Below are 72,089 nucleotides of genomic sequence, written 5' to 3'. Positions count from 1 at the left end.
TCTGTACTACTGTAGTGGTGCACGTTTCTCTGGCCCTTCACTTTGAGAAAAGTATCTTTCCCATGTTTTATAAATCTTTTTAAAAAATCTATGTGGAGTAAGTGGACTAAAAAAATGCTGCACTGCATTCAAGGCCAAGGCGTTGGGAGCAGAATGCTCGCTTATTTGTCTCAGTCGGTTGAGAACTGTTATTGTAGTGGCGTGTTGAAATCAGTGCCGCTATTCCTATTCCCGCCAACTGTGAGGTGAGGAGCTTAATGCAATATTCTTGCATTATTTTCGTCTTTAGGTTATATAAATTATTAGATCGTTCATTGTTTACTTTATTTATCAGAATAATTCACAGAAATAAATAGGGGGGGGAGAGGGGGTTGTAGTAAAATTAGGATTTTTCTTCGAAAAATATGCGGTATATATGATGAGCAGATAATTTAACGAAAAAGCTTACACATGCACAAGTCCCATGCCCAAGTCCTGTTCAACTTGTAAACTTCCAAGTATTATACATTTTTCTATCTTTTTCTAAATTCCTTGTACACAGGCGAGTGTATTTCTTCGTTTAAGATGATAACAGCTGCCTGAATTTTTGGCTTAAGTAAATCAATGTTATCTTCAAAATCGTTTGAATACACTTTTTGCTTTAGGTATCCCCATAAGAAATAATCTAATGGGGACAAATCAGGTGCCCGTATTGGTCCATATCGCCCGATCCACTTGTTCGGGAAGTGATCAAGCGAATTAAGAATCTGTTTTCAATCACTTTCTCGCCCATTGTTAAACAAAAGTCCAAACGACGACCATCAATCTCTATCAAGCAATTTTTGAATAAAAACTGGTTTGAATGGACAGATTTTTTTGTATACTAAAATTCTTTGAATATGAGATCACCTAATATCTATGTTTTCTGACCTTCTTCTGATTGTGAGTGACATCTTTGGGTCGTCTTATACAGAGTCCAAAACTACAACAGTAGCAGTATCGTTATAATTGTATTCTTTTTTTTAACTTTTTATTTACTCTTTATTTTATAATTAGCTTGCGAACTGCTCTACGAGTTACAATTACATTTGGATCCTTTTCATTAAACATTTTTACTGCATATCGATATGAAACATTACCGATTCCATAACATTTCACAAGATACATTCGTTGCTTCAGAGTTAGCATTATTAATTAAATTATTCGGTGATCAGTTAATATATAGTTATTTACACCATAAAAGAGGTAAATTATACTTAACTGCTGCGTAGTATTTAACATTTTATCTGCTCCCACAGTCCTTTATGGTTCATGAAATATCATCAATTCATTTTGACATTATCCGAAATCTTGCAAAGTCGCCTTGATTGTTTTGATTTTGTCGTTTCCAAGGTGTTTACAAACAAAGCCACATAAAAATTGCAATTTTGCTGGTTTTGAATTATTATTTCTAAATGAGTGATTTTCAAATAGATAGTGAGCAAATGCTGCCAGCGAATTTTTATTGCCCGAGAAGTCGAAAGTGCGCTACGGAGGAGCATATAGAAATTTCAAATAATGGTGCTATAACAAAAATACTGGTGTTCCTGAAATGTCACTGCTAGCATATTTCATGGGGAAGTCAAGAACTTTAAAGTCACCGGCGAGTTTGTGGTGTGATTACTCAATGATTAAGTCAACTATTTTCATAGAGGAGAACGTGGATATATCAAAATACCCCAAGCTGAGAGCATTTTTGAAACGTAAGAATGACGGCTATACACCTAAAAAGTAAAACGTTTTCACAAGAGAACAACACAACGATTTTCTCGTTCAGGCACTTGATAATACATATTTGCTAATAAAGGTAGTGACGGTCTTAGCAGGAGCGTGCCGTTCTGATGAGTTATGCAAACTTACTTTGGACAACGTCAATTTCAAAAATTTCGATGACATTATTGTAGTTACAATTCCATATTCTAAAAATGGTATGTCACATACGTTTACAATTACTTCTCGTCTTCGTTCTGTTGCTCACCTTGAAATTTTCAAGAAATATATCAAGATTAGATTGAAAATTAATACTGAAATTTCACGCTTTTTTATGTGCTATCAAGCAGGTAGATATTACGACCAACCAATCGGCAAGAATACCCTTTCTATGATTCCTAATAAGATTGCACAGTTTTTGAAACTAGAACATCCTGAAACATATACAGGTCATTCCTTCCGAAGAACATCGGCAACGTTACTGGCTAATACAGGAGTTGACGTATTAGCAATCAAGAGACATGGTGGGTGGAAATCAGCCTTGTGGCTGCAATTGTTTGCAGACAATTATGTTGCTGACAGTTTAAAAACAAAAATTAAATAGCCAACAGAATTCTTCACAATGACACTTCAACTCCAAGTTCTAGTAGTACGTCGCATCATGCTGTTTTAGTGGATCAGTCAGATAATATTGAGTCCCCGGTGACTGAAATTGTGATTTGACCGCTCCAAATCATTTTGAGAAAAATGTGACAATTAGTAAACGCGAAGGGAATAATTATCCAGATTTGATAAATGTTACTAAATGTAATAACTGTAAATTACTATAAATATTCATTCATAATAATTAATAAAATGTAATGTTCATCAAATATTTCTATTTATTTGTTTATAAAATATGCGTTTATAACTCGAAATCGTTTTTTTCCTTAGGGAGGTAAGTTACCTTGTCCATAGCAACTTCCACTTCTACGGTAAAATCCACTTACCTCCTTAAAAACAATATATTAATAGTCTATTTACAATATTGGGAGAAGATAAAATAAATATGTTGACTTTGAGATCTAGGAGAGATGACGCATCAGGTGAGATGACGCACTGCTCGTTCTGGCACAATCATTGTTCGTAGCGTATATTTGGCAACACCGGTAATTCTTATTATGTCGTCACATATATACGTATCAAATACAGTTATATTTGATTAGTGTTACTGACAGTATTTCGTTAAATTTATTGAGGTTACACTAAATATTTTTACTTCGTTTAGAGTCAGAAAATATACAGGTACGTTAAGTTTTCAAGGATTCTGTTGTAGATAATGAGTAGTTAAGTAGCTCTAACCTCAATTTCACACATTTCCTCTAATGAATTTAGTCAAAAGTTGCTGCGTCAACTCACCTTATACTGTAAGGTGAGTTGACGCACGTATAAGTAAGGAGAGTTGGCGCAATAATAGACACATCGTTTAAATTTTGTCAGAAATGTTATTAATTTATCGTTTATAGCATACCGACGAAATATAAATGGAAACGTTAGAAGGGGGGACAATAGAACAGTTGTCTAGAGCAATCAGTGCTATTGATAGAGATGAGATTCCTGAGGTAGGTCGTGAATTCGGTAGCCCCGAATGTACTTTGCGACGCCGAAGGACCTTCAAGTACACTATAGTACGATCGTATTCGATGCAAAGTAGAGCAAAAAGTTGTCGGTCATTTATCAAAGGAAAATCGTGTCATCATTTTTAGGAGGCGTAGGATAAATCATTTCAAATTTAAAATGAAATTCAATGTAAAATCTGAAATACCGCTGCATACGCACTGTGTTCTGGTAGTAGCTGCAGTCGCCCAGGTGCATAGAGTGTACGAACTGGTCGGTTATACGTCAAATAATAACCTGGCGAGCTTTGCCGTCAATTAGTGAGCGCTTCCAAAAAACAAGTAAACAACAGTGGCGCGTACAGAGGTAAAATGTAGTACATATGTGGAAGTTAGGAAACAAAATGGATTTATAATAAATTACATTTAAAATAAATAGTTTATGAGAATAAAGGAATTTTTGTAGGAACAAGGGTGCCAGACCTGAACTGATCCCCTCGTCCCTTCATAATGTATAAAGAAATTATTCAATTTGTAAAACCCTTAAAAGCGTACTTCATTGGTTCTCTTGACAGGCAATGATTTATTACTTTGCATCGAATATGATCCTACTATAGGAGCCCACAATAGGATAAATTAGTAAAGCAAAAGTTGAAAACACATGGATTTGTACCTACGAGATCCTTTATGCGCTTTATGGCTTTTGAGTTAGCAGAAAAACTAAAATTAACATACAATTTCAACAGAATATCTCGTAAGGCAGGCTGCGTATGCATGGTTAGATTTTTTTTAAGTAGAAATAAAACAATCCGAAAACAATTACGTTTTCGTTCAGAGTATAAGCTTCTTTGTCTAACTACAATAGTGAATTGTAGAAACATATTTATTATTATTAATAAGTTTCAAAATAAACCAAAAGTAAATTATATGAAGATTTAATACAAATTTATGAAAAAAATAAAAATGTACGATTATTAAATATACTGCGTTATCTCTCCTCGATATCTAAGGTGAGATGACGCAGTCAAGAGAAAAAAAAATGTTAGTTTTTACCAAAATCTCCGACATTTTGTCATATTTGAAGTCATATATGTATTATAACTTAGTAAGCTCTTTTAACGCAATCTGTTTTGCTCTTTATTTTCAATTTCACATATGTTTTATAATTATTTTAAAAAATATGCGTCATCTCTCCTAGATTTGCCCTATTTGGTATGTAAGATAGTTGAAAATTGCGGTGTCTTTTTATTTGCAAAATGTGATTATTGTTCTTTGACTAAACCCTGTATTTAAACATTTCATGAGTACTCGAACAACTTTGTTAAATATAGTTTTTAACGAAAGACACGTAATAACTTTTTCTTGAAAAATAAACAATAAAAAAGTTAAGAGTGCGGTACCCCATCCGGGGACACACTGTATATCTCTGTAATTATGAAAAGAAGAACGATTCCAAAAAGCGACAATATTGACTTCAGCGTGTTCCATTGCAAAAACACAAGTTTTGAAATACAATAGCATTTTTCTCGGTGTTGTTTCTAAATTATTTCATTGGAAATACTTTCGAGGACACCCAGTACACCAATTAATCTAACAAAATTTTCAACTAAGCAGCGAATCTATGTCTTAGTACGCCTTTCAATGTTTAAGACATGTCTCTTAGGATTCTCTAGTAGTGCATCGTTATTGCCACTTTCGATTGAACAGCAATTTAGCATAATAACTTCGAATTTCTTCCATGTAAATTTCTAATTTCTTTAAGCAGTCACGTTGTACCGTTATGAGCCGCCGTCAACCTTTCAACTGCACAATTCGAGCCAGTGCCGTTTGCCCCTCGAGTTGCAGGCGAATAACAATTAGAAGGGCGAACAGACTTATCGTCGCATGGATCAGACACAATAAACAACAAGACACATCTGAGGACGCGTTTCCTTGTAGAGAAAGAATTCCCATGGCACACCGTTTCCGGCATTTATGCCTATTACGGGCCTTAGAAAGTTTTCGTGGAGAAATGTTATTATTTATAGTACTTAATGTTGCGTTGGTACGGAACCAGACTTCGTATTGTAATTGGGGTGTTAGTCTAGGTGCACGATATGATTATTTTAAAATTAGGTTTAATCGTGTCCACTGCAAAGAGTTTCGGGGTACGCGGTAGGTCATTTGATCCGCTCGTTAATTTTTTACCCGGTAAACCATAGTAAAAGTTAAGAGACTGTGTAAATTAAAAGTAATTCTAAAAAGTTGAATGGTAATGTAAAAAATGTACTCTTCTCTACCACGTATCGCTGACAGGTTGCCATGAGAAACAAACGATACTTTCGCGTGTCACTTCCATAGGTTCCTTAGAAAAATGTAAAAAAAGTGATTTTTATGTCAAAATGATCCTAAGCCAACTCAAATGAATACAATGATATCAAATATCTAGGTATGCCAAAGAAATGACCCTATAGACAAACTAATAATAACACAGCTCCATAAAATAAAAAAAGTCTTGTGCAAATGACCAGAATTTCTATGTATTATTGTAGTATAACAATCCCAGGTTCGATCGAAAAAAATAGACAAACGTAGTTGTGGCCAAAAATATGTGATCGTCATAAGGAATACCTACGTTTTATGCATCTATTTTTAATTGACCGGAAGGAGCTGGCTACTAACTTTAATGAGGGGAAGTATGGTTTAATTTTATAAAACAAAAGCTGAGTAAATACACCTAACTTTATTATTTACGTACAACAGTCTTCAAATTAAACATGTGACAAATAGAAAAAAACAACAAAAACATTAACAACCATTTAACATAAAATGAAAGTGCCAGGCTCACCTAGAGCTCCTGTGGGGAAAGAGCATGACAGAGAAACCCACGATCGTTGCTCTAACTACCCAAATATAAATACAAAACAACCGCTAACAAAAGGCATACATTAAGATCCCTTGCTAATGATAATTAAGACCTGACTTATTTAATTTCTCACTAAATGTCACCACACTCGAATTAGACATACACACTTCTAAGTAAAATTGAAGAGGTTTGGTGTTAGTTAGCCGGCAGGGCCGGAAGGTACTGGAGTCCCATACGGGAGGCAATCCAGCTATAGTTGAGATTTCGGAAGATGTTTTAGCAATTTTTTTTTTGTATTTAATTATGCTTTTTTTTTCAGATTCGTTCCTCACGGGCGAAAATGTTAGTGAATTCAACAAGGCCCTTATATGCGTCTTGACATAAAGTGAGCACAAGAAATGCCTTCTTATTGTTTTTCGAACAACGTAATCATGACAAAAACAAGTTAGATGCGAAACAAAGGAGTCGTTATTGCAATATCTGGGCAGTCACGACAATATACATATTTTAACATGAAATAAGTAATGAGCAATCGTTAATAATAATTGTAACAATTTTACCTTAGAGTGTAAGACAATGAAGGCTAAACATATACAGAATTATTATCATGAAACATCTATAATCATCACAATCATAAGATTACATAGAACAATTAACAACAAAGTACTTAAAGAATAATTACCTGCTAATTAATACGAGTTAAACACTTTTAATTTTTCACTACTTTGTCACACTGTCCGCCGATCGTCTTACTACCCATCTCCACACTGTTCTCACTTCAACTGTTTAGGCTTCCTTCCAGAATTCCCCACCTATAAGCGCTTGTTTTTGCGCTTCCTTCTACCAACTGTCAATATTACGTTTTCATTATTGTATAACACCCACGTAACATGTGACGTTGAAGTTGATACGATAAGTATGGTTTTGCACATTATGAACCGCTGAATTCGAATCCGATGTCAGAAGTGCAAAAATTTTCAAAAAATGCTCAAAAATCACAATCGACAAATCAGCATTTAAAATCTAGATAATAAAAGCAAATTTATTAATTTTGTGGATTTTTAAGCTTTTTTTATGGTCAGGAAGGATTTGTGACCTTAGGGGACAAATCTGACAACGGATTCATGTTCAGTGGGTCAAAATACATGGAAATAATGTATTCTGATCATTTGCACAAGTGGCGCTGGGAAATTATTTACAACAAACATGTCTGACTCTGATTTGAAGCTTCGCATCGATCAATTTATTCGGTACGTATATAACGGTACCCTAATGCCTTCGCTGTTGGCCTGGTATGCCTGTGACCGATCCAGGTTTTTTGCTGAGGGATGTTAGCCGTTCATTTCATTGTCGTTGGTCCTGTGTAAGCGAGTTTGATGATTTGCTTAGTAGGGCACATTTTTTTTGGCAGTCAGTAGCATTGTGTGTCGCGAGCATAGAGCGGTACACGGCTTCACCATAGATTTAGCCCATTTCTGTTACTACAAAGAGTATTACCGCTTACTAGCATAATACAAATTACTACTGTTTCTATGTCTACTAATAACGAATGACTAAAAAACACGTACCTGACATTGAAATCACTAAATGTTGCAACCCCTAACAAAATTTTCAACTAAGCAGCGAATCTATGTCTTAGTACGCCTTTCAATGTTTAAGACATGTCTCTTAGGATTCTCTAGTAGTGCATCGTTATTGCCACTTTCGATTGAACAGCAATTTAGCATAATAACTTCGAATTTCTTCCACGTAAATTTCTAATTTCTTTAAGCAGTCACGTTGTACCGTTATGAGCCGCCGTCAACCTTTCAACTGCACAATTCGAGCCAGTGCCGTTTGCCCCTCGAGTTGCAGGCGAATAACAATTAGAAGGGCGAACAGACTTATCGTCGCATGGATCAGACACAATAAACAACAGACACATCTGAGGACGCATTTCCTTGTAAGAAAGAATTCCCATGGCACACCGTTTCCGGCATTTATGCCTATTACGGGCCTTAGAAAGTTTTCGTGGAGAAATGTTATTATTTATAGTACTTAATGTTGCGTTGGTACGGAACCAGACTTCGTATTGTAATTGGGGTGTTAGTCTAGGTGCACGATATGATTATTTTAAAATTAGGTTTAATCGTGTCCACTGCAAAGAGTTTCGGGGTACGCGGTAGGTCATTTGATCCGCTCGTTAATTTTTTACCCGGTAAACCATAGTAAAAGTTAAGAGACTGTGTAAATTAAAAGTAATTCTAAAAAGTTGAATGGTAATGTAAAAAATGTACTCTTCTCTACCACGTATCGCTGACAGGTTGCCATGAGAAACAAACGATACTTTCGCGTGTCACTTCCATAGGTTCCTTAGAAAAATGTAAAAAAAGTGATTTTTATGTCAAAATGATCCTAAGCCAACTCAAATGAATACAATGATATCAAATATCTAGGTATGCCAAAGAAATGACCCTATAGACAAACTAATAATAACACAGCTCCATAAAATAAAAAAAGTCTTGTGCAAATGACCAGAATTTCTATGTATTATTGTAGTATAACAATCCCAGGTTCGATCGAAAAAAATAGACAAACGTAGTTGTGGCCAAAAATATGTGATCGTCATAAGGAATACCTACGTTGTATGCATCTATTTTTAATTGACCGGAAGGAGCTGGCTACTAACTTTAATGAGGGGAAGTATGGTTTAATTTTATAAAACAAAAGCTTAGTAAATACACCTAACTTTATTATTTACGTACAACAGTCTTCAAATTAAACATGTGACAAATAGAAAAAACAACAAAAACATTAACAACCATTTAACATAAAATGAAAGTGCCAGGCTCACCTAGAGCTCCTGTGGGGAAAGAGCATGACAGAGAAACCCACGATCGTTGCTCTAACTACCCAAATATGAATACAAAACAACAGCTAACAAAATGCATACATTAAGATCCCTTGCTAATGATAATTAAGACCTGACTTATTTAATTTCTCACTAAATGTCACCACACTCGAATTAGACATACACACTTCTAAGTAAAACTGAAGAGGTTTGGTGTTAGTTAGCCGGCAGGGCCGGAAGGTACTGGAGTCCCATACGGGAGGCAATCCAGCTATAGTTGAGATTTCGGAAGATCTGTTTTAGCAATTCTTTTTTTGTATTTAATTATGCTTTTTTTTCAGATTCGTTCCTCACGGGCGAAAATGTTAGTGAATTCAACAAGGCCCTTATATGCGTCTTGACATAAAGTGAGCACAAGAAATGCCTTCTTATTGTTTTTCGAACAACGTAATCATGACAAAAACAAGTTAGATGCGAAACAAAGGAGTCGTTATTGCAATATCTGGGCAGTCACGACAATATACATATTTTAACATGAAATAAGTAATGAGCAATCGTTAATAATAATTGTAACAATTTTACCTTAGAGTGTAAGACAATGAAGGCTAAACATATACAGAATTATTATCATGAAACATCTATAATCATCACAATCATAAGATTACATAGAACAATTAACAACAAAGTACTTAAAGAATAATTACCTGCTAATTAATACGAGTTAAACACTTTTAATTTTTCACTACTTTGTCACACTGCCCGCCGATCGTCTTACAGAATTATTATCATGAAACATCTATAATCATCACAATCATAAGATTACATAGAACAATTAACAACAAAGTACTTAAAGAATAATTACCTGCTAATTAATACGAGTTAAACACTTTTAATTTTTCACTACTTTGTCACACTGTCCGCCGATCGTCTTACTACCCATCTCCACACTGTTCTCACTTCAACTGTTTAGGCTTCCTTCCAGAATTCCCCACCTATAAGCGCTTGTTTTTGCGCTTCCTTCTACCAACTGTCAATATTACGTTTTCATTATTGTATAACACCCACGTAACATGTGACGTTGAAGTTGATACGATAAGTATGGTTTTGCACATTATGAACCGCTGAATTCGAATCCGATGTCAGAAGTGCAAAAATTTTCAAAAAATGCTCAAAAATCACAATCGACAAATCAGCATTTAAAATCTAGATAATAAAAGCAAATTTATTAATTTTGTGGATTTTTAAGCTTTTTTTATGGTCAGGAAGGATTTGTGACCTTAGGGGACAAATCTGACAACGGATTCATGTTCAGTGGGTCAAAATACATGGGAATAATGTATTCTGATCATTTGCACAAGTGGCGCTGGGAAATTATTTACAACAAACATGTCTGACTCTGATTTGAAGCTTCGCATCGATCAATTTATTCGGTACGTATCTAACGGTACCCTAATGCCTACGCTGTTGGCCTGGTATGCCTGTGACCAATCCAGGTTTTTTGCTGAGGGATGTTAGCCGTTCATTTCATTGTCGTTGGTCCTGTGTAAGCGAGTTTGATGATTTTCTTGGTACGGCACATGTTTTTTGGCAGTCAGTAGCATTGTGTGTCGCGAGCATAGAGCGGTACACGGCTTCACCATAGATTTAGCCCATTTCTGCTACTACAAAGAATATTGCCGCTTACTAGCATAATATAAATTAATACTGTTTCTACTACTGTTTCTATGTCTACTAATAACGAATGACTAAAAAACACGTACCTGACATTGAAATCACTAAATGTTGCAACCCTCCAAAGAAATTATCTTCTATTTTTGTCTTTATAATTACCTACGTTGGACAAAAACAATGATTAAATTAAATAATTTTTGCAGTTTAAGAATTTTTTCAGATGCCCCTCTTTTAAAAGAGAAGGAAGTGTTAAAACAAGTAGAAAGGAAATGTAAAAGCATAGAGTGTTCAAAAAGAATCGTCTGGAAACGCTTCGTTTCCGAGATACAAGGTGTTCTTATAGCTCAAGTTTTCAAAAAATATATATTTTTTTTGTTGATATCCAAACGGTTTGACCAACACAATTCAAAATAAATACAGGGTATTGCCAAATAAGTCTGAAAAATTTGAATATGGCTGTGATAAATGAGATAGTCAGGGGCAGCAATTCAAGGGTATCATTGTCTTTTTATAAAAGTTCTTCTATGCCACTGAAATTTTTGCAAAATTAGTAACATTTTCTTATAGAGCGAGATAAAAAATGGTACTCTTATCTCTTTCCGATAGGTAACACTGTTTATTAGCCAGTTTCCATATTCTTGTAACTCACTTGGGAGACGTAGCTGTCTTCTGCTTTGGGGTGGAAATGGATTTGAGTCTTAAAGACTCGGTAGGGTTTCCACTAAATTTTCCACCATCCAGTGATGAAGTCTGGTAAATATTAGTGTAATAGGAGAATACTACTTNTTATCCAAACGGTTTGACCAACACAATTCAAAATAAATACAGGGTATTGCCAAATAAGTCTGAAAAATTTGAATATGGCTGTGATAAATGAGATAGTCAGGGGCAGCAATTCAAGGGTATCATTGTCTTTTTATAAAAGTTCTTCTATGCCACTGAAATTTTTGCAAAATTAGTAACATTTTCTTATAGAGCGAGATAAAAAATGGTACTCTTATCTCTTTCCGATAGGTAACACTGTTTATTAGCCAGTTTCCATATTCTTGTAACTCACTTGGGAGACGTAGCTGTCTTCTGCTTTGGGGTGGAAATGGATTTGAGTCTTAAAGACTCGGTAGGGTTTCCACTAAATTTTCCACCATCCAGTGATGAAGTCTGGTAAATATTAGTGTAATAGGAGAATACTACTTCTCACTCAACGGTAAAAGGGACTGGATGAATCGGATAAGCTTCAGCGTACAGATGCCGAGCAATGCGAGCATCAAGTCTATATTACCATTAGTACGTCCAAACATAATTAAAATTTATGTCTACCATTTCTGTTATTATTTATGTATTATTAAATAACTTTACAAATCAAGCAAGCAGTAGACCATATTTTACAATAATAAGTAGTTTATTTCAATAAACAATAAAAATATTTATATTATATTATATTTAAGAATTCAAACCATGCAATTATTTATTTTTGTAGCATTTCTAGGTATCCATGTCAAGGAAGCTATGTACCTCATTAAATAATTTAAAACAAATAGCAGAAAAAAGTCGGTAATTAAGTAGCATCGACTTAATATCATTTATGAATTATGACCCATTATAAAGACGAATATAAATTTTATCCTCAACTGGTAAAAAGAAAATAGAAACAGCTTCTATTTATATCAATTAAATGGGATGCAAATGAAATTTTACTAAACTATTATCAAAATTCGGTTGCGACAAAATATATACACTGTGTCCCAAAATGATGGAACAAAATTCATATTTATTTTTTCCAGATCAGATTTAAAAAAATCTCAAAAATGTTTGACAGACCTATAATAGTATCGATATATATTTTTAATAGGACGTTCTATATTTTATGGTATAAATAGATAGCCCTTCTAAAGACAAATTCAGCGATATAAGGTTATACTTACTTTTTTGTCATAGTTATCAAAAAAATGTAAAAAATTGTCTTTAATGTCGTACTGACGACTATTTCAAACAATCATAGTCTCTTCCGTACTTTAAAAAACGTATCTACTCTTTATCTCCTCTCTGGTAAGTTGTGTCAACTATTTAAGTCTTACCTTCACGGCAGACTTCAATTTGTAAAATGTCAAGGATTTAGCTCATCTCAATTTGTGGCACTATCTGGGGTTCCTCAGGGGTCAATCTTGGGTCCTTTGTTATTTAACATTTATGTAAACGATATATCTTCCTGTCTCGATGTTAAGTACCTACTATATGCTGATGACATGAAAATCTACCGGTCAGTATCTAACGTTGATCATGGTGAATTGTTGCAGAATAATTTAGAACGAATTAATGACTGGTGCAAGTTGAATCATCTCAATTTAAACATTAAAAAATGCAACGTTCTGTCATTTTCTCGCAAGCAGAGCACATTGGTCTTTCCTTATAACTTGGATGGCATCCTTCTTTCAAGACCCCTAACATTCAGTGATCTAGGAGTTACCTTTGATCCTAGACTCTCATTTACCGCTCATATAAGTGCAATCGTTACGAAAGCCAGCAAGAATATGGGTTTTATTATACGCAATTCGAGAGAATTCCAATCGGTGGATGCATTACTTTGCCTGTACTATGCTTTTGTTCGCTCCAAACTGGAATACTGTTCTTCTGTTTGGTATCCTAAATATGGCAATCAGAAGTATATGATTGAATATGTACAGAGAAAGTTCTTGAAACACGTATATTTTAAGCTGCATGGATTTTATCCACCTATAGGTTATCCCCATGATATGTTATTGGCAGAGTACAAAGTTAACAGCCTAGATTCCCGTAGACTCTGTATTGCTATAATTATATTGTTTAAGATCGTTAATAATTTGATGGACTGTCCTGAAATCCTGAACAGACTAGAATTCAATGTACCTCGCTTGAACTCTCGGCATCGTGACACCTTTAGATTGCCTTTTCCGAAAACGCATATGTTATCATCATCTCCATTGTATCGGATGTGCATGAGTTATACGTCGCTCCAAGGTTCAATAGACTTGTTTTTTTCATCTGTTTCCAAAATCAAGACTATAATATTGGGATCTTAGTATTCCTTTTTCTTGTTTTAATTTGTGCTATTTATGTGTTTTAAATCTTTTACTTAACTTAACTTGTTTAGTTTGTCCATTTGCTTGCTTTTTACGATTGTTTTTGTTTTATTATCTTAACTTTATATATNTAACATTAAGCGCTGTAATAACTTGAATATCTTTAAATATACACTAAAAAAATTTTTAATAAAGAAATGTTTTTATTCTCTTTCCGAATTTTATCAATTGTAGTACAATTTACTTTGTTATGTTAGCATTTTATATGTGTGTGTATATGTATATGTGTGTATATTGTATACTGTGTGTGTATATCTATATTTGTATTTTTGTATGGGCCACTGTTGTCCATCACATTGACCATTGCTATACATTCATGTAATGTCATATAAGCAAAATAAACTAAATAAATAAATAAATAAATACTGGGATCTTATTTCTTTGAGGGCAATTTGACACGCGACATTTATTTGGATTTTTTGCGTTTTCAGCTGATTCAGCCCTGGAATTAATTTTTCCTAACGCTAATGAGCACGATATGTCTGCTGGTGATATCTGATTCCAACAAGATGGTGCCCCTCCACATTTTCGCCTCGATGTAAGAAATTACCTGAAAGAAGTTTTCCCAAATGGCAGAAGAAGGCCGCTTGAATGGCCACCACGCTTCCCTGACTTAACCCCACTAGATTTTTTTTTGGGGTTATCTAAAAAGCAAAGTATATGTGAACAGACCAGACACTATCGAAGGATTGAAAAATCGTATCAGAGAAGAAGTTCGAAACATAACACCAAATGTTATTCAAAATGTAATTGAAAAAATTGAAAAAATTGCAGAAAAGTAACAATTTTAAATTTGTAACATTGTATCTAACCTGTTTTGTAGGCGTGTTTGTATAAACAATCAGTATTGAGCAATTCATTGATTTATAAAAAAAAATAATATGCTGTATTGAACATAATGTATTTCTTACTTAAATGATAGCCTGGAGCAGTTATCAGAATGAAGGAGAGACATTTAAAAATATTTTCCTTCGTAATTTATTAAATATCACCACTATTTAGGATGATTTCTATAATTATTTATTATTGAAACTAATCAGAAATTACATTGTTGTATTTATTTATTTAGGTTGTATTTTACAGCTAAAAATATAGATAGTTTATAACCATTAACTATCAAACAATTCTTATAAAATAAGATAATAACTTTACCGCCTAAGTAATATCTATTTGAGTAAATTAACTAACATTATTTATTTTAACAATGCAGTAAAAACAGCCTTTTCTTTTTGTTCTGCTGTTATTTTGTTATATCCATCCATTTGTATGTTTATTTCTACGCTTTGATACTTTGGCACACGTTTATTTTGCCGTACTTCGTCGTACTTTACAACGGCAAAGTATGGTAAAGTTATTTACTTTGAATTTTATTTTGCTGCAACATGCATAACATTATAGGTTTCTTTGGTAACTTATATCTAATTTAAAGATTGCCAATATTAAAAATAGGTTGCCCCTGTACTCTCTTAAGGCAGCAGGAAGTGCCGCCATTAAACAATTGGTACATCGTTACATAACTAGACTAGAAATCCTCTAATCATAACCTTTCCACTGTGACAAAACTTAGTGAACTTTACCGAGACGCAAAATCAGTTATGGGCTTCATTAGCGCGTACAATTGTTGGACACGACACGAAGTTTCATAACGTAACTGTAACAATTTCCAAGGCGCCCGTGGCGCTACGCATAGGCGTAGCATAAACGGTTTAAATGTCATAGAAAAAATCATTTTAACTATGGTTACTTTGCCATCTGCATTTACCAGCAATAGAAGGTAATATCACTATTAAATTGGTAAATAAAAACAAAAAACATACATTTTTAGTTGCCGATAACAATTATTTGTTAACGGAGCAATATGTAATACTTTGCCGTTAGAGTTATTGGATGAACTGATAAAAGAAAAATAAAAAGACATTTCACATTAAATTCTAGGGACTGTTAATATATTGTTTTTTTTTCATGGACGTAACTTGATATACTTTGCAGCTTACTTATTGCCTTAGGTTTATGATACTTTGTCGTTTAAATTGCAGAACACAACATATGAACTGAACTACTTAAATAATAGTCGGCTTTGCATTATAATAGATTATGATATTTATAAATTTCATACTGACTGTATCCTTAACTTTGCAAATCTAACATACTTTGCCGCGTATATCAAGCACACAGTGATACTTTTCCGCTTGAGATATGAATACTTATGAAATAAGAATATAATAGAGTTGAAAACACGGTTTTTGTGAAATAAGAAGTGATAAAACTATTTTCCTAATACTTGAAAATATTTAAGTGTATATAAAACAAAAGGTGATACTTTGCCACTTCAATTGCTATTAGTTGTGAAAAAAAAATTGTCGATTTAATGATTTACTTTGCCGATTGTTTTGGAAGGCTAGCAAAAATGTAACTTTACCGCGCTTGCCGAGTATTTGCAAAGTACAACATGATACTTTGCCGTCTGTGTTAATAAGTAGTGTGAAATAATAACAACTGATGAAACTATTTTCCTAATGCTTGAAAATGTTTAAGTGTATATAAAAAACAAGGTGATACTTTGCCGCTTGAACTGCTAGTAGTTGTGAAAAAGAATTATCGATTTCATGATTTACTTTGCCGATTGTTTAGGAAGGTTAGCAAAAAGGTAACTTTACCGCGATTTGAGAATAATTATAAATTCGTCAGTTTCAACAGAAATAAAAGCTTTATGTTTCCTTTTATAATAATTGTAGTTTCGCCTATGATTGCGACATGCATCTTACTAACCTTGTGTGGCAATAATCTAGATATAGACGAAAGTGGCGTGTAGATCTGCCGACTTGTAGCGTTTTAAAAATAGTTCAGGTCAAATACACGCTAGGAATAATTTTTATATCGCCTCTAATCCTTTTCTTCTTGCCGACCAACATGCCATTTTCTCGTTTCTCATCAACGTAGGGTTATATAACGAGGTTAAAAAACGTGCGCCGTCCTTTCTAATAGAATTACTTGTGGATATGCATGTCAATTCGCGTGTATGACTGTAATTCATTGACGACTTTTTTTTGTAAAACTTCGTCGGTTTTGACATTTACCAAGAAATGGTGTTATAGATGGTGGAACATTGATAACTGCAATCTGAACAAAGCAAAAAGTTATTAAAAATCATATAATTGATATAAAGAAAATTAGTTATTGTCACTAATAGATATTTCAATCGTAAAGGGTCCCAAAATCGACCCTTGTGGAACCCTCGACGATATTAAATATTTCTTCGGCTAAAACTCCCTTTACCGTTACTGGAATGTGTTACCAAAGACGGAAACAATATTATGAGATTACATGGCTACAAAGCTAATTTCATAATTAGCAAATCGTGTTCTAGTCAATAGAGTGCTTTAGAGAAATCTTTATAGATTACATCTACTTGATTTCCCTTGTCCAGAGCCTTCTTTGGTAATATGTTTTTATTTCACTTATTGCATTATTGGGGAAATTATTTCTTTGAAAACTTCTCAACGACAACTTTTGGACCGTTTTCTCGTTATTTACAATTGGTATTTAGTAGTCTGAATGTCTAACCAAGCAATATTAAACTTGAACTTACATATTTATTAAGAAAATTTCTTACCGACGTGTGCTAAATATAAGCGCAAACAGATAACGTCAATTAAATTTTATTATGACAATTTGCAACGGTCGCCATCCGGGTTAACATGACAAACTGGTATTTCGAAACCCACTTTTGAGAGATAGAAGAAATTGTATACCATATTGTTTTTGACGCTGAAAAATTGTGTTTGCCAAAGAATAAACGTCACTTCGTTTATATTTTTTTAGTAAATTAATCCTTTGAAGATTAAAAGTGGCACTTTTCCACCTGAAACAATTAATTGAAACATTACTTGTGATATGACTAAGTCTAGGTGACCACAACAATTAAAAGACAGTTTAGGTACTCTCAGAAATTGGGGATTTTAATAGCACTTTTATTCGCGTCCTAAGGGGCTAAAGTACATCTCGATGACAATAATTATTAGAGAAATTAAAATAGCACATTTAATATATGTACTAAAAGATAAAAGTGCATTTTTTGATCCTAGGAATTAAAAAGCGCTTCACTTTTTGAATTTCAAATTAAAACAGCGCTTTAAATCTATCTACTGAGGGACTAAAGTGCGTCTTCTAATCCTCAGGACGAGCTCGAGGGCAATTCAGCACCCGTGGGATTAAAAGACACTTTAGTTCCTGAAACTGGGGATTTTAACAGCAGTTTTAACCAGGCCCTAAGCGACTAAAGTGCATCCTTAGTTCCTGAAACTGGGGATTTTAACAGCACTTTTAATCAGACCGTAACCGACTAAAGTGCATCTTTTAATCTTCAAGATTAACTCGAGGGCAATAAACCCACGTGGGATTAAAATATTACTTGTTTGAATGTATTAAGGGATTGAAGTGTATCTTTTAATCGTGAGGGCGAAGTCGAGGACAACAATCACCCTAGGGATTAAAAAAACACTTTATTTTCTGAAACTGGGTATTTTAACAGCACTTTTAACCAGGTTCTGAGGGACTAAAGTGCATTTTTAATTCTCAGGATGAAGTCGAGGGCAATATGTACCCGTGGGATTAAAATACTACTTGTTTCAATGTACTAAAAGATTAAAGTGTATTTTTTAATATTGAGGGCGAAGTCGAGGACAACAATCACCCTAGGGATTAAAAGACACTTTAATCCTGAAATTGGGGATCTTAACAGCACTTTTAACCTAGCCCTAAGGGACTAAAGTGCATCTTGTAATCCTCAGGACGAATTTGAGGGCAATAAGCACCCGCGGGATTAAAAGACATTTTATTTCCTGAAATTGCGGAATTTAACAGCACTTTTAACCAGGCCCTAACCGACTAAAGTGCATCTTTTAATCCTCAAGATTAACTCGAGGGCAATAAACACACGTGGGTTTAAGATATTACTTGTTTGAATGTATTAATGGATTGAAGTGTATCTTTTAATCGTGAGGGCGAAATCGAGGACAATTATCACTCTAGGGTTTAAAAAACACTTTATTTTCTGAAACTGGGTATTTTAACAGCACTTTTAACCAGGTCTTGAGGGACTAAAGTGCATTTTTTAATTCTTAGGATGAAGTCGAGGACAATATGTACCCGTGGGATTAAAATACACTTTATATCCTGAAATTGGGGATTTTAACAGCACTTTTAACCAGGCCCTAAGGGACTAAAGTGCACCTTGTGAAAATAACGATTGCTTGAGGAATTGAATGCACTTTAATTCCTGAAACTGGGGATTAAAATAGCACGTTTAATCTATGTACTAAAGGATTGAAGTGCATCCTTTGATCTTGTGGCTGAAATCGAGAGCCTAGGGATTAAAAAGCTCTGTAATTTGTTAATTAGGGATTAAAACAGCACCATTTACTAGGGGATTAAAGTGCATATCGTGAGAATAATAAGCACCTACGGGATTAAAGTGTACTTTATTTCTTGAAATTAGCATTTTTGTCGGTTTACTAAGAGACTAAAGTGTACATTTTAATCGTAAGGACAAAATGGAGGATACCAATTACCCGAGAGATCAAAAGGAACTTTAATCCTGAAGTATATAGTGTTAGATCTCGGTTATGTTAAGAGATTCAGAGTCGGTCTAATTAGGGACAAATTGTGGAATAATGACGAATAACTTGCCGTAGAAAAATTTTACTTTTTTTTCGTTTTGAAGTTATCAACTACAAAATGAAAATTTTAATTTTCGTTTTTGTTTGATCGAAAACGGATGGAGCTTGGTAGATAGTTAAATCATTCGTCAATAATCTTAGTTATGATATGTCGATAAAATATATTGATATCAGTTCTTAACCGGTATATGTGTGGTGGTTCCTGCTGAGAACGATCTTAGCTGTTTACCAAAAATCGGTTAATATAAAACAGGTATTACACTAAGTGTTTTCACAAATAACCATTTTGACAAGTCTTGTCAAAATGTTTATTTGTAAAAACAAAATTCAATGTCTCTAGGTTACTTCCCGAAATTAGAAATTAAAAGAGCACATTTAATTTAAGGATGACAATAAATATATTATTCTTGTTTGTTATTTTAATATTTCAATTTTGTGTAGATTCTAGATAAATTTTGTACCTGACTATGATAATCAAAGGATGAACTTGGAGATTCTAAAAGGCAAACCGTACCTTTAATTTAATAATTATTATGAAATATCCTTAATTTATATATTACTTTCAATTTCGTAACTTATGTTGCTGAAATTAAGTGTACTTAGACTCTTGAGTGAGAATGTAAATATGTTGATGGCAGAGTACTCGACGGTTGTTAAATAAAAACGAAATCCGGGCTTCCCCGATTCATGCTATTATCATAGACACAATAACCCGTCAATACAAATTTGCTAATTTCACTTGTCCTTGAAACGGGTGCTAAATTGTAAAGAAACTATTCACCTAGTACCGACACCTAGATAATTGAAAGTGCAAGCAAAATTTGAATATTTGTGCTAAGTAAAACAAAGTGACACAAAGGTTTTGGAGAGAGACGTGACTTCCCTGTACGTCGATATAAGGAAGTCGTTTCGTCGTATCGTACGCCCTATTCTACCTCATTAATTTTTATAAAAACTGTCTATAGAAATGCTGATATCTAATTTACTTTCAGTTCATCTATTAGAAACATGTCAATATTTACTAAAGCAATTGTTGCCATTAAATTATAGTACGGTATAGATTTGATGCTTTTGACATAAAAAAGTTAATTTTGGGAGGTAAAGGTTGCCCCAAAATTCACACAAGAAGTAATTTTGAGCAACTGTAACTGCCAAACAATTTTTAAAATAATGCTCAACAACGGAAACGCATTGTTCTTTCGTGTAGCGCTCCATTTTTAATAACCCTGAACTGTCAGCTGTCACACTGTCTTTTTTTTTTTCGTTGGCAACACCTTAGGTACCACACAAATGTCGTAAAATTCAAATCTTGCGTGAATTTTGGGACACTCGATTAGGCCAGGAAATATAGAGTTGGACGCGACTTTTTGTTTCGGCAAGCTGAATTTATCACTATCACTAAATATTATGTACAATAACATATTAGTTTCCACAGTCATAAAAATGGAGGGTAGATTGTTTACAGGGTGATTAATTGTATAACTTTTACGTAAATTCACGTTTTTCGTTTATAACTTTTTTCCGTTAATTTCCACGAGAAAACAGTAAAGTACTATTTTTTGCCTTCAAATACCTACAAAACTAGCCCTCGAGCGTCAAAAAATATTGATTAGATAAAAAGTTATAAACAGAAAAAGTTTATTTATGACTTTTGAATTAAACATTTATAAACTGCGTTATTATTACCAGAACGTTTTGGCATCGCATCCTCTCATTCTCAAAAATAGAATGTATTAATTTTTTTTTTGAAATTCTAGGTACAATTTCAATAATAATAATAATGAATAGAAATGGATTTCTTTTTATGTGTCGCTGTTTCTCAGGTAATTCACATTTTGAGATCTTTTGTTGGTAAAATATTAAATTCCTCCACTTAGTTAATCAACTATTTCTACAAAAACAAATGAATTTCGTTATAGTGACCGGCAGAATTGGGAAAATGGGAAAGTATTATGAAAAAGTGAAACCGCAATCGGAAATTTAACAAAATCATATCTGGTCATTATTAACAAACATATTTCACGAAACCCTCGGAAGATTTTATCTGTTCTTTAATTCGCATTCGCTACATAGCTGGCTGTGGAATTAAGTATGAAAATAATTACAAAAGCGTACAGTTGCATTGGATCTTAGATTAAAGGAAACTGAATTGCTTCAATTCAGAGACACATGCTTTGTATGAATTTCTGAAATGTCAAATCAAATGGTGTGGTGTAGGTGCAGATTAAAATTTATGCGTTTATTATACATGGTGTCCCACCGGGAATTACGTCGATCTATATCTAAGAAAGTACTACTCCGAAAATTTTGAAAAGTTGGCAACATGGCAATGTCCCTGGGGACTTCGACTTCCGGTTATATCGGAAGTCGACACCAACTTCGTTACATTAAATGGGACACCCTATATATTATTACATTTTCGTATTCTACGTGAAATTTGAGGGTCACTTTATTAAATATTCCCTATACCTAGGAGTTATAGATTTTGAGATATTAATTTTTAAAGAAATTTGACAGATGCAAGAGTTAGTGGAGATGCTAGTAACTATTTTCAGGAGAGTGATATTAAGCGGATTTTTGGTACCTGTAAAGGGCACAGGTACCACTACATTAAAGTATACCAACAAATTAAAACATTTAATACTAAGTGTTCCATTTTTGCTGTTACATTTTCATAACTTCAAACAGCTATAACTGTGTTAACTTAAATAGAACACCCTGTACATTTTACTCTGCCGTATGCAGATTAAAATTTCCTTTCAAGCCATATAATAATTGTTATGGTTGCCGTTACTACTTTTAGAGATATTTGCAATTTTCTATTTTTGGGCAGTTGTTCTCGTATGAGACCTGTTGTCAAATTGGCCATGACCAGAAACAATCCAAAAACAATTAAAATGATTTGACATTTGTCAAGTTGGTTGTCAAATTATTGTTGTGTCTGAACAGTTTTTGCCGAAAATTTAAATAATAATGCCTGAGGATCGTACAAATTATACTAATGAGGATTATTTCAATTTGTTTGTTATTTATGGAAAATGTGGCAAAATAATTTCAAGAACATGTAGAGAATCAGCTGCTTTTTTCTAGATATTTTAGTTGTGTTGCCATGTTGGCAAATTTTTAAAATTTTCGGAGCAGTACTTTCCTAGATATCGATCGACGCAGTTCTCGGTGGGACACCCTGTATATTATAGTAATTTACCTTGTCTGTTGATTTTGGATAAAAAACAGGTACTTGAATTTGTTTCCCAGGTTTCAAAGCCCTCTTGTTATTTTTTCTCGTTGTAGAATTTGACAAAAATCGGTGTTATTTTTTTATTTAAAATCTAACTACACCACTAGATTCTGCACCCCCTTAATTGTTTGTACCGAATTTCGCGAAAAATTAATGATTTTTATCATTTCTTTGCACTGGATTTTTGTTTAAGTGTTATATTAAATTTTTACAATACAACTGATTAGATTTAATCAATTGACATCTCAATTAATAACAAATAACGTGAAAAAAAATAGTTCGGTATGATTCTTGTAGATATTGTTATTTTAGCTGATAGACCCTACAGGCTGTTTCAAATTTTGCTAGGAACATTTTCGAAAAAAATATAAAATAAATAACGGCTATATATAAATTGTGAAATTAAAGTTATGTTACTGAATGAAAAATAAATCTGTGAAATCCAACAAATATTTTATTTGATATTTTAACACAAATTCTATATCCCCAAAGGAAATAATCAGATTTAAATCCAGTGATCTAGGGGACCACGGTTGCTTAGGTTGGTTCGTTGTACTTTTTCCTATCCATTCATTTTGATGTTCCCGAAAACTAAACCAAAAAGCACTGGTTGATTTTCAATAAAGTCCANTTAAGCGGATTTTTGGTACCTGTAAAGGGCACAGGTACCACTACATTAAAGTATACCAACAAATTAAAACATTTAATACTAAGTGTTCCATTTTTGCTGTTACATTTTCATAACTTCAAACAGCTATAACTGTGTTAACTTAAATAGAACACCCTGTACTTTTTACTCTGCCGTATGCAGAATTTCCATATAATCATTGTTATGGTTGCCGTTACTACTTTTAGAGATATTTGCAATTTTTTATTTTTGGGCAGTTTTTCTCGTATCAGACCTGCTGTCAAATTGGCCATGACCAGAAACAATCCAAAAACAATTAAAATGATTTGACATTTGTCAAGTTAGTTGTCAAATTATTGTTGTGTTTGAATAATTTTTGCCGAAAATTTAAATAAAAATAAAATAACTACACCACTAGATTCTGCACCCCCTCAATAGTTTGAATTTTTGTTTAACTGTTATATTAAATTTTTACATTATAACTGATGAGTTTTGAATCAATTGGGCATCTCAATAAATTGTGAAATTAAAGTTATGTTACTGAATGAAGAATAAATTTGTGAAATCCAACAAATATTTTATTTGATATTTTAATACAAATTCTATGTCCTTAAAGGAAATAATCAGATTTAAATCTGGTGTTGGTTGGTTCGTTGTACTTTTTCCTATCCATTCATTTTGATATTCCCGAGTTACTAAACCAAAAAGCGGCAATGCTTCGTCTTGTATGAACCTTAAAGGTATAGCGGATCAAGTTGTACATCAAGAAGAACCACTGGTTGATTTTCAATAAAGTCCAAGTATACTTGCCATCTAACCTTAATGGAAGAGAGGACAGTGCAATAACAGTAAGGTAATTTTGAATAGTACCCATCAAAACATTTAGTGAAAATGTTAATAAATTAACTTTCCTCGTTAAGTAAGGATTTTCATATGTCCGTTGATGATTGTTGAGAAAGGACAGGAAAAATTCTCCTCGTATTTAAATAGAATCTGATTTAGAAACAAATAATCTTTAGTTGTTTTCTAAAGTATCCATGACATAAATTTAATCGCTGAGAAAAATCATTTGGCAACAATTCTTGAATATGGTACGGATAAAAGTGACAATGTTTCATAAATCTTTAAAATTGTTTGGTGAATATTAAATAAAACACCAATTTTTTTAATACTTGTTTCATGCGATACTTTTCATACTTTTAAGCATCTACAGATGGGTAGGAAAGCAATGATACTTGGGCAATAGATGTAAAATATGACATCTGACATACGCTTTATAGGTTATAACTCGCTCACATGCCAACAAAGGTGGTGTAACTAATTTAGGTCTTCCAATATCATCACATCAGTAAATTTCACAAAAGTTCCTGTCTCTTGGAGCTGCTGATGGTTGCTTGGGAAAGTTTTTGCACAAGGTAATTCAACTTTCCTAAGCTGCGTTACTGTCAGGAAATCCGTAAACAAGAAGATTACCAAATTATGAAACTAGTAATAACCATAAAACGTTTGTCTTGATTTAAGATGTCAAAATAAATACTATTCCTATTTTTTTTTTTTATTTGCAAAACTTGTTTGTATCCATTATTTCTTCCGTAATTTATTTGAGAGTGTTAAAACCGTTTGTTTTTTAATGAAACTTTAAAGATTTGCTTTCAAATCTTGGAACAATCAGTATCGTGTAATTTTTCTCAATAAATAGCGATGCAAAAAAAAATTGGTAGGTCAGAAATGTTTTCTAGGAGCTATAATAGTGTATCAAATGTCAATAGTCCATCTCTTTCGGTTCCTATTACATAAATAGAAATTAATTACGACATACAGGGTTACAATTTAATTGTCCAACACAGGTGTCTTTCTTATTTTAATAGATACAGAAAGGGTTATATGAGCAAAAATGTGCAAAATTTTATGCCGAATACGGATTTGTTTTTAAATTTAAAAAATTCCGAACAGTTCCGAAGATATTAAAAAGAAATCGATTTTAACTTCTTTCTTTTTTACTCGATTTTTCAAAATTTCGCTGTTTTGATTTTTGCTGTTTTGAAATTTTGATTTTTGTTGTCAGTATTTACGTATCTCTAAAAAAGTGTGATGAGCGGAAGTTAACTATTGTTTTTGTAACGCCATATTGAATATTGATTATAATTATAAGTTCAATAAAAAAGTCATGCAAAGCGTATGAATTTTTTCTATAAATTAATTTAATATTTTCTATTTTTAATACTTTTTAACATAGCGTTCTTTATTTACATAACAATAACAAAAGCAACGAATAAAACGGCATAGATAAAGCAAAACAAAATTAAATGGTAAATTTTAATATTATCACAAATGTTCGAAGCGCATACCATTACTTGGCGGTACAGTTACTTGGCCGCCGAGAAGTCCTGATTTGCTGCCATTGACTTTTTCGTTTATGGTTATGTTAAGGATATCCAAGGCGATACTACAATGAGGAAGAATTAAGAATAATTCACAGGGTAACAATTTTCACACCCAAAAACCAGACCTCACGTGCCCGAAGGTTTCTGGTGCGTAGAATCCGAATTTGGCGTCAGAATTGCTTCTATACGTCACGTTTCCGAGATATACTAACCTAAAAGTGCAAAAAAACATTTTTTTGCTATATTTGAGCTTATATCACAGAGCGAAATTTTTTTTTCTAAAAATGAATCATGCCTTCTAAAACTGCCACTCTTACACTTCAAAACGCTTTTTTCAGATTTGAAATATCTTTTTTATTCGCGGAGATATCATTGAATGAAAGGGGATGGTAAGGGGGTGCTAGCGAGTAAGAGAGGGGTTAAATTCATTTTTTGTAGTCATTTTCGGTTTCAGCGTCCCAAAAAAACATAGAAATACGCATACATATTAATTTTGTACGAAAATTTAAAATTAAACCCCCTTCAGGGGGTGTTAGCGGGAAAACAGGCAATTGAAATCATTTTTCATGGTCATATTCGGTTTCAGCGACCCCAAAAACCTAAGAATAGTGGGGTCTATCTTCTGGTTCATGAAATTGTTTTTTGTGTGCGTCTTTATTATTAATTAAATTATTTATTTATGAAAACCCCATAAACTATACATCGTTATAAAGAGAATTTCCCTTTTCTTATGAGGCAAAAATTCAATATGGCGTCCATAACAAAAAAAAAATAACTATCGCCCACTTTTAGAGATAATACTGACAGCAAAAATTGATTCCTCACATCCTTTAATATCAGATTACACATTTTTGCCATACAATTTTGAAAAACAAGTGAAATATGTCCAAAAAAAGATACAGTACAAGATCAGTTTCCTCCGAATATCTTCGGAACTATTCGGAATTTTCTAAACTAAAAAACGAATCCGTGATCGGCATAGAATTCAGCACATTTTTGCTCATTTATTTTATTATTATTTTCTTTATTATTTTTTGCTCTGTATTTCTTAAAATAAAAAAGATACCTGTATTGGACAATCAAAAAGTTGTAATCCTGTATGTTCAACGGAAATTTGTTTGTTTAAATTAACTGAGGAACCATCTCCTTTACCATGAGAATGTACCATGTAAACTAAAAACTGAAATGCCCGTAAAAAGTCTGTCTTAGTTTAACGATTTGTTAAAACGTCATGCAATTTTTTTTATTTGCGTAATAATGCGTTAATAAAAATAAATATACAACTAAACTATAAACTTACAAATATAATTGCTTCAGTATGTAGCGCATACGGAACGCGATAAACTGCGAATTATTTAAAATTATTAAACTGCAACGTCCTGCTTTGTTTTTTATTCTCGTGCAGAATTATCAAACGTAATATTATTGCGAACAACCTGTGGAACTGTTAGGAAATATCTAGTTTTCGCGAATCACCATACAATAGATCAACCCGAAAAATTATTAAATAACACAAAGCACACATTTGTCCAAATTCACACATTTGGAATTTTCAGCCAAATTGGACCTTATTGTAAAATAGTAAAAGTAATTTTTCTTTTGTGAGGTGAATGTAAAAGCGTTCGGATGCTCCTCTAGTGTGAATCTTCAACGGGCTAGTGGGAGAAAAGACTATTTAAATCAAATGGGATGAACTGTGGGTATCATATGATCAATAGTTAGTGCAATTACAACATGAAACCACTAGTGGTACGTACACAAACAGTTTATTTTTACTTGCGTTTAGAAATTTCGCCCGCCAAACCGTCAGGCGACCGGCACGTAGTGACAGTGAGAGATTGTGTTCGGTTTTTCGTTTTGGATTCGGGTTTAAGGCTTACAAGGGTCAAAATTTGTAAATGATTCGTTCAATTTGTTTTGTTCAAATTATTTTCACAAAATTGATTATTGTATTGGTATTAACTTTATTATTTTTTTTGTCTGAAATGTATATATTACTTTTTCATCGGCTTTTTCTTCGTTGTGTTAAAATGAAGGAAATTCATAGTCAAAAATTATTCCGTGGATTCAAGGCGTTATTAGTTTTTTGTTGGAGAAGTAAAGCATAATTTTTAATCCCTGGAGATTAATCTTGCACGTCATTGTATTCAAATTTGACATATTTGGCCTATGACACAAAAAAATAGATATGTACACTTGACTAAAATTTCTACCTAACTTTCGGGATTAGGTATTGACTGTAATAGATATACATATAGTATAAAATTATTTATTAACATTTAAATAACATATTTCCATATAAAAAAAGGTGCCGCGATATATTGATTGTATTTATGATTGTATTTTATCTTTATGTTGATATATGAATATTTCGTTACATTTTTAAATAAAAATCTTTCCAAAGTTGTAAAGAACTGAACATTTTTTAAATTTTGAATTTTGATGGGTGTAATATCAGCAAAATATTGGAGAAATTTCATACACGTTGAACTATAGACTAATTTAAAATGTTCATCTATACATTAGTATCAAGACAACAAAAAAATTAAGACAAGCATACCTTACACAACTCTTGCTAATTGATTTAAAAAAAGGTAACTAATTACGTATATTATACTAAAAAATTCACATATAGTTTCCCACGATTTCTCTAAAATTCTCACGGTTGATAAGTGATCATTAAACTTGTTCCAAATGTTACAGCTTTTGGGTAGGATCTAAAGCTCCACAATAGTTTTTTGTTAACGATGTAGATGATTAATTACAGTATCCGTTAAAAATTTCTGTGGATTTAGTGAGACTAATCCAGTAAATATACTTTCTATTTCATGTTTGTTTAGTATAAAAATAGATTTGTTCCGAAAATAAATGAAAATGCAGTTCAGTGAGGGTTTCGATTTCATATATCAGCTTAATTTATTAATTATGTAATATACGTGGTATATAATTATAAGTTTAATAGAACTTTAACTTGTTTTTATAACATGAATAAAAAAATTTAAATTACGTTAAAAGAATAATCACTACCACACGCCATAGTTTCGAACCTCAAAATTAAATTTGACTTGAAGTAAAACGTAACAGTTTTTTTGTCTCTTTTATGTACCTTCTATAGAAATATAAGATGTCATATAATATTTATTCTGTTATTGTTATGTTTATGTTATTCCATAACATGACCGCTTTGCTATACATGATGATAAGTTTCCGAATTTTCCGATTCCAATATCTAAAGTGTAGATCTTCAGTAGTCATGTTGTTAGTCAATGAAATAGCATAAAAATTTTGAAAAAGGAAAATAGTACGGTAAAAAAAATTATAATATATAAGCTTTGACACATGTACTTCAAAACTTCCTAAATAGTATTGGTGGAATATTTTCATTGACAAAGTAAAGAATAATAAAATAAATATGCCATGATTTTTTATTTTTCTGGGGGAGGTAGATAAACAAAACAAAAACCCATTTGACTTTAAGTAAATTTGAGTTTCGAAACGTTAATTGTGTTGGAAAGAATTATCTAAGTACTTCCTCAATGTGGCATATTTCTTGTTAGGCAAAACTAAATTTATAAAATCAATGATTAATTCTTTTGGCACAAGGGATCATTTATTAAAAGCAGATCCTCTCAGTGTAATGTCCAAATAATTAAAAATAGTATCAGAAATTACTACAAATAAATAATTACAAACAATTTCATTAAGTGTTTAAGAATGTGATTTATATTTTAAGTCCTCTGTATAGAATGATATAACTACAATCTCCCTTTTTTAGTTGTACAATATATGCATTTAATCTAATCTTGAATATGGGCTCTTTCATATTTTGACATTATCAGTCTTTGGAAATTTACATGAAAATATTTTACTAAAAAAAATTTCCTTATAAAAATTTGGAACAAAGTTATTAAACTATTCCGAATCTTCTACAATTAATTGTTTTTTGTCAAAAATGTTGAAGACTATTGGATACGTGATTTTTTCTACTTTTTTCCGAGGCCAATTTTAATTCCCCATTAATTTTTCGGCGTACATCGTGTATCAACGATATAAACTGTAGGGTACTTCGGAAATAGTGTTATAAATTTTTTAAATAAATAAAAAATATATACGGGGTGATTCAATAATAATTGTACATACGCTAACTGAATAAACCTGGGCTGCAAATATGAAGAACTGACACATAACGCTTAGAAAAAATATGGCTCTTTATAGAGTTACAGGGTGTTTTATTTAAAATTTTTTAAAACATTATTGCCCATTACTTCAACCTTGTTGGATATCTCCCTATCATAATTGGCATAAAGTTTAGAGACTTTAGAACATATTAAAAAATGTTACAAAATCGTTCATGGCTACTACCAGAGGCGTACGACAGGGGTAGAGGGGCAGCTTGCCATTCCTAACTTTTACGCCACTGGCGGAATTTTTATTTTGGTACAATTTTTCAATTCTTCAATACCTTATATGCAATTAACCTACTATTCCTTCATAGCAGTAAAGTCATTATTTCTCGAATCATTTTTATTTTATGTAATTTATTTGTTATATTACTATTATTGTTATTATTGTTATTCAAGTCGGTGTTTTCTGCCATGGGATTGCATTGCATTAGTTGAATTATCAAACAGGGTTAAAGTAATGGGCAAAAATAATTTAAAATTTTTTAAATAAAACACCCTGTAACTCCGTAAGAAGCCATATTTTTACCAAAGCGTTATGTGTCAATTCTTCATATTTTCAGTCCAAGATTATCCAGTTAGTGTATGTACGTACAGTTATTAATGAATCACCCTATATATGAAAAAAAACTGGTACAAAAATCAGTGGCGCCTCTTAACTTTCATACCAGGGAGGGCTATGCGCTACTCCCACTCCGTCTTCCACTGCTGCATGACGGTAACCGTGACCACCGCTGTAAACACTTTACAGACGTAGGAGCGAGCTAACATGTAAACTAAATTTTGAATTAAATTTTTTTACTATGAAAATTTCTATCGGGGCACCGCCTCAGAGCCGCCACTGACAAAAACGCATATGTATGTCGCGCGTACGTTACTTAAACAAACCGTCTTGCACAAAATTCACTCAGTATTCCCCTGCGCTCGTCTAACGCTTTCTGTGAGCGCGTCTAGCCGTGAATAGCTAAAAGGTCGCCATAGCGGAGGTCACCGGAAGTGGGTGATCGCCAGAAGAAAGTCCTTATTCGGTCCTTGTCGAATCCACTTAATTGCCGATGGCGCTCGACGGAATAATGCATTAGAATTTCTCTTGCGGTGCGTGTTCCCGCAATCATCTCCGTTGACAATGAGATGGACGGCATTAGTAAAAGTAAGAACGTCTTGTAATTATCCACGCAAGTGATTTTCACTTCGATTAGAAACGTCGGCGGTGTCATCTGCCCGCCGTTGATGCGGCCTACAAAGTAGTGATACCTCGCCCCCTCCCCCACATAACTCTTGAGTTCCGGATAAACCTTTTAATAGAACGAGATTACTACTTTCTCAGGGACAACACTAGAAAATTTTCACTTGAAGGCGAAACCCAACCACTGACGCGTTATCGCCTAGTGACATCATTACTAGTGGTTCTAATCGCAAATACCAGATGAATCGATAATTTCAGTAAATATTACAAGATTAATTACATCGTAAAATACAATTTTAAATAATTTCATATATGTATAATCTGTTTGATTAGAAAAAAAAAAACGATGTGCATTGCACTTGTTCTTTATTTCTATCTGAAGGGAATAGAAAAAATGAGCCTATAATTCAAGTTTTTTGATTTACATTTAAAGGACATATGTATGTAGATATTAATGACAGTATGTACTCGTATGTATTTTCAAGTAATTTTGCAGAGATTTAAATAAAGGAAAATATATATTTATTTAATATCAGAGTACTTTATATTTATTTTATTTCACAGAACTTTCAAATACGTTAATACATATCGTTCGCTTCTATTCCCTTTATCGAATGACATATCCGATGAAATGACGTCACTCCAAAAGCGTTGAGGCTTTGTAATCTAAGTGGTGACGTTCTATACAATTAAATTGTCGGTATGCAATTAAGTTTAATGTTTAGCTGCCTTTCGAATCGTTTTTACTTTGCAAACTGGACTAGGTATTGGCTTTCTGACTATTTCATTCCCGAAAATTAATTTTTTTACAGTTACTGTCCACTTTGGTGGCACTGGCCTCTGCCAAACCTGAAGCTGGCTACAGCTATAGCCCCCCGTCTAGTTCGTACGGAGCTCCATCCGGCGGCGGTGGAGGTGGATTCTCTAGCTCTGGAGGCGGCTTCGGAGGAGGAATAGGCGGAGGTTAGTATCTGCATACAGAAGTCTAACTAACTCAGGTCTGGAACGTAAAGTGGAAGGTTCCATTTCAATAACTTTATCTGTAATCGTTACCAAGTTACGTGATTACTTTCAGGTGGCGGCGGATTCGGAGGCGGTGGCTTCGGTGGAGGCGGATTCGGAGGCGGTGGCATCGGAGGCGGCGGTCTCGGAGGCGGCGGTCTCGGAGGCGGCGGTCTCGGAGGCGGCGGCGGCGGATTCGGAGGCGGCGGCGGTGGATTCGGAGGAGGTAAGTGCAATTTTATGCGAAGATGTGTGGGTTTTTAGCACTATTAACATTTTAGGTCTTGGAGGAGGCTTCGGAGGAGGCGGCGGCGGCGGCGGCGGTGGAGGTGGTGGATTCGGAGGTGGTTTCGGCGGCGGCACCACCGTCCAGAAACACATCTACGTGCATGTTCCTCCACCAGAACCTGAGGAGTTCAGGCCGCAAAGACCCATCTCTGTTGGACAGGCACAGAAGCACTACAAGATCATCTTCATCAAGGTAAATGTTTCAGAATTGTAAACCAACATATTCAAAGGCTTGGAAAAATATTAAAATTCCAGTTTCTTGAAATCATCCTCTATTTAGTCCCTCTTTATGACTTTTCTAAACCAAATTAATTCCTTTCTTTCCCGTAATTCCATTTATCCTTTATTACTCTTCATTTTGTAGTCATCTGTATCTTTAGTGCATACAATTTATTACCAGTACTCTTTCGTTTTCAATACATTTAATAAATTCTATGAATTTGTATCTTTTCTTGAATATCTACTGCTTCAAAACCCGTAACAATGTTATTTAATCTTCCTGTGATTTTCTTGACAATACCAACAACTTTTCCTACTTCATTTCTTTAACTCATTGCTAAACATACCTCTAAGACTTCAAATGATATTACATTTAATCTTTCAATTTTTTCATTGGTTTTTACAATACCATTTTTTTTTCAGGCACCAAGTGCACCAACCCCAACTGCTCCAATAATCCCAGTACAACCACAGAACGAAGAAAAGACCCTAGTCTACGTCTTGGTTAAGAAACCAGAAGACGCACCAGAAATCAATATTCCAACTCCAGCACCGACGCAGCCTAGCAAACCTGAGGTCTACTTCATCAGATACAAGACTCAGGTAAGATTTGTCCATTCCGTACATCGATATGTTCACTTTCAACGCTTGAATTAGTATTTCTCTTACTATTTTCTTCCAGCTTCTTGTTATTTCTTGTGAGTTGAAAATATCACCGGATATTATAATTATAAATGATTATTTCAACACAAAAAAAAGTCAAATTAACTTTCAACCGGAAGATGAGGAGCCCCGAGTCGGTTCCTTGCGGAACACTTCCGGAAGCCGCGCTAACGATATTGTTGAAGCAATTGTACTGTATAAGGTCAAAATAACTTAATTCTTACTCTCTATGTTCCTGCGGCACCTAATCTTGTACTTTCATCATGTCGTGACCTCTTCTACATCGAGATACAGGAAAAAAATAAATAAGTCGGCGGTATTTCACAAAGGAAAGTGCAGGGTTTACTTTCTCTGCCAGCAGATGTGCCGAGAAAACAAGGATGGCACTCTTTCTCAGATCAAAAGTAAATTCAATTAGTAATTGTTCGAAATGGCAAAACATGTTTTATGGCCTTAAAAAAACCACAAATTTATGCGAGATCAACTTTTATTCCTAATATATTCTAAAGCTTTAACAAAAAACTTGGTAGCTTATATAATTTAATGTAAATTTGATATTTAAATATCTTATTAACTTATATTTTGACTTACAATGTCTGACTTACAATCCATGTAAAACTACTATTTCTGCAAAATTTTACAAAACAGTTTCAATGTATCATCAATTTACTTTACTTACTTTAACTTGACAGTAAATTTTGATATATTCCTTGAAATACATTATATTCCGTCATAGAAACAGTTCTTGCAGTGTACCTCGAAAGAAATCTATAAGCGGATGCAGAATATAAAAAGACTATTTCTCTCAGTGTAGCAGGTACATACGGACCACATTTTTACGAAAGTTTCATCTGCTTAAACATATGGCGATGCGAGACATTGCATATGCTCATTTTTTATCGACACACTGTTCTGAATAACACTTGCAAAGACATTATACCGCGATTTTGTTCCAACAGACTTCCGGAGGCGGCGGAGGTTTCGGTGGTGGCGGCGGCGGCGGAGGCGGTGGTTTTGGAGGTGGTATTGGAGGTGGACTCGGAGGCGGACTCGGAGGCGGACTTGGAGGTGGACTGGGAGGCGGACTTGGAGGTGGACTGGGAGGTGGAATTGGAGGTGGAATTGGCGGTGGCATTGGAGGAGGAATTGGAGGTGGTAAGTGTCAATTTTTAAGCATTTTTTGATGCAGTGTGTTAATTTGAGAAAAGTTGCGCAGTTACTTGCCCAAGAAGTGTCTGAGTTACGTTTCCAATAATCTTTCCTAATAATCATTTTTGTTTTTTAAAATATTTTTATTTTTCGAGTATTTTCCCTTAAATCTGATTTCATATTTTCATTTGTTCATATTTATTTCACGAGTTTTTTTATATGAATTATACAGTAAGTTAAATGTTGAAAATTTGCCCAATTCTTATTCTTAATTTTGTTATTTTATTATAAATATACGTTCAACGTTGAAATTATTTGACAAATTTCATTCAACATTCATTTTTTTAAGTCTTCAGACAAAAGTTTGATGAAATAAATTACTTAAATTTAATTTCACGCAACTACTATACTTGTGTCTGTAAACAACGGATTTCTTCTCTTTTTTGTTTTAAATAATGAAAATAACAAGATAGCATCTTAATTCTAAACCTGTTTTTTGTTACATAAAAATTGTGAATTTAAAATTGTTGTTACATATCTGGGCCATGATAGTTGTAATTATAATCAGACAAGATCTCTTTTGTAACTCATTACTTTGCACATGGTACAACTTATATGTTTACCCAAAATTTAATAACAGTTCTGTCATAAATTAATAAAAAGTTATAGTGCAGTTTGGATTAAACTGTCTTTTCTTCATGTGATTCGTATTCTTGACCACTACTCTGACGTCACGAATTTAGCACTCTGGCCTATTTGTATCGATATTGCTTGGTGTGTCGCAGCTATTACACGAACTAAATCTGTTGCAGGACTCGGTGATGGACACGGAGGCGGTATCGGTGGAGGTATCGGAGGCGGCCATGGAGGCGGTGGCGGCGGTGTATCCACAAGCTACGGACCCCCCGGCAAAACCGGTGGCCCCTACTAGGCACTTACTAAGTTACCTCCGCGACGGCTGAGCATCCTCTTCGGTCGTCGCAACTCCCCCCACCTAAAAAAAAAGATGAAACGGTGATGCCGATTCGTCCGGAATTTCCCCAGAAATCGGGACGAGTCATTCCCGTGCGGCGTTTTCGATAAAATTGTGGAATTCTGTGTTTAAAGACTAAAAAAAGTTCGCCGTATCATTTGGGAGGATTTTGTAGTTTTATCGGGAGCGTTTCATGTTGTAAATATCGTGCAATATATTAATGTTACATATTTTATATTTTTGTATATTTTTTGTATGAATACGGTGACAAATAAATGTATTTTTTTAGTATAATTTTCAGTCTTTCCATAATACCCTGCAAATATAGGTACACACTGGCTTTAAAAATGGATCAGTTTATCAGTTGAAAACTAGGAAATGTCAGGAAATATTGTGATGTATATAATCAGTAATTTCATCAGCAAGTTGTTACTAGTGGAGTGCCACAAGGGTCTGTTTTAGACCCTATATTTTTATTATCTACAGTATGTCCACGGTTAGAGTGGAAAAGAGGGAAAATATTTTTATTTTTCATTTTACGAGAAAAAGGCGTTCTTGCTTGTCTTGCATGGAGAACTTTCATCTTGCAGGGTGATCAGAAAATCGATAAAGAATAAACTGCCATTGTTTTTAATAATACAGAAATATGTTATTAAGGGAAGTTGATTAGAATTAAAATTTATATTATAATTTCAATTTGTGTATGAATCGGCCTACTTTGATAGAAGCGGACAGTAAACAATTTTTATTGTCATTTTACGAGACTAAATTTTTCCTTGTCTTTAAAATAGCTTTAAAATGTCATTTAAAGATAAGCAAAAATTTTAATCAAGAATGCCTTTTTCTCGTAATGTGAGCAAAAATTTTTTACTGTCCGTTTCTATCAAAGTAGGCCGATTCATACACAAATTGAAATTGTACCTAATATAAATTTCAATTCTAAGCAACTTTCCTTAATAATATATTTCTGTATTGTTAGAAACAGAGGCAGTTTATTCTCGAATAAATTTTATATTTACCGATTTTCTGATCACCCTGTACTTGCAAGATAAAAGTTCTCCAAGTCAATCGCATTTCAAATACAAGCAAAAATTTTAAGCAAAAATGCCTTTTTCTCGTAAAATGAAAAATAAAAAATATTTTCCCTCTTTTTCATGTTAACCGTGGACATACTGTATACCTTGGTTTGAAAAAGATCTCAATCAGTGGAAGTCACTTTTACGCTGATAATTTTAAACATTTTAGACATTTTAAACATTATTTTAAATTTTTATTTTTAAATTAAAAATTTTTAAAAATGTTTAAAATTTTTAACAATTCAAGTAAATTCTAATAAATAAATAAATTCTATCAATTCTTTAAAATATAAAATTATATTATTTGAAAGACCTTTTAGAATTTGGTAGAAATCGATCATCGATATCTTCAATATTTCCTTCAGAGAATTCTTTTTTTTTTTAGTCAGTTTTAAAAATTATAATCAGACGCGTTTACAAAAAATATTTGCGCTTCTTCCTGCAGCCAGGTTCTATTCACGTTTCATAGCACTACGACCTTATCAGGTCTATTGTGTGCCCCACAGCTCAAACCTAAGCAAGTAGCTTTGTCCTTTTAACAAAGTCCAAAAGCTTCCTTGCCGACAATTCTCTCAGCTCCTTGGGTTCTTGAAAGGGTTTTCCCAGGAGCGTCATTCTACTACATGTGTGCAAATATGAAGAGAGATTTCATCCGTCAAGTCACATTCTTGACAGACCGGACTACCTATAAGCCGTGGCTTGTATAGATCTTTCCTAACGTTACAGTGTCCCGTTAAGTACAGTCACTTTCCTGAACCGAATTTTATTCAAGTTGAGCAACTCATTTGTGGTCCAGTATTTTCCATGTTCTGACTCTGTCCATTTGCCCAGAGCGCTTCCACACTAGGAGATGTGCCAATGAAATTTATTTTGATCCCTTCCTAGCAAGTTCATCCGCTTTCCCATTTCCGTCAATGCCTTTATATCCTGGCATTCAACACAATCTAACTGTATTAGTAAACTTACCTTGTGTGTGTCTAAAGCCTTAATTGCTTGCCATTATCGCAAAAATTCTACTTGAAATACAGTGGAAAACCTCCCCAGACTGTAGCTTGCACTCGATCTGGGTGTCTGGCTCCATCTTTCCACGGTTTCAAACTTTTCCCCCCATTTGCTCTGATCCTCTACTCCAGTCTTGAATGGATTATGGAAGTGAAACCTTGGAACCATCTTGTCGGATACCATCCGCAGAGCTGGTCTATAATCCTAGAATAGAAACTACCTTTCCAGTCGTTATTGTACCTGAGTCAGTATGTTACTAACCACACTTCTCTTTTCACCACTATATGAAGCAGTGGCAGATTTAGCGTGACTTCCAGCAGAACTGCCTCATGGTCATGACATCACTCCCATTATACCCAAACAAGCCAATCTAGGGCTTTTATTCAGTTTTTCCCTCGCTGTGGTCTATCATGTCTTTTGCCACCATACCACAGCGCCATAAAATATCCTATAATTGGTCTTACTATCGATGCACGAGTATTCATCCAGTATGATATCCTTGGCTTCAATCCTCAGGTTTTACTGATAAGGAGACGACTTACACACAGCGTCTGCTTCGCCTTACTTACTACTTTTTCCAAGTGTGAATTCCAGGTAAGCTTGTCATCCAGTATCAGTCCTAGATATTTTACTTCCCTGGAAAGATGAATACACCTCTCCCCTAATATAGGTTCAGAGAGTCCGGTCAAAAGACACCGCATAAAAGAAATGGAAAAGGGGGTACAGTCAAATGGACTGAAAATCTAGTACGCTGTACTTCCTGACATTACGATAAAAAATCCTCATAGTCAGGAATATCGGTATCCAATCTGTCATAGTTGAGAGTATCATATGGCATAAGGAATTGTTTAACGTTACTCTAATGTATTCGGACATATCAACAAGTGTGTTGATAAGGGTGTGGAGAGTGCTCCCTCTCTTACACATGCGTATGTGTACCATACAATCATACTCTCGTCCCACCCACCCATCCTTATTAATACTTCTCCAATTTTTTCACCAAAGGGAGGGTCATAGTTGACTATATGACGTTAAATTATAAAATGAATGCGACAAGCTTTTAATTCTGTGTCACGAGACCTATGTCTAACAAAAAAAATTCGATAAAATTGGTCAATAAATAAAAAAGTTGTGATGTGATGGTGTCAAGCACACTCTATATGTAAAGCAAATTAGAAATATTTAATCGAGTGATAATTATTAAAAGATAAAAGTTTTATATCCCTTGTCTTAAATTTGCTATGTAACAAGTTTTTTCTAGCACAATCAGCTCACCTTCTCTTCAAGTTACCTTGGAGCAAATAGAAGGAAAATGTTATGTGGAAATTCACAGAAATAAATATATAATTTCTTGTTTCCTTTTCAACCTACCATAAACAAACAAAAGTATTTTTCCGAAGAATAATTTGAATATAAGCATGATATATTTGAAATTCGTACATATTTATTAGTTTTCACACCATTTACCACAACTTTTACATAGATGAAGGATAAAAAATAATTAAGGAAATTAGAATATAATTATTTCAGCTTGTGTACGTTCTAATAATATGTAAAGCTATTTATAAAAAAAAACAGTACGTACAGTAAATATAATAAGGGTATTTAATTATAAAACTAAAAATGGAACTTAGAGTCTATATATTTTTTCCCCATAAAAATACACATATTTGAATGCCTAGGCATACGAATTTTAGAGAAATAAATAGTGGGCTTTAAATTTGATTTACTATCAAGTATGCTGATTAAGACTTATTGCAACAATAACAATGTCTCAGTGGTAACGACGTTCAATAAAAGAATATCGCGCATCGTTTTGCAAAGTTGTACAAAAGCGTTGTGAAAACCGTGAATTTTAAGTGAGTTTGTGCAATGTTATGTGTTTTATGGGCGAAATTTAAAGGTAGGTAGCTACTATTACTACATAATTTGTAAATTTACAGTTTCCGTTTACCTAAATATTATCGAATTACATAGGATTATTTCCACATTTTACATGTTTATCATTACATTTAAGTATTTCGTAGCGTTTGAATATAGTAAAGGAGATATGAAATGCCGGGTGTATTAGTAATCGGCTACTAATCCGCAAATAAGATTGACATAGTTTATAATAATTGTTGAATAAAACATTGTATTCATTACCATAACCTTAAATTCCGAAAAAGAAACATAACAATTGTAACTATAAAAATAATTTTATAATCCATATTTCATTTTACCACGTTGGATTTTAAATCTCAGATTTGAATTGTTGTACCTACTGCAGACAGTCAGCCATTGGCATACGCAAGGGAGTAAGGGAGAATGATAAGAATTCTTGTATGTTTTCCCTTGTTGAAACAAAATCGAGTTTTTTTGTGCGTAATAATAATATATACATATTTTAATTATTAACAGTCTCAAATATGTTTCTGGACAATTAAAATTCAGTTTAAAAAATAAATAATAAACAACAAATACCGTGACTACATGTAGTACTGGTTGCATGCATCTAGTGACTAAAAGCCGACAGTTTTTATCATAAGCAATTTATAGCAAATAAAATATCAGAATACATCATCTCCTTTTAGGTAATAACAAAACGTACTATTTAGTAGTTATACCGTAGAACAATGACTTTTCTTTCTGCTGTATCTGATGAGATACAGATGTATGCTGTATCCTGATGGGTTTTTAAACGTGTTCATTATTTTGAAGAAAACAACTTCTCTGTGGACTGATGCTCATAACCAGCATAAAACACCTCATCGATAGATAGATATCAAAATCAAAATAACAGTTCATGATTCGTCAGTGGTCTGACATATAACATATTAATTAGAACTAGTGAGTCCGAAACCGGTATATATGTCTGGGTGTTCTTTACTGGTATATATCTGATGGATTCGGTTGACGAACGATTCTAATTGTTTATAAAATCTTGCAGGGTATCAATAATGATCGAGGCATTAATTCGACAATTTTGGGGGCTTTATCGTGACACCCTGGTTTTTTTCTTGTCTTATCTGTCTTTTGTTCTAACATTCTTATAAGTAAGTAGGTAGTAAGTGTAAAAAATTACTAAATATTTTTGAAATTACTATTTGTTCCATTTTACTATTTATAAAACATTGAATACGTGGTTGCATATTCGTCAAGACAAGAGTCTGCATAATATGCAGGTACTTATATAAGGTTTGTATGTAGTATTGGTTATTTATTAATAATTTAAATTCTCTAAGATAAAAATTAAAAATAGTATGAATTATCAAATTTTATACCTATGTGTTTGTAGGCAGAGACTATTTGAATATTTTTTATTGTCTTCCGAAATTTTGTTGTCAAAACTATTCAAACAAGACATATGAGAATTTTGATACAGTCGGTCATTATTCAGCATTTTAGAGAATATCATAGAAAATATAGTATTAATATTAAGTTTTCTATGGAGAATATACATATAAAAATTTAATCAAAAATCCATGACTTGGAATAATTTAATAATAGCTTCCCCTGTTGATAAAATCTGCTATTGAGAAGATAGGTAAACCGATTATTTTTTTATACACAGGGTAACGGTGACAATATTTTTAAAAGAAAATAAAATTTTGATATGAACCTCTTCCTGATACGGAGTTATCAAGTTTCATTTTTTTATTTTCTCCAACTAATGGAGATACTGAAATTAAATTTGAAACAAATCATAGCCTAAGAGCTGGCGTGATTTTTTTCCCATTATTTGTACCAAAGGATAAGCACATTAATGTTGAAATATGGTTCAAAGTGAGCAAATGTCGCTACGTCTGCTGTTGCAAACCGGTAGCGTTTAGCCGGAGGCGGCTACTCAAATTTGCTTTTTTTCAAAAACTCCTTGATTGTACTACAAATCATCTGCATACTATAAACTTCGGATTTAGGAATACAATTTGACCACAAAAGTGAAATGACATCAGACGCTATTTTAGCAATCCTGCATGACGGTCTAATAAAGCTTTTTATTTCCGTGGCATTCAAAAAAATGTGGCAGCAGATTAACGAGCATGCGTTGTATACTAACATTGCTTAACATTATTATTAACATTTTTGATAAAATATTAAATCAAATGTAGAGTTTTCTTATATACAAGGTGTCTCATAATTAGTGTCCAATAATTTACCCCTTGATTATATTGCCGAAAATAAGAATATTTTTTCAAATAAACATGGGTTAAGAAATGTTTCTTGGGAGCTACACCCCCTAAATGGGGCCTCAAAAAATACATTTTTTATAAATATTTTCAAAACGGGTTAAAGGAAAATTATGAATTTTGACACCATTAAAAGTCGAAGTAAACCATCATAAAATTTTTCAAAAATTTTAGTCAGAGGCGTCTTAACTGGGGGGTGGTCAGCTAAAATTTGCCCCTATTTTTTTGTTTGCCGAAATTTTCAAATTCGATCAAAATAACATCACCATTTTTTCATAGAAAACTCAGATCAATCAAATTTTACTAATTTTACTGTTTAAATTTGAATATAGCAACATATAAAAAAATTGGGACAAATTTTACCCGAATCCCCCCCCCCCCCTTGCTTGGTCGCCCATAACAAACTTCTCTAAGTATTTTTCACGTTGTTTATTACAATGTATAATGATATGATGACATATCAAAATTCATAATGGTACATGTGCCCATTTTAGCCATTCAAGACAAATTTTTTGAATTTTACCAAGGTGATGTAATGAATTGCTTAAATCAATTTTTCTCGGAAATGGAGCATTTTATCCAAAGAAATAAAGAGTAAAGGAAATGAAGATCTATCATATGTTGGCATCTGAATTTGAAAATTTCGACAGGTAAAAAAATAGGGACAAATTCTAGCCGACGATTAAAATTTTATGATCTTTTAATGAGCGTTCATGATGTCAAAATTCATAATTTTCTTTCAACCTGTTTGGAAAATATAAAAAAATGAATTTTTTGAGGCCGATGGCGTAGATCCCTTAGGAAGCATTTCTCGAGCCATGTTTATTTGACAAAATATTCTTATTTTTTACAATATAATCAAGTGGTAAATTATTGGATACTAATTATGAGACACCCTGTATAAAAGCAAATTCGACATTTGATTTAATATTTTATCAAAAATATTAATTATAATGTTAAGCATTATGTATTAGTATACGATGCAGGCTCCTTAATCTGCCGCCACGTTTTTTTACCACGAAAATAAAAAGCTTTATTAAGCCGTCATGCAGGATTGCTAAAATAAATAATGTTTACAAAAAATACACACGCTGGAAGTATGGCTTTCGTAATGGCATAAGTTTTAACTTATTTTAGATAGACGACTGTAAGTTAAAAAATGCAGCATGACAAGTTTATAGACACGCCATTAGAAAATAATGAAATGTGTACACACTTCCGATTAAAACAAAGTGTCCCTCAATGCGGCAAACTTTTCATATTTTTTTGTTTCAGAGTGTATAATGTTTAGTTTTCTTATTACTGAATGGTAAGTTTCAATAAAATATATGTTTGCTTATATTTCTTTTCATACAAATCTATTTACAGAGCTACTTACCATGCGTCGAACTCATCTCGCTTGCACTTAAGAAACGCTACCGACTATATTGTCTGCCATTTCACTTTTGTGGTCAAATTGTATTCCTAAAGCCGAATTTCATAGTCNAAGAATGAAATGTGTACACACTTCCGATTAAAACAAAGTGTCCCTCAATGCGGCAAACTTTTCATATTTTTTTATTTCAGAGTGTATAATGTTTAGTTTTCTTATTACTGAATGGTAAGTTTCAATAAAATATATGTTTGCTTATATTTCTTTTCATACAAATCTATTTACAGAGCTACTTACCATGCGTCGAACTCATCTCGCTTGCACTTAAGAAACGCTACCGACTATATTGTCTGCCATTTCACTTTTGTGGTCAAATTGTATTCCTAAAGCCGAATTTCATAGTCCGCAGGTGGTACAAATCAAGGAGTTTTTGAGAAAAAAAGAGCAAAATTGAGTTTTTGAATTGTCGTAGGAAAACTATGCTAAATTTATTTGCAAATTTCCATTAGTTGGGAAATTATAAAAAAATAGTATTTTTTTAATCTCGAAAAGGATGCGTTTTTGGAAAAATATTAAATCTAATATATTCTATCTAAAAAATATCTAGTACTATTCATTATGGAATTTAGTGGATATTGGCAAACGTGGATTTGTTGAGAAGAAAACTACAAACATTTTCTATGCATTTTTTATATTTTCTTAAAAAAATGTAAATAAAAAAGTATTCGAATAGGTACAATTGTAAGTGATAGGTAAAAAATATATATAAAAAAAACTAAAAACTAAACTTAGGGCTACTACATTTGTATAAAGCTTTTCTTAATTTACATTTGACTATCATATATACAAAATTCAACAACATCTAACGTCACTGTGCAGTAACAGTACAAAGATTTTAATTGCCGTACAAGAATGTCTCTCATTCCCTTCGTTGAATAAAGAATGACATTTGTCCACCGTGATTTTTCCAATAAAACTCGTTTGCTAATGGATATATTAAAAATCACAAGTAAGAATAACTCGACTGGCATTGGAGGTAATATTTACAAATTTACATTTACTTTACGGAAAGTAATTAATAACCAGAACGTCCGGGGGCTCCGTACTCGCTAGAGGGCGCTGCCGGAGCCGAGGGGGCACCGTAAGAACTGGCAGGTTGGCCACTGGCCGGATATCCACCGCCACCTTCTTCCTTCTGAAAATAATTGAGTTAGTTCAATTTAAGACCAATCATTTTTTTTGTGGAAAGGAATAAGGAAATGGGAGATGGAAAATGATCCAGATTTTCTGTTTACGATTTCTTACCTGAGTCTTGTATCTGATGAAGTAGACTTCTGGTTTGCTTGGCTGCGTGGGTGCTGGTGTGGGGATGGTGATTTCTGGTTCTGGTTCAGGTTTCTTCACCAATACGTAAACCAAGGTTTTCTCTTCATTCTGTGGTTGTACTGGGATTATTGGGGCAGTTGGGGTTGGTGGAGTCGGTGCCTAAAAAAGTCTAGGGTTAAACAACCGTATTCCTGTATGTCTTGCTGGGGTATTTTATTGGTAGAAAATTTTAAATATTTAATGCTTCTTAAAATAAAATTGGAAATCAGACCGCTTACCTTAATGAAGATGATCTTGTAGTGTTTCTGTGCTGGGGCCACCGCGATGGGCTTCCTTGGAGCGGGTAGGTCGGTCTCTGGCGGCGGCACATGAACGTACACGTGCTTGTGGATGGTGGGGGGCTGGGCAGGTGCCCCGTACTGTGGGGAGGGACCTGAGGGGTAGCCACCGCCGCCGCCGCTGCCGCCGCCGGTAGGACCGCTTGGAGCGCTGTAGCTGTAACCTGCTTCAGGCCTCGCAAGGGCTACCGCCACCACAGCAAAAAGAACCTACGAGAGAAGTAAAAATAATGAAGATACTTGTAATAATAAATAATCATGTATACATGGTGTGTCATTTAACACTCCCGCTGCCAATATCTTCGAAAGGAAGAAATTTATTTTAGTTCCGGAAACTGGGGTTGTTAGGTTCCTCGAAAAACTTCAAATTGTAGTTAAAATTTTTAGTTGAAATCTTTCTGTATACAGGGTGTCCCTGAAAAGGATAGACAATGCTTGACCACAGGTTCCTTGGATGAAAATAATACTATTTAGCCTAACTTACCTATACACAAAAGTGCACGCCTACTGAGATATAGCCTTCTAAATATAGAATAGATAACCTATTTTTTTCAAATAATTTGAAAACTATTTTTCTTAGAAACTTCAAATTTGGTACACTTATTTTTTTATATAAGGGCAAGGTAAATATAGAATTTGGAGAGAATACATATACAGGATGTTCTATTTCTAGTGCCTGTGCGCCACTGGCTATCCCGTAACTTTTTTGTGTGTATGCCAATGACGACAGAATTTATATTTTTAAAAATAAGCACTATTTTAGAAGATTTTTTTGCTCTTACAAAATTTCGATATCGTTTATGGATTTCGAGTAAAATTCGCATTTTTTATACATTAAATATAGGCAAAAATTCCGATTTATAAAAAATAATTTATAACTGCAGCCTCAAAGCAGGGAATAATAATGAAAAAACGTCACATTAAAAAAAATAACTACACATTTTTGGTATTAGTATTATCAATCAATAAAATAAAAATCAACACTAATATTTTAAATAAACAATATCAACTAATAATGTAAGAAAGTCAACATTAACATTTTAAATAAACTGATATTTGTAATCACATTAAAATAATATTACAGTAAATGCTCAAAGTTACTTTCTTGTTCTTAAACGCAAACATTAGTTCTTCGAAAATTAGAAATTATCCAATAATTGTGCATTACCTCTCATAACATTAATTTCATGTTGTATTCTTTCCCATATTCGTTTTCTGTATTTACTGAAAAGTTATTTTAAACTGTGGTCCTCAACGCTCCCCAAATGAAATAATTACATGGGTTTAGGTCCGGGGATCGAGGTGGCCATTTTAAAAGGGCATTATTTCCTCTACCTATCCACCTGTTAGACCTTTAATAACCTGTAATACCTACCTGTACCCTGTAATACCTGTAACCTGTAATAACACGTCTTTTAATACTCTATTAAAGGAATTTTTTGAAAGCCAACCTCTGCCGCTAAACACCTTTTATTTACTTGACGAATTTCTTCGACCCTTTCTCAAATTTGTTCCTCCAGCTGAATAATTCCGGCCGTACATTATCCACGATTTAATGTTACAGGTAAAAAACGTCTCTCCGCATTAGCAAATGTTTTGTGATTTGGAAATCTTTCAGCATATGTTCAAAATTTTTGATTCCTGGAACGTGGAAATGCAGTCTATCTAAAAGATCGTTAAATTTTGAGTAATTTTTGTAATATAAAGTTGTTCCCAATGATTATTTGTTTTCGAGATATGTCGACTTTAATATGCAATGTATGATGTAACAGAAAAATCTATTATTTTATTTAATCACACTGAGGCGAAATATTCTTTTAAACTATTGTTATAATGGCTTTATTATCACCATATACTAACTAACATACAATAAATTATAAAATGATGATGATGATGATCAACTACAGAAAAAGTAACAGAAAGTATTTAAAATAATAACGGAAATGTAGATGGTAAGTTATTAAAACAAAGACTATAATAAATGTTCAAAATTACGACCTTCATCATTAATACACATGTTAGTCTTCTCTTTAGTTCCACATTACAGACTCTTAACAAAATTTCACGATATAAAGCTGTCGTAGTTGCATAAATTGATAAAATAAAATTACCATTGTAGAATTTTTTTGTAGTTTTACAGAAAGATTTTAACTAACAACTGCAATTTGAAGCTATTCGACGAACCTAAGAACCCTAGTTTCCGGAACTAAAATAAATTTCTTTATTTCGGAGATATTGGCAGCGGGAGTGTTAAATGGCACACCCTGTATATCAGAAGTGTACTTTTTTATAATATAAAAAATGGCACGAAATTAGTGTGCAATATTTTACCAGTTTAATTATTTCTAAATTAAAACAACATAAATTATAAGGAGCATAAGCGGAGCAATTCTTCTTAAGGGAGCTTTATACAACCCTTTTTAGATGCGCTATTGATCATATTTTTTTTAAGTTATATCTGAAACCACTCAATGAAACATTTTATTTTGGAATTGAGTATTATTATATTGTGGAAGTAATAAAAATGCTTCTCAGGGAGGTTATGGACAAATATTTTCCCGTCCTTTTCATAGACGAGTCTTTTTCGAAAAAAATGATTTCTAGTAGAATTAAACTCGATTTCCTTGCTAAATTTGTACGTGAAATAAATATTTTTTTTACGATTTAGACCAATTTAATCAAAGGTCAATACCTACAGGGATAATAGCTTTGTAAAATTAATTTTGCGGCACATTCAAAATCAAAAATTTTTATATCATAAACAATATTCTATACACTGCGCTGTATCGAAGCTAAAATTTATAAATCATGTTTCTAAACGTTATTAATTCAAAAAGATATACATTTTGGAATTATTAAATTATTGGGTTGGGGAATAAGCAATGTCCGTTTTTTTTTCAAATTTAAAATATTTGATGATTTTTTGATGTATTATTCTTGAGAATGGAAGAAAACCTCAAATATCTGAGAAAATTGAAACTGTAATCCCTAAAATGCCTATATCGGTGAAAAAACAATTTGATTTTCTATAACAAGGTGTAAAAAAATATAGGGTCTTCCGTTTGAATTTAAAAAGTTTTGTCGGTTTTAAGTTTTCAAAATGTATCTTAAAAAATGGGACATTTAGTATAATTTTCTCCAGATAATTTTGGTAGTAACAGGTAGTGCATCTTATGTTCTTTGTGTGTTGTGAGAAGCAAGTGAAAGCGTCCAGAATGAAGAAAGTAATAAGAAATTTTCGAAACGCTTACATCTGTCAAATTTTTATAAAATGTCGATAATCTCGAAAATGGTTATATTTTTTGACTTATTCTTCATTTACCTTGTCGATAATGCAATAATATAGGGTATAGGGTGTTCCATTTAAAATAACGAAGTTGACAGCTACTTCCGGTATAACCGGAAGTGCTAAGTTGACAGCATTATTTTCATTAAACAGAACATATCTGATAACTCCCGTACACAAAATTTCAGAGACAAATGTTACATACTTCAAGGGTATAATCTAAAACTTAAATGGTGTCGATTTAACCATACTTGATTAAACGAAAAATGTCGCAAAAAAAAGTTACAGTGTGTTAAAGTTTCTTTTTTTATTTCTTGCTTTTTCCTTAGCTCAGAACCCAGTTAACCGATTTGAGCAAAATTTGCTGTTGTTTAGTTTCTCTTCATGAAGTTTGCAGTGATTATGTTCCTATTATACTCCGCGGTCGAAATTATAGAGAGTGACTAATGGCTAGCTTTTGGACTAGTAAGGGGGATGAAGCGTGCCGGGAACGAAAATCCATTGGCGTGTCTGCGTAAAAGGCAACAAGATATAGAAAATAATGAAAAAAGATAATAAAACATAACATCTAATATTTTTTACGGTAGCTATAACAGGTACTTTGATCCATTTTAATTATTACAGCATTTTAAAACGTCCCAATTGTGTTTTTTTAATTTATAAATTTATTATAGCCATGGAATTAGACCCCTCGTCTACGCTTATGATATGACGTTTTTCAGGACGTGTTAAATCAAGACCGTTTACACCCACTAAAAAAGCATTTCCCTATTCCCTACCAAGTGCAAAAGACAAGAGATAGAATATAGATCGACGTTCAGTGTAACTCGGTCTCTAGACGGTTATAGATTCTATCGATGTGCGTAGCGAGCAGCACAAAGATAAATAATATTGAACCGTATAAAAATCATTTTATATTTTATACGCATTATGGTAATAGTGTTTTAATATTATGTATGAATCACTCTCTATAATTTCGACCGTGGAGTATAGGTTAAATCATACAGGGCGTTCATTTTACTACAACCCTTTGTGAATATTCTTCTGTTACTTTTTTGTATGTTTAAATTTTTACAACACCCTGTTTTTTGTGACATCTTTCGTTTAAGCAAGTTTGGTTAAATCGACACTATTTGGGTTCTACATTATACTCTTGAAGTATGTAACAATCTTTAGGTGACACTCTGTATATGAAACTCGAAGTATCAGTCCGATTTGACCGATAAATAAAAGAAATTATAGACACTTCTTGGAATATTAAAAAAAATGTTTTTTTTTCTAAACATTCGAAGGTTCGAATTTTTGTTCTCATCATTATGTGAAAAACGTCCCTTTAGAGTTTGTGCGCTTTGTCGTGGTCCACGACTCGTGGAACACTCCGTATGTGCAACACACTGATAAACATCAGGCAATGAAGGTTATGAAACGCTGAAGGATTGCAGCAAAACAATTTGTCTTACGTGGATACGTGCAATTAAGCGCCTAACGGGCAAATGGTAATTTCAAGCGAAATTACAGTTGCGGAAACGGGCGATAACAAAGACGTTGCGCAACCAACGCAACCATAAACATCACCATCCAACCTAACCTAACATTTAGTAGCTCACGTACGCCTTAGCCGCAAATAATAGAGATGTGCAGGGGGCTACTTTCTATTTCTTGTTCGATGGTCTACTTTTTCTTTTTTCGTGATGAAGATCGTATCAAGATACGTGTAGCTAATTGGTAATTAATAAATATAGGTTATGTTTTGCGCAGAACATCGGTGTTAGTCGCTAGATAAAATTATAGGGTTCCGGATAATAAGAAGTCTGAGCTAACTTTCTAGGAAATTAGTGGAGGAGACTGACAATTTTTTAGAATTAAGAGTAAAAGAAATGACACTTTTGGTCTTATGATTACTTCTATAATTTGGTGGATTATAAGTGACGGTGGAAATTTAGAAAAAGTCACATATTCTTATGTCCTTAAAATTTTCCCTATCAGAATTATTTCGAATTTTTCCCTGGACAAAAATTTTTTTAGATATAAATTTTCATAAGAACATCCAAGGAAAAAAATCTGTAAGTGTCATAAACTTAGTATTTCGTCCCATGAAAACAATAGTGATGGCAGTTTTCTTTACGTTCCATGTAGTTTATCTAATTGCACAGGGTGTTATTTAAGTACGTGGCCAAACTTCTAGGGTTGATTCTTTCAGTGATTCTAAGACGAAAAGTTTATATAAACATAGGTTTCAAGATACAGATACAGGGTGTCGACTTTTTTTCTAAAAAAATTATTTTATAACATTTTTTTAAGTCTACACTAGACTATTGATACAGAAAAAATAACAGGTACACCCCAGTTTTTGATAGTCTGATAGTTTTAATTTTTTTATTATGTTGTCCCAAGGACATGCAATAAAGTGATTTTTATTTCTTTTTTCTCCAAAAAGGCAAGATACGAAAAAAAAATCAAGAAACAAAAAGTTGTGTTTTTAGTTGCTTAATGCGAAAAAAATTATAAAAGTTTTAAGAAAGTAAGTGACGCACATTTTTATTTGTCAAAAATACTGGGTGAAGTACACCCCGGGACGCTACTGGATTTAATAAATTTAATCTAGTTAGGGCTAAATTAGCCCCTTTCTACCATATATAAACGATTATTATTAAGATATTTACGAAAAAACGATTTTTTAAAAAAAAGTTTGACATTCTGTATGTTGAAAACGCTTCTTTTTACCGGACCTATGTTTATATATCAACGTTTCATCTTAGAATCACTCAAAGAACCATCCCTTGAAGTTTGGCTGCGTGCTTAAATAACACCCTGTATTTTATAAAGAAATTTAGCATTTTTTTTGGTTGATAATATAATTCTAAATACAATGTGCAAAAGTCCAAAAGATTCAGTGGCGTAGACATTTTTATTTCTTTTGACAATTGTGCTTAGGGCAGTGATTTATCTTAATTTTTGTTAATTATGCTGTATTTAAAATTGTATTTGAAAAAATATCCCTATATACAGGGTGTAACGGATGCTGATGGCCAAACTTCAGGGAGTTATTATACAAGTAATTTTCAACAAAAAAGTATTATAAGATTTTTTTGGAAAGTTAATAGTTGCTCTTTTATTTAACATTTTTTGATTTCAANATGCCATCGCGGACTTTTCTGTAGGCATATATAAGATACACAATTCCACCATACATTGATACACTACATAAACTTTCGGACCCCCCCGGCTCGGACGCGAGGCGCGGGGTCACGGGGCGCCCGCGCGACCCGGTCGAATCACGGCGACACGAAATTAATTTCGTTGCGCATTATTTTGATTTTACTATTTCTCCTAAGGTATTCATTTAATCTGCATGATGTAAAAGGAAAAAATAATCTTCATGAAATGCTCAAGCCAACTAACGTATTTAAAATGATAATGATTAATACCGTATTTGTGTAAATAGCTTTCCAGTTACCGATTTATAATTGCCCATTTTTTAAAGTATTAAAATGGATATAGTATGTTATCCTTAAGAGATAGACATATGCCATCGCGGACTTATAAGATACGCAATTCCACCATACATTATTTTGTTATATCTCAAAGGGTTTAGGCAGCGTTTTCGTTGAAAGCTCCCAAACGGCTTAATTTTTTCCGACACCACCAATAAATATTGTTAATGTATACAAAAACTTAACAAATTATATACTAAAACCTTCTCCGAGAACCACTCTATCCATTGGTGAAAACAGCATGAAAATCGGTGCAGTATTTTTTGAGTTTATCGCGAACAGACAGACAGACAGACAATAGACGCGGCGGAGGACTTTGTTTTATAATTATGTAGTGATAAGTCATGTCATGCTTCGTTTTCAAGATATAGATACAGATACAGAATGTCAAATTTTAACAAAATATATTTTATAACAATTTTTAAGTCTAGTATATACTATCGATATGGAAAAAATAACAGGTACACCCCAGTTTTTGGTAGTTTGGTAGTTTTAATTTTTTATTATGTTGTCCCAGGGACATGTAATAAAGTGATTTTTATTTTTCTTTATCTAAAAAGGCAACAATATACGAACAAATATAGTTAGGGCTAAATTAGCCCCTTTTTACCATAAATAACACTACTAAATTTCAACAAAATCGGCTAAACGATTATTATTAAGATATTTACGAAAAACCGATTTTTTTAAAAAAGTTTGACATTCTGTATGTTGAAAAAGCTTCTTTTTACCGGACCTATGTTTATATAAACTTTTAGAATCACTCAAAGAATCATCCCTTGAAGTTTGGCCGCGTGCTTAAATAACACCCTGTATTTAATAAAAAAATTCAGCATTTTTTTTTGGTTGATAATACAATTCTAAATACAATGTGCAAAAGTACAAAAGATTCAGTGGCGTAGAAATTTTTATTTCTTTTGAGAATTGTGCTAAGGACAATGATTTTTTTTAATTTTTGTTTATTATGCTATATTTAAAATTGTATTTCAAAAAATATCCATACATATCTTTTTCTTGGGAAGTTAATCTCTTTAAGGATATTATAAAGTTATTGTCTGACAAACTTATTTAAAATTTAAAAAATAACTTCAAAATGTTTCGTTTTTCGAATAAAGTAGAAGTATTTATTTTCTTAGAAATTATTATGTATAATAAATACTAAGTGGCATCAAAATTTTAAGGTTGTTAATTACAGTATCTCCCAATATCTCCTCTAGGAGTTGGTAGATTTGTATACCAATTCAGTAAAGTTTTAAAGTACGATAGTTTTTCTTATTGTTGTGCTATGGCCTTAGTTTAACTTTTTACTTTCTTAGCTAGGATTCTTTGACCTGCCCTTGTCGTTCTCGGGCTAGGTTCTGTGGATGGGAATCTGCTATTCTGAGAATCTGCTATTAGAACCCCTAACGGATCTACCCCCACAGAGTCTAGCTCGAGAACAACAAGGGCAGGTCGGAGATTTCTAGCTAAGGATAAGGAAATGAAAGGTAAATCTGTAACTGGCATCGATCAGATACATAGGTCTCAGAGGAACAACCCGAAAAACCACCGTACTGTAAATATCAACACATGCCACGAAAACACTACCGGTATTTTTTTGTTTTTAATTATTTACATCATAAGCATCACCAAAGTCAAACACTTGCTTTAATGAATGTTTTTAATTATTGTAATTTCAACCTAAGTTTTGTAGAATAATACATATTCCGATTTTAACACTACGGCTTGTTTCATGTGTCGCGCAACACCTTGTATATTTTGATATTTCGTGCATCCTCTTTAATATCGTCTATAAATTATACAGATACAGTTTTTATAAAGGCCAATAAAACCATAAATTTACTAATAGTTTTCGGTTTCTATGCAAATATAAACGATAAAGCATCTTCATTATTCATCATCCGTTAAGTTGTTTTAAGGAAGAATTCGCCGCTCACTGTGTCATCCTCTCACTTTTGGAGATATGTTTTGGACGTCTATAAAATTTATACGACAATAGTAGGTAATAATGCCAATGCAAAATCGTTTTTCCAAACGAATAGCACTTCATTTAACGATTTAATTCTTTGAATAATAGATGTAATATGCAAAACTATACAAAAAAGAATTAGTAGGTAAAAAGTGCAGAAATAAATTCAAAATCCGACGTAAAATGTTTATACAGATTTAGAAAATAGTATTTTATATACAGGGCGATTCATTAGGAATGGCAATTCTTTGATCTACAAATACTAGCGATTAAAATATGACGATAGGGCGAGCCTTATCTAAAAACAAATATTGCAGGTTTAATTATGAGTTACAGGGTATAGAAAATTAGAATTTGATTTTGAAATTTCTTAATAATTTTAAAATTTTTGTAGTATGAACTATATTACTTTCACGTTTTTTTTCTTAACAAATATTAATTTTCCATTAATTTTGACAAATGGCGGAGAGGCGATGAGTCATATTTCTAGAACCTCAGAAATTTTACGATCATTATTTTTAATTTCTAGTAGTGTTTCCCAGAAAAAAAGATTGTACTTTATTTTAAAAACTAACGATTCTCGAGTTTATTACTTTTTTATATAAATTGCCTTTGCCCAGTATTTTAATAGACTTTAATAAAATAGTGATTATAGAGTTCCTTCACAGTCTTTTGTTTTTTTAAGACAGCAGTATAAAATTAAAATACTTTTTTTTTTCAGACACTATGTATATTTTTAAGTAACTGAAGTGACTTGTCGAAAAACAGCATTGCTGAAAAATTCGAATAACAAAACAAAACTGCAAAAAACCGACATGTTTTTCGCAAACACTATGTTTTAATTAAAAAGTAAACTTATATTGATGTTTTGCTGTCAATAACTCTCCTACGCCAAGTTTCATTACAAAGTGACAAAGTTATCATTAAAATTATTATTATTATTTTGTAATATTTTATTCTCGTAAATATTTAGGGAAAAAATTGTTATACATGGTGATTCACAAATGGTTTTACTCGAAAATCAGGCTTTTTTCGAAAAACATAAGAGAGTAATGATTTGTAGAAAATTGAAAGACGAATCCGAAAATATCATGGTTGTTACCGTAAAGCAGTGGCGTACTATTTTATTTAGAAAAATATGCCACCGATACCGTCACTGGAGCATGTAAATTTTAGGAAAAGCCCTCAGATTTTGGACAATGTTTACATAAATACAAGTGCCCAATTTCAAATTATTTCACTTACTTGTTTTCATTTAAAAAAAATAAAAATATTTTTTAAAGTTTTACACCCTATAGGTATCTTTTTAACGATGAGTCCTAGATAAAAACTTTATAGGAAAGACTCCCCTTAAAATTCACCAAACAATGTGAGGTTTCAGTTTTGGTCACCATTTGTGAATCACCCTGTATATTAACTATAAAGTCGGTTTCCGATTGTCTTTATATTTCATATGTCGGGTTGGTCGTCTGACCCAGAGTCGATATCTCTTATACAAACATTAAAGTTGAGTGCACTTTTTCCTGCAATTTTTTTAAATTTATTCCGTCGTGAAATCTGTTAAATTAATTTGCATTCCGCTTACTGTATAAAAAAGTAGTTGATCAGTGACTTTCGTTAAAAACCAGAATTCGCGTGATTGAAGTGATTGATATAATTAAAAATATAAAGTTTGAATCACTTAATATTTTGTTCCATTTTATGCATTTTAATAAATTATGTCTACACAAAATAAGTTATCAAGAAAATAATGCTACACCAATATTTTTTTTATGACAACTCCGATATATTACAGTAACATAAGAAGTAACAGCTTAGTATCAGTTGTAAAGTCCTAATTTGTTTAGAAATATATTGACACATGAAAAAGTGATTTTGTTCATAAACATTTTTTATGAATGTGAAACTATAATAAACAGTTCTATAAGCGCCAAAAAGTGATAGTAATTCTGAATTTGATAAGGGTTTATGGTTTATTAAGGCATTATAGCTACCAATTTTTTCGGATGGAATGGGTTGACCTGAAATTTGAACTGTAGCTAAGGAATAGCGCAAGAAACAAAAGTTATATAGTGCCGATGTGTGCTTTTACCCTATGGATGGATGCCACCCCTTCTGGAGGGTGGGATTTTTTTTATTAAAAATAACCTCACGATTCGATAGAGGGACGAATTCTAATTAAAAAATGTTCTATAAGAATTTTTTGTACAGTCAATACTTTTTGAGTTATTTGCGCCTAAACATGTTCGTTTTTAGCCCAAAAATGCATGCCTTTTTTCGAGAGTATCTCAAAAACTACAAGTTTTATCAAAAAATGATCATAAGCAAAAATGAAGGTAATTAAATAGCAAAGAGATTGCTTTTTTATTTTTGTAGGTAGTATGGAACCCGGGTTATAACTCCCAGAAGTTGAAGTCAGTTTCGAAGATAGCTATAATCGAAACGTTCATCGTCCTGTAGCGGAAAAATTAAAGGTTTTTCGAGGAAAACTTATATAAGTTCTTGAAATGACCTTTAAATTGAGTTGTGGTAAAAGTTGTTAGCATGAAAACTAATGAAGTTACAATCAAAATAAAATGATTATCTTGATTTTTGAGAAAAAAAATCGGTATTAAAATTAATGACTTGAAAAAAAAATAAACGTATTCCTTCTGCAATTTACTTTATTTTTGTATTATCAGTAATTTCTGGGAATTTGCGCGATTATAGAAGCGTAAATTTAAAAAAAAATATTTCATTTACCTACTTTTGAATAAAATTTTTCAATTTTTTATAAAATCGCTTCTTTTCAAAATATTTGAAAAACTAACAAAGTTATAAAAAAATTTATAGAATAAGAAATTGTAGGTTTTTTTCTTTCTGAACAATTTGCTTTATTTAAATTTTTGTAGGACATAATTTGACTGAGTTATGATCATTAGAAGCTCAAAACTAAGCTCCAAGACTGCCTTTCCTGAACCCTTTTAGCTTACAAATCTAAAAAACGAAGGGCTCAAAAAAACTGCAAATCACAGAACTTAAAGTGCTTTAAATTCCGTACAAAATGATTTTTTCGGTAAATTTATAACTTTAAAATTACAAAAGTTATGGCAAAAAATGAATCGCATTTTTTCGGCAAAATTTTCGGAGCGGGTAAATTACAATCATTTTTGTGTATTTTGGAGCACTTGTGAACTTATTTGAGCAAGTATTTTAATAATATACATACGCGCACGTGTCCATTTATAATGTATATAATTTTTTTTATTAGATATTAATTTAATAAAAAAATATTAAGAATAAATTCAATAAAATTTTAAAAAATTAATTATATCATCATACTAACATATAATTTTTAGGTAATTTTTCTATAAGGGGTAAGGTTTTTTATGAGGGGTAGGTCTTCCATAAGGGTTTTTTGGGTGGCTGAAAAGTTGCAATATATTATAGATCATTTGAAAACCAATAAAAAGTTTATAATTAAACATATGCATACCATTAAAACATCTCAAGCTTTCAATAATATTTTTTTGTTTATTTTATTATAAGGGATGGTTTTTAAGGGTTGCAATTTTGTAATGAGTCGTAAGCTTTCTAATGAATAACAAAAGAAATGCAATACATTGTAAATGCACCAAAAGAATATCTTAAACTGTTGAAAAACTTTTTTTTCTATTTTTTTTGGCCATGGAAGGGTAGTTTTTAAGGATTTTTAATGGTTGAAAAGTAATTAAATTTCATAAATTATATTAAAAAATATGAAGGGAACTTTATCCAACATATTTGAACATGAATTGAATCTTTAAAATACGTAAATCTGCGATTTTTGCATTTTTTTCGTACAAGGGTAGTTTTCACCCCCAAATAGAAAAAAGCACACATCTAGACAATATAACTTTTGATGTGGGGGGTCAGATGAGCTTGTATGCAAATTTTCAGGAAAATCAATGCTATTCGAAAAAATTGGGAGATTTTACCTTATTTTTGCCTTCAGTGACTGGACTATTATTAAAATTGCTGTTCATTTATTGAACATTGTTGTATAAGTATGTCACATAGTAACCTTTAAATTTTTTCCAATTTTGTTTTCAATGTATATAAAATCTACATAAATAAAAATACATACAAAATTTGTTTTTTAACACAAGTTGATGGTAATATATTATGGGATAGTGTATATACTTACTTAATTTAAGTATTTAAATTGATGGTGCATTAATATCACCATTTTACGTAGGAAGAACGCTAGACGTTAATAAAAAAGAGATATTTTCAATTTAAATTAATATCTGTTACTGCGTCTCTTTCCTATTAAAAAAAGCGGATGCAGAAAACAAATGAATATATTTAAAGTATCTGACATGGGTCGCTGCATATAGTTAGAATAATGCGTTCTGGCGTAAAGTAGTTGTAGTTAAGATCTCGGTAGAGCAGATATTTAGCAACTACTGGAATTAGGGATATATGATAAGAGTTATACAGGGTGATTCACAACTTATCTAAAAAAAGTTGGGAATAGATGCGGCATGAGAAATGGAGTCAATGTCGTAAAAAAAAATTTTTGTAAAATACTTATAGTTTCCGAGAAAAATTTTTTTTAAGTTGTAGTACTTTGAACTATTACATAGCTGGACAACTGTAGTCTGTATCGTCATTCGCAATACGCGTGGAAAGCCGCGTGGCCTCAGCGACTTAGAATACTGAAATCCGATTTTACAATCGTCGTTGCGATAGTGCTTACAAAAGTATTTTAGTAGATAGTGTCAAAAATTGCTTGCGTGCATAGCAACTCGGAGTTAATGGATATTGTTTTAATTTATTGTATTATGGTGAAGCATTTGTGTTATGGTGAACAAGACAACATTTGTGTTAGTTCGTAGAAGCTGAGTAATACGGACCCAAATGTCACACGTTGGTGGACAAGATTTTGAACAGATGTTGTAACATCAGGTATGTCAAATTATTTTATTATTTAAAACCACAAATTAATTTTATTCATTAATAATAACAATAGCGGCAAATGCAGTTGAGTTTGCTGATATAAAATAGGTGCTATAAAATTGTATTTATTTCTTTCCTTGCGAAGTTTTTGTCCGTTTTTATCACACTGCCGCCATGTCGGTCGCATTGAGCAAGGTCAGGCTTTACAGTTGACCAGTTTCCAGTGCCGTGTAGAAGTGTATTTTTAAATCATTTTCGAACTGACCTTTTTGAATTTTTCTTTACAAAATTGTATTTGTAAGAGTCCCTTATACATCTAAAATTTTTTTTTTGGATAACTTCTGAATCACTATATATTCTGTGTCCACTGAGTGATTTTAAATGTAGTTGCATCTCAGATAAATGAATATAAAAATAATTGGCTTTTATTAAGCAACCACACAAGTATGTAAACGTGGGAGAAACATTTTTTGGTCCTTCGAACCGGATCATAAAATGTTGCTACTACGTTGATGTTACACTTGTGGCGTCTAAATAAAAGGTAAATCTCTTTATAATAATTCATTTACGCCTTTTTTCAAATAAGGTACTTTAAAAATATTTATTAGTTTTTTGTATCTGATTTCTTTCAGAAATTCTTTAGAAATTTCAAAACTTTAACTAACATGAAAAAAGCAAATTACAATAGGACGAGGATATATACTTTGTTTTATTTTCCATTTGGCTGTTTTTTTTTTTCAGTGTAAGATTTCTAGTTAGACAAAACTATTTTCATGCAAATATAAGTAAAAAACAAGAAAAACAAAACTGCCAGATAAATAACTTCAGACAATAATGCCTCTGTTATTATGAAGCTTTTATTGAGTGATTTTTTGTAAAACATATTATAACAATTAAAATCCCACTTTCCAGCACACCCTGATGTTAATTGTTTTAATTTCTGTAGACATTAAATAAGGAAACGTATGCACGTAGGCAATTGCTATTATTTAAAATTCGTTACATTCGTATTTCTGTACCAACTACATACCAGAACACGACATAAGCTTACAATGTATCGTTACATCAATAGAAAGTTATAATGTGAAAATAATAATAATAATAAATTCGCTAATATTATAACAGTCTTTTTCGTAACCACCAATGTGCAACCATATTTTATATTCCGAACATTACGTTAAGTATATCGACGACTGCAGTATTCTACACAGACTTTGAACTAGTTCTCGCCTTGCAAATTTATTGAGAAATAATGAGGGGATCCTGTCGAATACTAACTACGAGTAGGTATAATGCTCGATGAACAAATAGGCACGATCAACACTCAACGGAAAGAAAGACCGGGCTATTATATTTTTATTAGCCGCTACTGCGGTTGCTCGTTATCCATAAACGAAGGGTAATTACGCGGTGAATCGTCTATTGTTTCGATGCGGAGCGCTTAGTAGGCTGGTAATTAAGCGGTATTTTCGATTGTTTACCCGGTGTTTGCTCTCTAGTTGCATTGAATTCTAATTGAAAGTCTAATTGAAAACATGAAGAAACTTTTATATATAACGTCATTTTTTACCCGAAACAGCAAATAGTAATTAAGGTACCCAGGGGTAATTTTTGTCCTCTGTGATGCGTTCTGTTTTGGTTTTGTATGTCTTCTCTTATTTCTTTTTTAATTTTTGAATTTTTCATGCTCCTACAAAATGTAAAAAGCAAAAAAACTTCCAAAATGTGACTTTTGAAGGGCTGTAATAATGGTCGTGTCGAGAAGAAAAAGAAGTTTGAAGATTCTAGTTCTGAAATTTTGAGATGAACAATTTTTTTGAGCATCACTCTCGGCTCAGTCAAAATAAATAATGCAAGGCTTTTTCTGCTGTTTTGGAAATATTGCGAAAAGTAGGTATAGTTATTACGATGTCAATTGGAACCTGTAAATCTTAAAGCACAGGATCGTATGCACTTCTCCTGAAATTTCTTCCTATGCTTTGACCATGATGTGTCTCGTAATTTATACTCGAATAGCAATTCGGCGAGTCCGGTATTGGTAAACTAGTTCGCCTGATATAGAATTGACGGCGGTGTGCTGATCATCAAAGCAAACCTGTATTGGCCCACTAGGTCATAAATATTTTTTTTTGTATGGTACACGGGTTCACTTAGCTTTGCCGCTTTGCCAGTGTAGTGCAGAGCATTGCTTGGCGGGGTATGTTGTTGGTATTATTATTTATTAGTTAATATTATTATTTGTTCATATCGTCACAGTAAAGGGTAATAGTTATTAAAATAAATGTTATATGTAATTATCTAGTAATTTAGCGTGGCTTTCTGGAGACTCTTCGAAGTGGAGGATAACGAAATAATTCAGGAAAATCCTCAAATAGTGGAACAGATTTTTGTGTCGAAAGTATCGAAAAAAACTCAGAGTTTAAAAACAAAGATTTACACGTAAAAAGTCAACGTATTATATTAAATATATATGAAGGTTTGAAAATTAAAAATAGTGAACAATGTGATAAAAAAAAGTTCGGAAACGTATTAACGAATTAACTAAGATATCAAAAACGAGAATTTATCGCGTAACTAAAGAAGGATTGATCACGGTACAAAGAGGAAACGGAAAAATACAAAATTAAAGAAAATTAACGATTTTACCAGATGTAATGCGGCTCACAATTTATAATATGTATAAAGAAAATAAAGTTCCTACTTTAAACATGATTCTAGATAAATTAAGCGATTATCCCGATTATAATTATAAATCTTTAAATATTTTACGACATTACAATGCGATTTTAAACATAAAAAACTTGACAATCGTATGGTAATATAGCTCGGAATATAGTATATCTAGACGAGACAGGGCTAAATTTTTCTGGAGGTCTATGGATTCCGTAGAATTTATGAGTTAAATGTTTTTATGTGGTTCCAATTGAGATCGTAACAACTATACCAATGTTTGTCTTTTACTTTTTTTTGTTTTTTTTTTTAATTTAAAAAAAAACTTTTTTTTCGACATTTGAAATAGTCAGTGTAAAGTTGTAAAAAAAGAACCGAAATTTTTAAAAAATTTGGCAAATTGTTTTTTTTTTCAAAATTTTTAATTTTTTTTCTTTCGATATTTGATAAGTATATAATACGAAATTGTGAGAAAAATAACGAAAATAAATTTGTCTCATCTTAATCATTAGTTGATGTTTAAGGAGCAATAAACTTGCTCAGGAAAGGAATACGGTTCGTTTCATAATTTACACACAAACATTGCTACTTTTTGCTATATTTTCAAAGTAATCGTTGATTTTCCAAAACAGCAAAAAAGTAATTTTTTGCACTTTTTCAAATAAATGCTGTATAAAAAAAAATCTCAAACATACCAAAAGGCCTTTGAAGAGAATTGATTTAGGTCTCTAAAACCTACCTTCCGTTCATGAAATATCGATGATAAAAAAAAATGTGACTTCGGGGTTTTCGTCGGCTAGTCATAGGCGTGTTCATCGTAAACAAATAAATAAACAGCTAAGTATAAATAAAAATAAATAATTTTGCGTGGTCCACATTATTAGAATAATAAAACACGTATACACGAAGCAAACGCGAAACCAATAACTGCCGTTATTACCGGTTTCGTACGATGCGTTGTAGTGAAAGGCCGACGCGACGACTATGATCATCCGACCAAGTCCCGAACTCTACTGATGAATCAGTCTAAATGACTCTGTCATTAATTAAACCAGAAAAAAAATTTCTGAGCTCACTTAAAAGAAAATTGTAAAATTTTTGCCTTCCAAAACTAGAATCTTCAAGCTTCAAGATACTTTTTTTTCTCGGGATGATCATTATTCACGAAGTTGTACATCCTTTCGAAAGTCACTAAAAGAAATTGTAAATTTTTCTACTAAAAAAAAACAATTCNTTTGAAATAGTCAGTGTAAAGTTGTAAAAAAAGGACCGAAAGTTTTCAAAAAAATTTGGCACAATTGTTTTTTTTTTCAAAATTTTTAATTTTTTTTCTTTCGATATTTGATAAGTATATAATACGAAATTGTGAGAAAAATAACGAAAATAAATTTGTCTCATCTTAATCATTAGTTGATGTTTAAGGAGCAATAAACTTGCTCAGCAAAGGAATACGGTTCGTTTCATAATTTACACACAAACATTGCTACTTTTTGCTATATTTTCAAAGTAGTCGTTGATTTTCCAAAACAGCAAAAAAGTAATTTTTTGCACTTTTTCAAATAAACGCTGAGTATAAAAAAAATTCTCAAACATACCAAAAGGCCTTTGAAGAGGATTGATTTAGGTCTCTAAAACCTACCTTCCGTTCGCTGTACGACCATTAGTTCATGAAATATCGATGATCAAAGAAAATGTGACTTCGGGGATTTCGTCGGCTAGTCATAGGCGTGTTCATCGTAAACAAATAAATAAACAGCTAAGTATAAATAAAAATAAATAAATTTGCGCGGTTCACATTATTAGAATAATAAAACACGAAACACGTATACACGAAGCAAACGCGAAGCCAATAACTGCCGTTATTATCGGTTTCGAACGATAAGCTGTAGCGAAAGGCCGACGCGACGGCTATGATCATCCGACCAAGTCCCGAACTCTACTGATGAATCAGTCTAAATGACTGGCATTAATTAAACCAGAAAAAAAAATTCTGAGCTCACTTAAAAGAAAATTGTAAAATTTTTGCTTTGCATTATTTCTTTTCAAAAAAATTGTTCATCTCAAAAATTCCAAAACTAGAATCTTCAATCTTCAAGATACTTTTTTCTCGGGATGATCATTATTCACGAAGTTGTACATCCTTTCGAAAGTCACTAAAAGAAATTGTAAATTTTTCTACTAAAAAAAAACAATTCCTGCTAATTATATACCATGGAGATAGGGTGCAATATTTTAATCCCCATGAATTGAAAGATATATTTTAGTCCTATGATATAAGTAGGTACGCTACTTTTTTGTCTTACGTATTGATATGTTAGAAATGTCACATTTGGATATAAATATATTTATAAATAATACATTTTTTATTTAAAAGATACACTTTCCTATCCGAACATAAACATTTTTATTCATGTTCATATAATCATAACTATCAACTTGAGTTTTGTTCTACGTCTCAAAGAAAGCTGATCACTCTGTACATACACAAAATTATTACTTTCCTTCAAATTTCATGTTAAAGCTGTGATACTTCTTTTTTGATATACATATCATATTTTTTATGTCGCTATATTAATCTACGACTCCGTTTCAATAGCCTGTCGCGTATAATTAAATTAGTATATCGGTCATTCCCCTATTAATCTTGGCTTTAATCTTTATACATATTCATAACTGCTCGATTAAATTGACAGTGAAATTAATTTTATGCCACTGGGTTACATTCTTTTCTCTTTCATATGGTTCGTGACATGAACTATTAACTAAATTAATAGTATCTAATTAACATTTAGTTGTAATATCAACGAAGTTTACACGTTTTGCTGAGCACAAGCCCGAGGATGACTAATTAATATGGTTAATTAAACTAATTCGAACTAAATTAGTTGAGAGCATTTCTAGTTGTCATTATTTTAGAATGAAAAGTTAATTTACAGATGGTTGTGTTTGATTTTACTTACTACATTTTATACAAATTCTATATTTTTAATAAAATACCGATTGTCAAAATATATTTAGATGTCTTGAAAAGACTTCGTTCAAAAAAGAATACTAATAACATTTTTTCGAAAATATATCCTACAGATTTATCAATGTTTAAAAATAATGTGTTTTATATATTTAATTATTATTAAATTCGAACCATATAGTACGTATCATTTCTAACAACAATTTGTTAAATTGCTTTTGATCAAAAAGTAGCAAACTGGTTTAATTATATGAAAATTGCATCAAACCAAAAAGTTAATGTCTTTCAAAAATTATGAAAATATAAATATCCATAAAAAATTTCACTATTACACGTTTCTTTTTTTTTAAATCATCCAAATTTTTTTTATTGTCAAACCTCAGAGACATGAAAAATAGTAACGTAGTAATAGTCCGTTTCACTGCGTCACAAGCACTAAAAAATGAAAACCGCCCACACTGCGCACTTCCCATCAAGATACCTACCGCAAAAATTTTCATCTCCAATTCGGGTAATTCGCCACACCACTGAGTAAAAACTACTGGACGATGTTCACCTGGTTTACAATTTATACCTAATTTAAAAAGGACACCCCATCGGGAGGTGGAAAATCCTGGTTTTGGAGCGTCTGCTATTGTTGTAGAAATGGGAGAATCCCCCCCTCTGCCCCGGCGCTGTCACGCGCCCGTGGCGCTTCTTTTTTGGTGGAGTTAACGCGTAGAAAGGTAAAAGTACGGAGACGACCTCAGGGGGAGGTGCGCTGGGAAAATGGTCGAGGCGCATAATTCTTTGCGGAGCCACTTTTGTATCTTCTTTTAGTTGGTACGCTTGAAGCAACAGGAAAAGTTTCAGTAGGATGATGTTAAGTCGCTTGACTCTTACAATATGAGAAGTGTAATTAGTGTTCTGATGATGGCAATAGATATAGTTTAGAAACGTCGCCTGATTGGTAAAGTGAGATGCGTTTTTCTGAATTTCTTTAATCTTTCTTAATGCAGATTTGGAACGTTGTGGTTATTGTTAGGAATACGTCAGCAAATATATTACTCTTTTTTTATTGAAATGATATACAGGGTGATTCACAAATGTTGACCAAAAATTAAACTTCGTATTCTTTGGTGAATTAAGGGAAGTTTTTATCTAGGACGCTTTGTTAAAAAGATACAGGGTGTTAGACTTCAAAAAATATTTTTACTTTTTTTAAAATAATTTGCAACTGGGCACACGTGTATATGTAAACATTGTCCAAAAATTTAGATGCTTCAGTGGGGGAGATACAGGGTATTGGTGGCATATTTTTCTATATAAAATAGTACGCCACTGCTTTACGGTATTCGTCTTTCATTTTCTACAAATTACTACTCTCTTATGTTTTTCGAAAAACGCCTGATTTTCGGGTAAAACTTAAAAACGAACTGAAAACACCTGAGCTCAACCCACTGGATTTCTTTTTGAGGAGTGCTGTTAAACGGCTGGTATATAGTGAATAAATTAATACACTTGAGCAGTTACAAGAAATTATTAAATAATAACGACTGTATCTTGAGCACACACTTCGGTGATTTAAAGAAAAGCCAAAGAAATTTGTATGTTAAAGTGTGTATAAAATTACTGGTATATAACAAGAGAAAGAAACAGAAATTGACTAACAATGTCGAACACGTGGAGTGAAATAAAGTGAGGTTAAATGTTAAATGAAATTGAAAATTGACATTCTACAATTCTAAGGATTACCAACTAAGTGAGAACAAAAATTTTTAAAGTTAAACTACCAATATACTAATAACAAACTATCAGCTGTGAATTAATGAGATTCCTAAAGATACTTGAATAAAGGTTTAAAATTACAATTTAAATTGACTTGAGTAGGATATGGATATGATTTAATTTTATTATTAGTTATTTAAAGAAAACAATAAAGCATAATCCAGAATTAAAAAAAGACAAAGTTTTAATAAACAACAAATATTTTCTTTAGAATTCTATTTTATAAGGTGCTCAAAGTGTTCACCATTTACCTCCTGACAGTAATGAATTCGCTGAACAAAGTTTTGTAGTGAATCTAAAACGATGTTGGCAGGAATAATGGAAATTTCATGCCTTATTCTTTTTGTAGACTACATTTTTTATGTGACCCTACAGAAAAAAGTCAATCGGGATCATATCGGGAAACCTAGCTGGTCATTCAATTGCCCCTCTGAGTCCAATCCATTTATCAGGAAAAGTTTCATCTAGATATGCCCGTACCACACGTTCAAAATGTGGAGAAGCCCCATCATGTTGAAACCATATCTGTTCTGCCTGTAAATTGGGATTGTTATTATTCGGGAATAATCGTTTAAGGTCTGTGCATTATGTGTTATATGAATTTTGTTTAAAATTTCGAGAAGAATTGGAGTATGGAATACTATACAGGGTGTTCCATTAAAAAAAGTAACTTTGTTTTGTCATGACTTTCAAAATTCAAAAAATTACTTTTATACGACAGAGGTACCTTTTGAATGCAGTAAGCATTATATTGGAAAAACCTCACGACCTGTAAAAATAGACGATCTCAAAAATTAATTTAAAAAACGAGAAAAATGTGCCTTCATACTTGTGAAAACGGTCATACAATTCAATGCGTTTCAAAAATGAACACCTGTATAATAATATTTAGGGGTCATTTTTTTTCTATGCTCCCCAACTATAACTTCAAAGACAAATGGCGCCGCTACGAATCTGGAAAAGAATCGTTGGATTTATGACACACAAATGTATTTATTGAATTTGAATGTGTTCGCTAATAGGAACACACATATGGAAGAGAAATCTGCATTTTTAATTGAAGAGATGGATTATCTAATGAATTTTGAAGTACTTATGCGAAAATGTGTCACGCGAACGAAACGATTGCAGAAACGGTTTTGTATACATTCCTTTTAAAATTATTGTTATTTAGCATTCATGAAATACTGCATTTGAATGCTTTGACGTCTCTAAATAATTTCTTCTATGACTCAAGTCTTTGAACATATAAAAAAAAATCCTCTTATATGTAGCTGTCTGATTTTAATTTTTAAATAATTAACAAGTGATACTCAAAATCTGAATGTAAATTATTTAATAATTGCCTATTAACAGAAGAGGTTGTGCCTTATGTCAAAAATTGTTTAGGTTTGTTTTATCACATTCGTCAATCATAAAAAACTTCTATACTATCATTCTATCTCAGTAGATCCGGCAGAGATTTTCAAATTCCTGCATTAATTAACTTTATTGGATTATAATATATTCGAAAATATTTGGTTGAGGATCATCAAACTATAACTGAGATGTTTATTTTTATTAATATCTAGCAACTTTCGATTTTATGCAGTTTTATTTAATTTCAAAGCTTGTTTAATTGTTCTACTTTCCCAAAATTTGTTCCTGAAAACGTTAATTGTGAATAGTTAATTTTATTTCAAAAAACGTAATTTCAATTGTAGACCATATTTCAAAAAATATAAATTGTATTTCAGTTCGTGAAACATATTTCAGAAAAAATTTAAGTCAAATTAAGTTTTAATAATAAATTATTATAATGTTTAATATAATACGTCTGTACAGGGTGATTAACTATATTTTGACCCCCCTTTAACTTTTTTGTTTTAAGACATAAAAAAAATGTGAAATACAAAAGTTGCACGATTTTTTGTGAAGTTTTCGAAATTAACAGTAGAAAAACAAATGAAGTACAAACAAAATAGCCGCGAATGTTAATTTCGTTATTTTAAATGGAACACCCTATATATTTTTACATATTTGGATAGAACGTATCCTGCTGAGCACAGTCATATATGGTTTGTTGGGTCCATCTCTAACAATAAGCGAGATAATATTAAAAATTGAAAAGACGGTTTTTTATTAAGAAATTAAAATATTTTGTAATTGTTGGACGTCTTTCAGGTATTTCTGCCTTGCTATAAACGTTGGTCCTCCGGAGCACCGTTACTGAGATATGGCCCTCCAAAGGAGTCTTATTATTTGGATATTTTTTTAAAATAACTTTCTTTCTAACTAAGATAACGCAATGAAAATTGTAGGTAATAATCATACCATAATGGTCTTTAACTATCACAACTAAGAAACGTAAGAATTCAAATGATAGCACGCGAAAGTAACAATCATTAGTATTATTACAACGAAACTGTCACCATGAAAGGTGCCTACTATATGAATTTGTTAAAAAAAAGTTATTGTTCTGAGCCATACATTATTTAAAAAAAAAATTCTAACTAAACCACGCATAATGCGAAAAAAGTAGGTACATTTTTTCTTCAAAAAAGCCTAATTCATAAAAAACTAATATATTTTCCTTCATAATTCAAAGGAATGGTACATCGCTTTTTGGGATTCGGGTTCAGCATAAAAAAAAACACAAAATCTATGTACTCATGTTTCGGTACAAAATTGTGGGGCTGTGCAATTAGTAATTGTTTGAAATAATTATGATGCTTCCTGAAATATAATTGCAGTTCTCCAAAATCTAACTGCGGGTTCTTAAATTTAATATTACCCATTGAATTTATTAAATGTAAGTATACCTCCTTGAATTGCCTTGTTACTTTAAATTTCCCCGGAAAATATACGTAATATGGAATCACGAACGTAACAGTGAACGTTTTCCAACGCCTACTCATTTTCCTCATGCAAACTTGCATAAGTTTACTTAACTTACCCACGCATGCACGCGTGCAAGTCACCTGGCATATTACCACATAAAAGCAGACCTTTTAAATCTAATCTGAATACAAAAAAAACGAAATCCTCCCAAAACGAAATTTATCTGCGAAGCGTAACTGAAGACAATAACTTATCGTGTCAAAATGTGATATTCAAATCTACTTCCGTGGTATTTAGATGTTTCCATTCTGCATAATTTGAATAAGATATGTTAATTATATGATACAGTTACACAGAGATGGTCAAATAAAAAAGATTTGACAACGTATATAAGAGTATGACGAGCATCATTTCTCTCATTACAATAAACAGAAAAAAAAAATAGTAACATTTATTTCTACAGCGGTTTCCAAGGGTTTTATATAGGATGGGAATGAGGCGTTTCAGTTGTCAAAATTTATTTGATATTCTTTCTAAATAAAAATTTTTTATTAGATTTTTTTAGTAAAATGCACAGTTTACAGGTACGGGAATAAAATACCATGACAGAGTTGGGGAATCATAGACAAAAGTCAAATGGATATGGTCGTTACCAGCAAGTTAATAATTTAGCGACCATTTATAAGACATTCCTAATTTTACGAAAAAAAAAAAAAATACGATCTATGTTCACATAAACTACACTGAAAGAAATGCACCTCATTCTATAGTAGAATTCTAAACGTATTATAAAAACATTGTATACTATATGTGACAGATAAACAGGTGAATATTGGATATAAAACGCGTATTACTAACGCAAACAAAATGTATTAAACTGTTGTATATTCTATATGAGTTAAAAACATATGACATTAATTTTCAGAAATTGTATTGTAGAACTATAAATAATCTGTTATTCTAACGTAAACATATAACAAACATTCAAATATTACAAATGATGGCAAATCGCTGCCAAAACTGCCCACCTTATCTTCTTAGTAGCGGTGCATCCGTGTCTTCTTGTATTACATTACATGGGAATTTGCACTATAATTCTTCCATCTTAAGAAAGGTTGACTTTCTTTTCTAATTCTATTTCCTCTAGTTGATTGACTTTATCTATACTATGCTTTATCAACGTTAGACTTCTGTTCCTCCATCTTATGTAAAGCTTAACATCAGCGGTTTCTAATAGGGCACACAAAATTAGAATTTTTAAGATTTAGACAAAATTTGATTATGAAAAAACAAAACAATTACAAACTTTTAAACAGTTAGATACTTACATAACTTTCTACTTCACACAACGCGGTATGATCATATATCCCACAGAACATGGGTCTATACTGTCTACCCTCATCCAACTAGAAGAAGCGTAATATCAATGCACAGCGAACTGTCGGAAATTTTACGATCATAACCGATTATGCACCAAGAAGTGACAATTAGTTCATCACTATCTTTACACAACAAATCTTCCCTACTGTACAAATGGAACATAAAACCTGTACATATAAATTATATAAGTAACTCACTATCACCTTTAAATTTCACAGATGATTCAAGGTGTATTAAGGACTTTCTAGTTAAACTCATTGAATAATGAGTATGAATATGACTTTTTTTTGAAGTTGTACAGGATGTGGCGTGTATAATCTATAAAAATTAAACTACAGCTTCCTTATGATATTTGTAATAGAAAAGTCTTATACGAAAAGGTTCTATCTTCGCGTTTTTTTTTGTCAATTAAAGTTCATTTATTCAACAAAAATGAAGGCCGACCCTGTGTTATTTATTAAAAACTTTGGAAATGTTTTTATGCGACCTTATAATTTAAGTCGATATATTCTAATACTAGTAATATTAAAAGAAGATTAGGTTACATTGTCAATAAATTTGTGCAGTCAACTGATTTTGTATTTGTATTGAATTCATTTATTCACTTAATTATTAAATATTAAGCATCGACCATCGATCGATCATTGTTAAAAACTGAAAGATTCCAGACAAATGTTTTTATTTTGTAATTCCAGGATAGGACAGTGTAATTTTTATAAAGAAGTAAAAAATAAGGATGGCGTGCCGATTACATTAAAAACGAGATTCTTATTTCTTACTTTGCTTAATTTGTTAGTTTGTGCACAAACTAGTTTTACAATGAACCGAGAAAACTCCGAACGTGTCGATATGGTGTTAGTGTATGATGCAGCCGGAGAAAATAAGCTCGCGGCGATTAGGTTGTACCGGGAACGATGGCTATAACGTCACCCCCATGTGCAAATATAATCGTACAGTGCGTTCAGCGGCTGCGAGATACGGAAAGTGTTATTCTTCCAGGAGAAGGACGTGGTCACCAAGTGAACCTTAATGTTGAAGATGCAGTGTTGGAAAATCTTGACGAAGATCCCACAATTAGTACTCGACGACTCGCACAGCAAGTAGGAACCTCATCTCGTACCGTACATCGCATCTTAGGGCGCCAGCTGGTGCACCCCTATCATCTGCAATCAGTTCAACAAATTTTATCCCCGGATTGTGATCAACGAATGCGTTTTTGCAGATTGTTTTTACGGCAATGTGCCAATCGAGTAGAGTTTCCTGCTTATGTTTGTGTAACAGATGAGGCGACATTTACCCGTGATGAAGAGAATTTCCATAATATGCACATATGGGTCGATGAAAATCCTCACGCGATTAGGGACACTCATTTTCAACATCGGTTCTCGGTAAATGTTTGGGCTGGCATAATAGGCGATGTACTTGTGGGTCCCTATTTCTTTGAAGGACGATGAAATGGACGAACATATGTTGACTTTTTAGAGAACCGGTTACCTGAATTATTGGACGATGTGGCATTACAAGTTCGGACACATATGTTTTATCTTCAAGATGGGGCTCCACCACACAGTACTCGAGAAGTAACAACATTTTTTAATGAAATGTTTCCTCAACGATGGATTGGGCGTTTTGGTCCTGTGCCGTGGCCACCTCTGTCACCCGATCTAACTCCAATTGACTTTTATCTTTGGAGTCACTTGAAGTCATTGGTTTACAATACTCTAATTGCTACGGTGTAAGAATTGCGAAACCGTATACTTGAAGCTGCTGACACAATAATTAGGGGAATACCTGGAATTTGGGAAAATGATTCGCCAAAATTGGGTGTGTCAGTGCCATGCCTGTATCCGCGCTAATGGGGATCAATTTCAACAGAACAGAAACTAGAAATGATAGTTTTATTTCATTTTGTTCCATATATACTTTAATGGAGTTTGTTTAGTGCACGTAGTTGGCCATTACAGATGCTTATGTATGTGGTTTTGTTTGCGAACTCTTGCAGTAACAACAATGCATTTAAGATAGTGATTTCTATTAATTATTATAATAAAAAATATCAGTTTTTTGTTAAATATCTATTTTTCTTAGTTTGCATTGAAAATTTCCCCAAAAATCAGTTTAATAAGCCCATTTCTTTCAGTGTTTTTTGTTCAAAATG

The 72,089-nt window shown here is 32.5% G+C and overlaps 2 protein-coding genes across 2 annotated transcripts; one reads left to right on the top strand and one right to left on the bottom strand.

The window, feature by feature from the left end:
- The first annotated feature begins 27,435 nt into the window (after nucleotides 1–27,435).
- Nucleotides 27,436–35,657, top strand: LOC108905981 (glycine-rich cell wall structural protein-like). The gene is made up of 7 exons (XM_018709092.1): nucleotides 27,436–27,462; nucleotides 31,893–32,043; nucleotides 32,156–32,308; nucleotides 32,364–32,563; nucleotides 33,013–33,192; nucleotides 34,212–34,407; nucleotides 35,214–35,657. The coding sequence occupies exons 1-7, from the start codon at nucleotides 27,448–27,450 to the stop codon at nucleotides 35,330–35,332; spliced, it is 1,014 nt and encodes a 337-aa protein (XP_018564608.1). The 5' UTR covers nucleotides 27,436–27,447; the 3' UTR covers nucleotides 35,333–35,657.
- Nucleotides 35,658–43,724: 8,067 nt separating this feature from the next.
- LOC108905983 (proline-rich extensin-like protein EPR1) lies at nucleotides 43,725–64,488 on the bottom strand. Its single transcript, XM_018709094.1, has 4 exons — nucleotides 64,450–64,488; nucleotides 44,598–44,867; nucleotides 44,299–44,478; nucleotides 43,725–44,188 (listed from the first exon to the last, which is right to left on the bottom strand). Exons 1-4 carry the CDS (start codon nucleotides 64,462–64,464, stop codon nucleotides 44,069–44,071), a joined length of 585 nt encoding a protein of 194 aa, XP_018564610.1. The 5' UTR covers nucleotides 64,465–64,488; the 3' UTR covers nucleotides 43,725–44,068.
- Between the last annotated feature and the right edge of the window lie 7,601 nt (nucleotides 64,489–72,089).

This window comes from Anoplophora glabripennis, unplaced genomic scaffold (assembly GCF_000390285.2).
Source record: "Anoplophora glabripennis isolate ALB-LARVAE unplaced genomic scaffold, Agla_2.0 scaffold242, whole genome shotgun sequence".
Classification (NCBI taxonomy): Eukaryota; Metazoa; Arthropoda; class Insecta; order Coleoptera; family Cerambycidae; genus Anoplophora; species Anoplophora glabripennis.
The sequence above is the reverse complement of the archived record's forward strand: the minus strand, read 5'-3'. Positions and strand labels throughout refer to the sequence as shown.

What these genes read in the sequence shown, in the direction of transcription:
- LOC108905981 (XM_018709092.1), top strand. An exon ending in CGGAGGAGGAATAGGCGGAG is followed by an intron (nt 32,044 to 32,155) that starts GTTAGTATCTGC and finishes GATTACTTTCAG; the next exon opens with GTGGCGGCGGATTCGGAGGC. An exon ending in TCATCAGATACAAGACTCAG is followed by an intron (nt 33,193 to 34,211) that starts GTAAGATTTGTC and finishes TTGTTCCAACAG; the next exon opens with ACTTCCGGAGGCGGCGGAGG.
- LOC108905983 (XM_018709094.1), bottom strand. An exon ending in ACAAGATCATCTTCATTAAG is followed by an intron (nt 44,479 to 44,597) that starts GTAAGCGGTCTG and finishes AGACTTTTTTAG; the next exon opens with GCACCGACTCCACCAACCCC. An exon ending in TCATCAGATACAAGACTCAG is followed by an intron (nt 44,189 to 44,298) that starts GTAAGAAATCGT and finishes AATTATTTTCAG; the next exon opens with AAGGAAGAAGGTGGCGGTGG.